This window comes from Mirounga angustirostris, unplaced genomic scaffold (assembly GCF_029215605.1).
Source record: "Mirounga angustirostris isolate CCGP_5_RB_7025 unplaced genomic scaffold, mMirAng1.0.hap1 SCAF_5, whole genome shotgun sequence".
NCBI lineage: Eukaryota > Metazoa > Chordata > Mammalia > Carnivora > Phocidae > Mirounga > Mirounga angustirostris.
Genome location: NW_026991713.1, coordinates 59,562,496 through 59,632,809, shown reverse-complemented (window position 1 = coordinate 59,632,809; position 70,314 = coordinate 59,562,496). Strand labels below are relative to the sequence as shown.

The window sequence follows — 70,314 nt, the reverse complement described above, 5'->3', positions numbered from 1 at the left end:
CCTTTGATTCCTCTACCCCTCGCCTTGCCCTCTCCCCCCATCTGGCTGGTGTTTATCGGCCAAGACGTTGTTTAAATCACACTCGTTTCCTATAAACATTTCACTTGAAATGCCATCCGCTGCTCCAGAAATTCATCTATCACCAGCTCAGGGCGGCAGTGGGCAGGGCGGCCGGGGGGGGGCACTTGAGGAGCCTTAGGGCGATGGCTCCCCATCTCTCTCCTGTCCCCCATCATCCCTCCTCCCCTGACCCATATTCTCAGATTTCACACCGTAAGAACAACTTCCCCTCCGTGTAACAGGGCACTTAGTGCCAGGATTATTTATAACAGCTTTGATGGCCGCAGGCTGTGGGGAGCGGCCAGGCCCATGGATACTTCCTCTTGCACAGCTCAATAAACGGACCTGGAACGCTGTTTACCACCCGATGCCTCAGCTTCTTGTGTGTGTCATTTTGGCTTCGGGGGGGACATGGAGTTTGGGGAACAGGGGTCTGGGGATCAGGTCAAGGCTGCCCTCAGAGTTGAAGGGGTTTATAAGCCAGGTACCTGTATTCCCTGTCTGTCATCTCTGGCCAGGCTCTTCCCCTTGGAAGTGAGCTGCTCGTGGGGCTCGTTCTCCGGCAGGGGGCTGCGCCCTCCCTGCACAGCGTAGTGCCCGGAGCCAAGCTGAGGAAGATGCCTGGACTGGAATGGAGGTGCAGGCCGCTCCAGGGCTTCTGCTGAGGAAAGGTTTGAATTGGCTCAACTCGGGCTAGCGTGGAGGCAGGGGGACGGATGAATTCATTTCCTGAGGACTGAAAGCTCTCTGACCATCTGACCATCCTCCTCCTCCCCAGCCATAGCAATTCACTCGTTGTCCTAAGTGAAGGCTCTGCTGGGCTGGGGTGGGAGGATGGTAACCCATGTAATGGCTCCTCACCCCATCCCACTCATTGGCCAGGGTCACATCGACGAAGGGTGCCATCCGACCTCCTAAGTCCTTCCCAAAGGCCCGATCCAACCCTCCCCAGACACTGGGGCACTTCTACCTCCTTCCTGTGCCCGCTCGCTGCATGCCAGGCACCTCCTGGGTGAGTTCAGGGAGAGGCCTGATGAGAGACTTCTAGAAGGTAGAGAGGGATCAGGGTGAAGCCTAAGGTGGGACAGGCAGGGGAGCAGCCTTCATCTTTGGGGGTCAAGTAATGCTCCCTTTACAAGCCAAATGAAGAGAAAAAGTTCTTAGGGGAACATATGACTCCATAAAATAAAGGGACATAATTGGGAGCGATATCTAATTTATCTATTGAATCCCTCCTACGTACTCTTTTATCACTTAGATGGACAGAATATAATTGGTGTGCTGAACGCCATCAATCTCAGGGCCTGGGCTTCCTGTGCTGGCTACACCTATTACTGTCAGATTATGACACTGTAATACCAAGATCAATGACATTTTAAATGTGCTCCAGTTATGGGCAATTGCTGACAATAAAAACAGTGACAAATTGATGAAACTTGGGCAGCGATGATCTGGTGTCAAAAATAAACCATAAATAATCTGCTTTCCAAACTGGGAGAGGTGCCTGGGATGCCGGCTGAGGGGGGGAAGGCCCAGGGGAAGAGAGTTTATCCCCCCGCAGCGTCTTGGCCACTCAGGAAGCCCTGCTTGCTTTGGGAAACTCCCTCCAGGCTGGGCTGCAGGGGCCTAACAGGGAGATGGAGAGGTGGTCTTTGGTCAAGGCCCGGCGTCCCTTCAGAGAATGTCCATTGCTGAGACTTGGGGAAGCACCTGCGGGTGGTTCCCAAGACAGGGGCCACACAAGTCCACCGAGATGCTGGAGGGTGGTCTTTTGGGATGCTGGCCAAACTGATGAACTTGGGCTCAGCCGAGTCACAGAGTGGACCTAGCCAACATTAAAGCCAGGACCATGAGAGTCTCTCTTCGCGGCGGGACTGGCTCTGTCCGCCAAACTGGCTGCCCCCAACTCTGCCTGCCCCAGCCGGCCTTTCCAGGCCACCTGGCTGTCCCCTCCCCCACCCCTTTCCAGGAGATACTTAGTGTCTCTCCTCCAGGAAGGACTTCCCATCGATGAAGTGTTCTGGGTGCTGGGCACCAGTGCAGGGGGGAATGAGTTGGAGGCGTGTTCATCTGGGGATCATGGAGAAGAGATAGGAAAAAGAATATGAAAAGTAAGAAAGAACATGAGCTATGGCTCCTTCTCTAGTTTTGACTCGTATTAGAGGTTTCGCAGTGAAAGGGAGTTCCAGGCCTCCAACCAGCTGAACTATCTTGGAGTGTGTTAAGGCAGACCCTTCTCCAGTTTCATATTTTTAAGCTCTGGCCATCCTTCATAGTTTTGCTCTTACACATTTCCCTCATTTTAATAATTACAATTTCTGAATATGGGTACTCCTGCTGATACTACTATATAAGGGTTACTACCAATGGGAAGCATTTCTTGAGCAACAATTACATGCCAGACTCTGTCCCAGATGTTTTGCACACATTACTTTTTAATCTCCATAACAGCCCTGTGAGGTGTTATTTTCCACATTCTAGAAGGGAGGAAACAGGGGCGCCTGGGTGGCTCAGTCGGTTAAGCATCTGACTCTTGATCTCGGCTCAGCTCTTGATCTCAGGGTCTTGAGTTCAAGCCCCTGTATTGGGCTCCATGCTGGACATGGAGCCTACTAAAAAAATAAATAAAATAGAAGGGAGACTCGGTGAACCCCTAAGGTGGCACAGCTGGTAAGCAGGAGAGCAGGAGAGGGGTGTAAGACGTTGGCTCTAAGGTTCATCTTTATTCCAGTCCCTCTCACAGACCTTCTGGTCCTCTTTTATAGATGAGAACCCAGAGGCCAAGGAGCTCCCTCGAGAACCTAGAGCTAGTCAGGGACAGAGCCAGACCTAAGCCTAGCTTTTCTGACACTTCCGATCTACATCATACCCATGCTCTTTCTAGATGTACGGCAACAATCTCCTTCCCAGGGAGGCCACTACTCACTTAGCCAGGGGCTCCAGCCTTGAGCCCTGAGGCAGCAGGGGCTGCAGTTAGCTTGCAGCCAAACAGCCTGTGGTAATACTCACTTTGCCTCTTGACAGCCTTGGGGCCTTAGGCAAGCACCTCCCCTCTCTGAGTTTCAGGGGGCTGTGACAATTTAAGGACAATGCATACCCAGCAACTGGCACGGAGCCTGGCACACGGTAAGTGCTCACTAAATGGCAGTCATTAGAGATGTAACCCGCGACAGTGGCAGAGAAGTTTGGCGAATTAAAAAATCCAACAGAGAAGAAACGTAGGGGGTCACACACTGACGCACTGCTCACTTAGGGGGCAGGTGCCCCAGGGCCACACGACAGTGGCTGCCTGGGGAAGTGTCAAAGGACGCGTTAAGAAGCCTCTCTGAGTACCATAGACGTTTCGATGGCAAATAGTTTAAAACATCATTTTTATATTAACACATGCAAAATAGGCTATTAATGAAATGGCAAGTTTGCATAATTTTAAAGCTAAAACTTAAGGCCTCAAGAGAATTTGGTCCTTGGTCAGGGCCCTTCGGGCTGAGCCCCCAGACTGCTGGCGTCCATTCACTCTCCTCTCTCTGATATCAAAGGGACTTTGGCAGAAAAGTTGGAGAATCTTTATGTTAGGGACAGAGCCTGGACAAGAGCCAGGATTTCTAACTTTGTCACCCTTTAAAAGCAGAACATACAGATCGCACTGCTGTTCCCACCTCCCCACTGTTTAACCTTCAAGGTTAGCATTCAGAACATGAAGCATTCGGTGTAAATTTACAGCAACTAATTCCTGATTCCTTCCTGTTTAATAATTACTAGCCGAACCACTAATCATCAACCTGATGAACAGCATACTTTATAGAAGGCTGCAAAGCATAACACTTACAATTGGTTGGACTCTTACGGAAAAATCCCAAGGCTTCCTGTCACTTAGATCATTTAAGTTTTACGGGTGTGGAAGGAATTTGACCATCCAGGTCCTGTTGACCCTTCCTCCCTTTACCTGAGTTCTCATCCTCTGCAGGTGCCTCTGTTGGCCCAGGGGGGCGCTGCCCAGGGTTCAAGGCTGCCATGCTCTCGAAGGGCCCTGGGGGAGTGGCCCGTCGCTCATTGGACATCCACAGGACACGCACGTAGCTGGGGCTGTGTGACCAGCTCAGCAGCAGCCGCCACCATGCCTTCTGTAGCTGTACTTCCTAACTCCTGGTCTTTCTAAAGTTTTACTTTCTTCTTTTTTTTTTTTTAAAGATTTATTTACTTGATGGGGGTGGGGGTTGCAGAGGGAGAGAAAATCTTAAGCAGATTCCACGCTGAGCCCAGAGGCTGACACGGGGCTTGATCTCAGAACCCTGAGATCACAACCTGAGCCGGAACCAAGAGTCGGACGCTCAACCAACCGCGCCACCCACGCGCCCCCTTAAAGTTTTACTTTCTTCTTAATGGCACAACTAATATATGTTGATTGCAGAGAAATTTAACAGTCCAGATAGTGAAAAGGAGGGGGGAAAAGTCTGAGTAGTTTTCCCACCAAGGAAGAGACTTGGTTAGCTGGGCAAGTCACGTGATTTGGAGTAGCCATGTTGAGTCTCTACCTGTTTAAGTCACAGTGTGACCCCCTGATGGTTTAGAGCTCTGCTCAGTGTGGGGGTTGAGGGAGGTGGTATTTTGCAGGGCATACTGCTCTGATAAATTCAGAAGCCTTCCCAAGTTCAAGGTGGGAGGGGACTGGTCACAGCCTGGTTTGAGGATCGTTAGGTTGGTCCTTTGATGACTCTAGGACTTGGATCCAGAGGACAAAAGGCCTGCCCAATGGATCCCAGCACCCCTTCCAATGGCAGGCTCATGGTGAAGTGGGCTGACTGGATGCTGGCCAGCTCTTCCAAGATTTTCCCCTCCACCTACTCCATTTCTTCATGATATTTAAAATTTCTTGTATAAAGAACAAATCCAAGTTGCAAGTACTCCTAGGAAAGGGAGTCGGGTGACTTAGATCCACAACAGCTCCTTTCCTGCGGGAAGGAAATGCCTTACTCTACCAGACAAACAAAACTAAAGTGACACTCTGGTTCCTCCAAAAGAGTGGCACTGGGGATGGGAAAAGCATTCCTGCCCCAGAACCCAGGGATGACATAGGGAAATGCCATTAATTATACCCAGGACCCAAAGAGCTCTGAGGCCAAGCTATGGAAGGCTCAGGTGAGGGCTGGACAGAGGGACAAAGATGGATGAGGGTGGAACAGGAAGTCCGTGCTGGAGTACGGGGACTGTCGGGCTGGGAAGGCTTCCAGGGGAGGGAAGTATGTCAGATGAAGAGAAGGACAAGAGGAACGGGGGAGCTGTTTAAAGGTGAATTGGTATTGGAGGGTGGGTGGTGGCTGGGCCTGGGTAGGGGTGGGGGGAGGGGTGAAGGGGGCTTAGTGGCTTTGCAGAGGGAAGCCTTTCGAGGTGATGACCAGAACTCTGGGTTTTGAAAGCAGGAAAGCAGGTGATATTTCACATCTTTCGCTGAATAGAAAGATTGGATTTGGTCAAGAATAAGTCCCTAGGAAGCAATTGTGAGCACCCTGCCCGTCCATCTTGTTGATGAATATGAAGTGGGAGCAAAGTTGGGAGTGTGGGCATCTTACAAGGCCTTTATGATTCTAGAATCACTTATTATACCTTCTTCCTTCTCCTCTGCCTCGGCTAATGGGCTGCGGGTACCCATCACACAAAGGGTAACACGGCAGTTGTTGTGGGTAATGCAGAAGCTGGGCCCTGCCCTCCTGGCCTTCTGAGGAAACCGGTGTGTGAATCTGGTTTTCAACTATCCCCGTGCCTCCAGCAGGACTGAACCTTTTTCCCCCTCCAATCTCTGGGTCCCTTCAAATCCTTCAGAGCCTTCAATCCTGAGAACAGGGAGTCTGGTTGCTCCCTACCATCAACCCCTCCTGTGCAATGCAGCTCCATTCCCTCTGGCTCAGAAATAGCTTCTGGATTCATCATTCCCTGCAATCCAGCTTCTCTTCTGGGACCCTCATCTTGGAGACTAGCACCATTATCGCGTCAGTCACACTGGGCTGAGAATCTGGGAGTCAGTCTGGATCCTCCACTCCCCATCCACCTCTCTGAGTCAACAAGTATTTATGGAACATCTTCATCAAGCCAGGCCCTGTTCATGGTGCTGAAGAACAACATGTACAAGACAAACTCCTGCCCCCCAGCCTTGCCATCAGTGACCTCAGGTGTGGATTCTACCTTCTGAACATCTGTTATCCCCTCTTCCACTCTGACCATCTTCAGTCCTCCCCTGTCACCTGGAATCCTCCACTCAGTAGCCAGAGTGATCCTACAAACCCAGGTCTACACTTGGCAGTGCTTTGCCAAAAACCTCAAAGGAAGACTTTTTAAAAATGTGGCATGAGGGCCACCTGGGTGGCTCAATCGGTTAAGTGTCTGCCTTCGATTCAGGTCATGATCCCAGGGTCCTGGGATGGAGCCCCACATCTCTCAGGCTCCCTGCTCAGTGGGGAGTCTGCTTCTCCCTCTCCCTCGGCCCCTCCCGCTCCCCATGCTTCTGTGCACCCACCCTCTCTCTCTCAAATAAATAACATCTTTACAAAATGTGGAGTGAGGGGCGCCTGGGTGGCTCAGTCGTTAAGCGTCTGCCTTCGGCTCAGGTCATGATCCCAGGGTCCCGGGATCGAGTCCCACATCGGGCTCCCTGCTCTGCGGGAAGCCTGCTTCTCCCTCTCCCACTCCCCCTGCTTGTGTTCCTGCTCTCGCTATGTCTCTCTCTGTCAAATAAATAAATAAAATCTTTTTTAAAAATAAATAAATAAATAAAATAAATAAAAAATAAAAAATGTGGAGTGAAAAAAATTGTTACATTATAATAGTTGAACAGCTTTTTTAAAAAGCACTGAAGTGATATGTTATTCATGGACGTATGTATGTGGTGAAAATATGAAAACAGACTGGACAAACAACCCCAAATTCATATGCTGGTGCGTCTGGGAGGGAGGGGAATGGTACTGGGGAGGGAAGAGAGAGAGCTTCAGTTTTATCTGTAACAACCTGTTTATTTTATTTTTAAAACTTTAGAGCAAATTTGACAAAAGGTTAATAATAGTTTAATAAAATTTTAAGTCTGGATAGTGGGTACAAGAGTGTGACATTATTCTGTTTTCTGTATTACAGAAAAACTTGTCCAAATTTAAGCCGTAAATACCTCAGGGGTCCCTCGCTGTCCCCACCCCTGTAGCCTGACAAATTGGTCCTTCACCAGCTTGGGCCAACCTCTTCTCTCTACCCCGGGGGACCTGTGGTTCCCCCAAAGAGACCACAGGCGCTCTTGCCTCTGGGCCTTTGCCCAGGCTCTTCTCCCGAATGCTCTTTCCTGCTTTGCTGCTTTGCCCCTGCCCTTCCAGACTCAGCTCCAGGAGGGTGATGAGGATGGCTGGTGTAGGGAGCTAGTTAGGACTGGGGAGGTGGAAACATTCTGGAGAGGACAATTCTTTCTTGTCCTGGTTTGTATTCAGCTGCAGCCAGAGAGACAGATCACTTGTTTCTTTTTACTTAAAATCTGGTTTGTTTCAAAACTGTTATCAGTAAGGGGGATGTGGAAAGAGTAAGACCCTCTGCAGAGCCCTCCTGCCCTCCAGCTTTCCCAAAGAGCCTAGCCCCAAGACAGAAGCTTCCCAGCAGAATAAGGAAAACCAATAAGCTCCTCCCTGGCCTGGCTCTGTGGGGATGACCATCCGGCCCTCCCCCCAGCTGTGGCAAGAGCTGTGTCAGTGCAGGCCAGGGCCATCCCGCGCCTGGAGGAAGGGACCACGGCCTGGGCCTGCTGTGCCCATGCCTGCTGTGGGGACGCTGGCTGGGCACACAAACTCTGAGCCCCAACACGCTCCCCAGGCCACGCTGCCCTTGATGGCTCCGCATCCCTTGAGGTAGATGTGGTGTTGCCTCTCCCGCCTCGTCCTTGCTCCCCTTTCACAGACCAGGGTGGACGGCCCTCCCATGCCCCCCCATACGGCAACTGTCCATCCCCTGCAGAGCACACATCACCCCGAATTCTCACTGCCTGCTGTGTTCCTAGCTTTTGCACCAGACAGCAATCTCCAAGGCCGGGGATGGAGTCTGGCTGGTTTGCCCTTTTATCTCTAGAACCTGCGGCCCTGCCGGCCTCATAAATGCTCAGCACTTTTTCTGAATGAGTGGACAGTCTCCCTGACCAGACTGTGAGCACTTACTTGTTGACGAGGACTGGGGCCTGACCACCTCTGGATCCTCAGTGCCTCGTACAGTGCTTGGCACATATCTGGTGCTCGGTCAATACTTGTCAATTTGTGTGACTGGGCTCTGTTTCTTCCCTTACAATCTGGGTGAAGGAAGAGAATCTTTGCTTCTCTCTCCCTTCTCCCCTGACTGTGCCAGGGCTGGTGGCTGAAGCTGTGGAGCCCTTTCTCCCTCCAATGACCATATACCTGAACCTTCTAACGGTATAACAGAAGGTGATGGCTGAGTCCCTGGGTCCATGTATGTGGTGAAAATATGAAAACAGACTGGACGGCCCCTCCCCCTCCCCATGCTCCTGTGCACCCACCCTCTCTCCCATAGCCTATCCCAAGTACAGGTGGGCCCCTTGGGAGAAGGGGTGCTTCAGGACCCTTCCCCACTCACTTCAGTCTCCAGCATTATCAAAGATCCCACTGTCTACCCTGAATTCTTCCTGCTCCCACACAAGTCTCGTTTCATCTTCACCTATTTTCAGAGAAGATGTGTTTTAGCTAGGTGTACCTGTTCCTCAACCCAAAATAAAATACAGGATCTGTCCTACTTCGGGACCAGTGTTTCCCCTTCTGGAACTTTCTTTTCAAGTTCCTATCACCATTCTACTTCCAAATCAGTTCTCCTCCAGGAAGTCTTCCTTGATTAAGCTAAGCATGTTTTAATTTTCACCCCCTTCTCCCATTATTCTATTCCCCAACAGCATTTGTAGTTTGTACTTGTTCCCCTGTACTGTTCAAATGTGAGTCCTGTCTTCCTAACCATACTGTATAAGTATGCACTATTTTATTTTATTTAAGTAAACTCTACCTCCAATGTGGGGCTCGAACTTACCACCCTGAGATCAAGAGTCACCTGCTTTACCCACTGAGCCAGCCAGGCATCCCAAGCATGTACTATTTTAAAAGCAGGATGGAGGGTCACCTGGGTCAGTCAGTTAAATGACCGACTCTTGATTTCCATTCAGGACATGATCTCAGGGTTGTGAGATCCGGCTCGGGCTGGGCGTGGAGCCTGCTTAAGATTCTCTCTCTCCTTTTCCCTCTGCCCCTCTCCCCTCTCTCCCTCTCTAAAAAAAAATGGTAGATAAATAAAAAAATAAAAGCAGGATTGATAGACGATTATCATAAATTGACAAGAAGAACAAAGTACACACCAAAAAGAGAGCAGAGGAGGATTTTTCTTTTGTTGCTTTAACGTAGAATTTGTCATCTCAGTTCTTGCAAGCTCCTTAGCACAATGAGGAGAGAATTTGACTTCTGCAAAACACTTTAGGACACATTAAGTACCTGTAAGTACACAAGAATAAAGACCATGTCTTTTATTTGTATTGTTCTTCTATTCCTCCCACTTCGTGGGGTTTACCCAAAGTCCTTGGCTTAAACCCTGAGTGTCAATTGGTTGACTTAGCTTTGGACTGAGATCCCCAGATCCTTTAAAGCTAAAGAGTTTATGCCCTGCCATGTGGATGTAGGTAGGGGAAGGACCTTTAAGTGTGACCCAGTTAAAGGAGGAGGAGGTTCTCTCAGGCTGTGTGTGTAGGGAGGTGGGGGAAGTGGGGAGAGGGAGAGTAGAGACAGACAGACATGCGGAGCTGGCAGTTGGGGCAAGGTTGGGGAGTGGAGAGAGGGGAAGAGAGGAGTCTGGGCCAAGGCCAGAGGTGGCTCCCAGGGGAGTCCGCAGAGCGGGCAGCCGGACGTCGTTCCATCCTTCCCGCCTGACGGATGGGTCTGCCGCTCAGGCACAAGCTGTCAGGCCAGGCCGCTGCCAAGGCAGAACAGTGGCGCTTCTGTGCGCGCGGCTCGGCGCCTGGAGGGTGCAGCAGCCCCGAAGGCCGCGGGAGTGATGGAGAAAGCAGACGTCCCGGAGCTGCGGCCGCGAGGGGCCGGGGCCCGCCGCCGCCGGCTCACGGGACGCCAGCAGAGGGGGGCCGGGGGAGAGCCGTGCGGAGCGGGGGGACTGGAATCAGCGCCGGGGGCGGGGTGTCGGCCCGACGAAGAGGCAGAAGGAAGGACGCCCCGCTCGGGTGGCGGCGAGGAGCTCAGTCCTCCGGCCTGGCGCCCCTCCGCGTCAGTCCCCAGAGCCTTTTGCCTGCAGTTACACGACGTTGGTTTCCCGCTCAGGCGCTCCGAACCCGTCCAAGCTCTCCCCTCCCCGCCGCCTTCGGCCCCTCGGCGGGCACGTTCCGCAGCCGCCCCGGCCCTCGGCGCTCGGCGTCCGCAGGCGGGCGGCGACATCCCCGCGGCCCGCGCCGGGGGCCGGGCTCCAGCGGGCTCCGCCGTCCGCCCCTGGCCCGGCTCCGACCCCGCCCGGCAGCCGCCTCCCCCTCAGCGTTAATTAAAACGTGCGAGATGGAGAGGCTGGCGCGGGCGGCTCCGTTTTATTTGCAGCATCTTTCATGCTGCTGACGATCGTAAAGGGCTTTAATATTGAAATATGGGCCATTTTCCCAGCTCCAGCCCTCGCCGCGCGCTCCCCACACCCCCACACCCAGCCACCCGCGCTTGATGAAAGAGCCCCTGCAAATCCATTAAGAAGAGATAATTGAAAACTCCGGGGTAATATTCAAGGCCGCGCGCCGACGCGGGGCGGAGGGCCTGGCTGCGCCCGCCAGGCCCGCCAGTGCGGAGCGCCCCTGTCCCCCGCGCCCTTCGCGGGTCTCCTTGCTGTACCCGCCTCGCTCCCCGCTCTCGAGGGGCCTGCTCTCGCTTCCTCGGCTCTGCGGAAGGCTTGCCTCGAGAGACTTCCAGTTCCATATAGAGTGACAAGTCACATGGGCCAAAGATGGCTCAGGAGCCAACGCACGCGCCGGGTACACAGCAGCTGGCCCCACTGGTCCAGCTCGAACGGATCCATCAGCCAAGCACCACTTGGTGCCTCTGGGCGTTGCAGTCCCCTCTGCCTGCAATGTCCCTCCAGTGCTTGTCCGCAAGGGGAACTGCGGTCCCTCCACCCAAACCATCCAAAGTAATGGTGCCCTGTGGAATGGGTGGGGGTATAGCCACCAAGTCTGATCACAAGGGGATCATTGGTGTACCTGGTGATGAGGACACAAGGGTTTACTATATGTTCTTATTTCTCCACAAAACATTTTTTTGTGAAAGCAGGTCAAATATCTTCCTTTGATGCCTCTCTCTCCCATAAAGATGAACTACCCGTTGTCCTTCCTTTGCATTACTGTCCCTTAGCACACTGTGTTGTCATTACTGTTTCAAGGCTATGACATCTTGAGAACAGGGATCAGGTTTAATTTCCCTCCATACCCTTGCTCCTGGCTCAGGGCCAGGAACATAACATGTGCTCAGTAAATGTCATTGAATTGGATGCTGCCTGGGTCCCTAGAGGTCTCCAGGGTTTCCATGCAAGCACATGGGGGGAGGGTGGGACAGAGCATGGAGGAGGGGCAGGATCTATAAGGCAGGATCTATGTCTTTTTCCCACAGTGACTGGCTCCAGGATGTTCCCAGAACAGAGCAAGGGGGTGGGAGAATTGCTGAGGCCCAAGTTCTGCACTGTGGTATAAGAATCCTTAGGTTCTCTGGGCAGGGAGCGGGGGAGGAGGGTTCTCTACTCTCTTTGGCTCACTCCCCCAACCAGGGCAGGCTCAAAGTTCTTCCTGTGAGTGTGAGCATGTGTGTGTGTGTGTGTGTGTGTGTGTGTACAGACCCACACAGGTGCCCATAACGTGTTTTGGGTGGGAAGAGGGAGAAGAGGGAAGCGGAACAGGTTATCTGGAGACCCACCTATGCAAAAAGCATGAGTGGTTCAGGCATTTCCATCGATAACTAGGGGCCCCCTACCCCTCTGCGGGACCCTTCCTGATCGTCCCTCTTGCCCCAGACTTCCCAAACACAGCGCCCAACACCCTGCCAGGAGTGGAACTCCCAAGAATGCATCCCTGAGGGAGGAGTTATTCTGGCTCAGTTTCCCCCCCCACCCCCTGTTGGCCCCAGGGCCACAGCTGCAGGGACCCCCTCTGTGTGGCCAGGATGAGGCCCGTGCTCTTCCAACCCTACATTTCTAACTCAAGGACTCCTTGAATCACAGAACATGAGAGCTGGAAGGCGCCAGCAGAACGTCAGGTCTAGCCCCCTCCTAGTATCTACGGGGCAACTGAGGTCCAGAAAAGGTTTGTATGTGAGGCCTTTGGTGACAGAGCCAAGGCGAGAATCCCAGACAGTTAGTGGCAGAGCTGGAATTAGACTCCCAATCTCTTGCCCTACTTAAATACACACATTAGTATTGGAAGTGCCTTTCACAAACATTATCTAGGGTGGTTTTACAATTCCCATCTACAGATGAGAAAAATGAGGCTCAGGAAGATTAGTGGTTTGTCCAAAGTCACACACTGGTAAACAACAGATCCAGGATTTGAACCCCAGCTTGATTGGCTCCAATTCCAGTGCTCACTTCAATATGCACTCCCCTGCCCTCAACATGCACACACACACACACACACACACAAGCAAGCTAGTCCAGCTTCCCAGACATTCATTCTTCATCCCTGGGACATCTGCAGTCAGAAGTCTTTTCTTTCTTCAACCCACCTCTTCCTACCCAGGGCAGTGCTCTTTGCCCCAAATGAAGGCAGTGGGGGTGTCCCCGCTATGGTCCTGGGCACAGGCCGTCATGAACTGAAGCCACGCGGAGCCTGTTCTCCTGCACACAGCCCTGCTCCTGTCCATGGCCACTGAGGCCTCAGCCATAAATCCCCAGGTCTCAGCTCATAACCATTAGCAAGCGATTGGGCTCATCAGGACGCGTTTATGAGACTCAGGTCAGATAAATGGATTGCCGGAGGTCAGGAGCAAGGAATCTCCTCGCCTTGCCTTGCTGCAGAGGTGTCCCCACCACCCAGAGGCTGGCAGATTTCATTTGACTTGCAGCTGCAGGTACAAGTGGGGTTGTTGTCACAGTGGGGTGAGGATGTATTTCCCCAAGTGTGGGAAAGGACCAGGAGATGTCAAGCCTCAGATAGCTCACAATCATGGGGGCTGGAGATACACACACACACACACACACACAGAGGCACATACATAAACCCATGCACACTCTCACACCCCATCTCAGGTTCAAATCTAAACTGTTCGGCAACCACCACCACCTCCCAGCACACTCACCTCAGTGATGTCCTCACACTGCTCCACCATTGAGGTGTTATCTAGATCCGTGCTGCTCAAACGTCACTGTGCAAACAAATGACTGGGGATTTGGTTAAAATGCAGATTCTGACTCAGTAGTTCTGGAGTGGAAACCGGCATTGTTTTCTAATCAGCTCCTAGGTGAAGCCCATGCTACATCTCCAAGGATTTTATTTTTTTCTTTAAGATTTTATTTATTTATTTAAGACAGAGAGGGAGAGAGAAAGACCATGACTGGTGGGGAGGGGCAGAGGGAGAGGGAAAAGCAGACTCCCCACTGAGCAGGGAGCCTGATGTGGGGGTTTAATCCCAGGACCCTGGGATCATGACCTGAGCCAAAGGCAGCAGATGCTTAACCAACTGAGCCACCCAGGCGCCCCGCTGCATCTCCAAGGATTTTATTTTTATTTGTTTATTTTTAATTTTTTAAAGATTTTATTTATTTAGGGGCACCTGGGTGGCTCAGTCATTAAGCATCTGCCTTCGGCTCAGGTCATGATCCCGGGGTCCTGGGATCGAGCCCCGCATCAGGCTCCCTGCTTGGCGGGAAGCCTGCTTCTCCCTCTCCCACTCCCCCTGCTTGTGTTCCCTGTCTCTCTGTGTCTCTGTGTGTCAAATAAATAAATAAAAAATAAAAATAAAAATTTTAAAAAAATTTTATTTATTTATTTCACAGAGAGAGAGGGAACACAAGCAGGGGGAGTGGGAGAGGGAGAAGCAGGCTTCCCCCAACCCCGAGCAGGGGGCCTGATGTGGGGCTCGATCCCAGGACCCTGGGATCATGACCTGAGCCGAAGGCAGATGCTTAACGACTGAGCCACCCAGGCGCCCCTCTCCAAGGATTTTAAACGATGTTCTTACGTATTGAAGGGCTAGGAGTTTCAGATCTTGGAAGAGATGGGGGTGTGTAGCTTGGAACACCCCCTCTCCCCTGGGAGATTCTGCTATGCACACCCAGGTGACTGAGCCACTTCTGGAATGCTGTTCCCCTTTTCTTCTCACAGCTCCTTCTTGTCCTTCAAATCTGAGCCAAATGTCACTTCCTCAGAGAAACCTCCGAGCACCCGATTTAATGGGTCCCCACTGCACCCAGTCTGTGATTACGTCAGCCCTCTGCAGAGCAGCTACTACAATTTGCACTTACATATTTGCTTACTTTTTTTGGTCTGCCTCAGCCCCCTGAAATGTAGGGTCCTTGGGTTCGGGGATCATGCCTGCCCTGTTCTTTCATGAATTCTCAGCACCCAGTGACTAGCATGTAGTATGTACTCAGTAAATACTGCTGAATGAATGAATGAATGAATGAATGAATGAATGAAGCACTTTCATGCTGAGAAGTGATGGGGGAAAGAACATCTGAATGGGGAGCGGAGGCCAAAGGCAATTAGAGAAAGCTTCTTGGAGGAAGCAAAACGGGAGGAAAAGAACATTGCATGAAGAACTTCGGAGACATGACCCAATGAAAGGAGGGAGGCAAGTGCATCTGGGCAACAGATTGGCCCTACTGGTCCCAGCTGACATGGCAGGGGAGGGAAAGGGGCCTGGAGGGAGAGATGATGGGGCTGGGGCCAGTGCTGCGGGGTCTCGGAAACCATGGCGGGCAAAGGAAGGCACACAGGCCTCCCCGGACCTCATGGGCAAGGTCCTTCGCTTATTTCTTCTTTCCTATGCCTGCCAGATTCTCACTGAGCCCCTCTTACGTGCTGGGCACTGTGCTGGGTGTTGCACTTACTGGGAGGAACACAACGGCTCTGAGTCCCGCCCTCATGGAGTGCGCAGTCTATCAGGAGCAACTGACATTCAACAAATTGAATTATTCTGGTTGGGCTAAGCCTACAAAGGAAAAGTGCATGGTGAGGGGTGTGAGAGGTAGTGGAGAAGCTTCCCTAAGACATGACAGTCACCCAGAGTCCTGAGGGGGAGGCTCTTCCTCGCCAGCGCCCGGACCACTCCGCTTACAGCCTGGGCTTTCCTGCAATCCTCCGCTCTGCCCCTTTAAGAGGCGCGCCTCTTTCCTGAGCAGAGGAGGTTCCGGGCACAGAGCCGAGCCTGCCAAGGTTGTGGGCTATAAATCAATGCTGGCACTCCCTTGGCAGTGGGCTCTCCTCTGAGTTGCCCAGATGGCGGGCAGGCCTGTGGCTCCAGGGGCAGCCAGGCTCACGAGAGGGGGGAGGCGGGCGAAGTGGGGACACAGCTGGGCCCCGGGCCCCGGTGGCAGCTGTCCACCTCTGTCTAAGGGCCTTGGGCCAGAAAAAATGCCAAGGTCCTTCTATGCCAGTCACAGAGACCTTCTGACTCCTGAGTCACAGGCTGGCACTGGCCTTTGGGGTCACAGCCCTCCCCTCCTCCAGTGATCCAAGCCTCACAGACATCCGCTGAGACCAAAGACAATGGGGTTTTCCTTTTGGATGACCTCTTGGAGTCATAGTCAGCTCTAGCATCCACCCTGAAAGTTCTGCCAGTGGTTTGACCCTCTTCCCTCTTGCTGTAGCCAAGGTGTACTCTTCAACACTCTGAAGGACAGAAGCTTCCCATTTGGTGGGGGCTTTGGGACTGTGATGACACGTCCCCTCCGCCCTCACTTGACGCCTCCCAGAAAGACAGGATAAGATTTCTCAAGGTCAGCTGCAGAGGGTGGAATTCCGCCCTCTTGGGGGTTGGCATCCCTCAGCCACCCTCACAGGTGCTGTGACAGAGGGAACATATGTTCCTCCCACCCCAGAGGACAGTGACAACATCTCAGCTGCCACAGCCCCACAGAGCTGGGCTCAGCAGGCCTTGACAGAACTGGAAAGGCAGCCTCTCTCCTGGGCCTGGGCCTGGGCCTGGGTTGTGTGTGGAGGGGTGGGAGCAAAGCCTGGAGACCCTTCCCACAAAGGAATAGACAGGCTTGACTGCTCTCCCTTCTCCCCCGGCCCCCAAATAACCAACAATGTATCTAAAAGAGTGGAAAATTCCTGGGTTATAGAACACTAGAGATTTCCTGGGGTGTTCTTGTCCTCAAATTCTCCTGGGAAAAGTCAGAGCTCACAGAACTTAGAAATCTTCTCTCACGCATTCATTGTACAGATGAGGAAACAGATCCCAAAGAGGAAACCCAGGGCTTCGGGCATCCGGGTTATTCCTACTATACCACATTTGCTTCTTGAACGGAAACGCCCCGAGCCACCACTAAGCAGGATATACTCCGCTCTAGCTGTAACAGAGCAGATGGAAGTTAGACAACAAGTAGGACTTCTTCAGAATAGTAGATTACGGAAGAGGATAGACAAAGTAAAGGAACTGAGCTCTCCGAAACAGTGAGGTGGGAGCAGGGAGGGATGGAATTTTGCACAGAGGAAATCTAGACAATGTCGGAGAAGGGGGCTGGCATGGAGCCTGAGAAGGGCAGCTGAGATGTGGGGCTTCCGGGGTTTTTCTTTGAGGACCTCCAGCCTTCACCTGTTCCAGGCTTCTGGGAATCTATGGTAGTTTAAATTCAGGCCTTACCTCGGCTGATTCTCTTGGCTTATTCCTCGCTCTCCTGGGATGGCTTATCTGGCTGCCAGAGTCATTTGCCGCCTCTAATTTGTGTTTAAATTAAAGTTCCCACAAACAGGGGCTTAATGTGCCGTTACCAAGAGCTCCCAGGCCCCCTGCAGCTCCGGTAAGTTGAGGGGGCTGGGGGGAAGAGGCCATTTTGCACGCATCGAGGCTGAGCCCACTGGGCATAGGGACCTGGAGTGGGGGATCCAACTAGATGCCTCTGGTGCTCATCGTTCTCCCCAAAATGGTGATGCCTCAGGGCAAGGCAGGGCAAATCATGCTCACAAAGAGCTTGGAGACCAGTAGACTTGTCAAAGGCCTCCCTGGTGGTTGTTCATCCTTTTTCAGGACCTTGGAAAGAAGGCAGGTGAGGGGAGCGATAAGAAGAGGGCAGAGGGGAGAAAAGGAGGAGGAGGCACGGCTCTGTTTTTTAGTACAGAGTGTTCACTGTGTGCCAGTGCTGTTCCCAGGGAATTAGATGGGGAAACTGAGGCACAGAGCGGTCAAGTCTCATGTCATACCGCTGGTAAAAGGTGGATCCAGGATTCACATCTATGTGGCCTGGCTCCAGATTCCCAGTGCTGTGCTGCCACTGAGGCCAAGATTTGTCTGTCACCCTCCAAGCCCTTGATCACACAGTGGGGCTTCTCTTTGATTGCCAGAGTGATGGAGACAGAAGGAAGCTCCCGCATGCTCCGTCTTCCGTCTCTGGGCCATAGACTTCTCATCGGTAAGGTGTGTGCAGGGATTCCGGGGCTCGGGAGCCCGAAGGAGACAGCTGGGTGGCGCGGCCAGCGTAAGTGGGCCCTCAGCACCAGCGCGTTTCCTTCCGGTCGGCCTGACCACGGCCTTCCTGCTGGACCGTTTAATGACATGACAATCTTCAAGGTATAGACAGGATTAAGGGAACCAATAAGGGCCTACGAGGGACCAGGAAGCCCCAAGGGGCAGGAAACAGAAGCCTGACGCAAGCTGGGCTGCGGAGAAGGGGGGCCTCCCAGCAAAGCCATGGCCCCAGGGGAACCACAACCCCCGCCAGGACTGTGGGCAGGCGAGAGGGCAGGCAGCAGGGGACGGGCAAGAAATAGCCTGGCTCCTCTCTCCTTCCCTGCCAGGACCCCTGCTGGCCAAACCCAGCCCAAAACAAGAGGTCGGGAGCCCAGGTGATGCAGTCAGCACCCCGGGCCTGGGGCAGCTTAGCCAACACAGGAGGCAAACAAACTCACCCACCCGGTTCACCTGGGATCCCCCGATGACGGGTGAGGCCTTACATCTGCGGCTTTATGGCCACCTCTGTCCCCGCCTGCGGCCGAACAGTAACTGACAGGGAAGGAAATTCAAGACTCCCTGTGTCAGAAATGGTCCGGCTCACGAGGAAGGTGGCGATCCAGGCAGAAAGAAGGTAGAAGGACAGCGGGCCACCTGGGCCAGGTGGGAAGTGCCCCTGAGCACGGGGAGAGGCAAGGAGGGCAGCACTGGGGGCAAGTGACAAATCATTGTCATCTTGTTCCTGCCCCACCCCCACTTCTAGACAGTGAGCCCCTGTAGGGCAGGAATTTCGTCTTGTCCGTCCCCCATACCCAGCCCGGGGCCTCTTAGGTGCATAGTGGGAATGTGTTGCATAAATCAGGGGCTAACAAGTAGAAGAACACGCTGATTCACGGCTCAGGTGCACGCCCCTGGGCCCTCGTCACAGAGCACTGCTGAACAAGTAACACACAACACTCGGATTTTCCGTGCAGCTGTTCGGTCCCGGGCCACTCGAGCCCCCAGGACGTCTCCAAATTGGCCGGAGGCTCCCCTTCGATAGCACCTGTTCAAACGCGCAGGACTTCCCTTGGCAGCTCTTGATGAGGGAAGAGGGGCAACGGGGGGTTACTTCATTTCGCACAGCAGCCCTCCCGCGAGCTCCTTCTCCAGAGAAATCCTGATCCATGGCAAACCGCCTGTGGTATTCCCGGCTGCAGCCTTTGGCAGGAGATGGGAGACAAGAAAGACAGTGCCAAGGAGGCCGCTGAAGTATCGTCACCCTGGGAGCCACAGCTCTGGCTTGCTTTTTCCAATGGGCCGTAAAGACTGAGGGAGGCAGGGGGGAGGGGAGGGGTGTCAGCAGAAAAACAAACTGGGGTTCCCAGGTGTAGTCACCGTGCCAAGCCCACCTGGGGCGGTGACTCCGCACAGACTGCTTCGTAACCCCTGCTCCGCCACTGGCCCGCTGTGCGACCCTGGGCAAGACACTCCATTACCGTGCCTCAGTTTCCCCACCTTCCAAGGCATGTGGAGAACACTAATACCTACTTCAGATGGTGGTAGAGAAGAGTAGATGAGTTAGCAGTCGGGAAACGTTTCACCGAGTTCCTGGTCCACAGTAAGCCCTACGTGAGTGTCATTACCTCAAATCAAGCAGGACACTTGGATTCTAGCCCCACAAACTTCCTTTTCCTGGAACAGGGCCAGCCGTGGATACCGCTCAGGTTTGTTGTGACAAGGGAACTAATGCATGGGAAAATTATAAGGTGTGAAAATCTTATTTGTCATAGACAGCACGTAAGCGACCCGATTTAGCAGGAGGCAGGGAGGGACGCGAAAGCACGGTCCCTCGTCAACTTCTGATTATCTGCCTCGTTGAGGTCCCCTTCTTGTCGATGTCACCAGCTCTTTGGCTTGTTCAAGTCTTTGGTTGACAACATCCAGGCCTCTCGTGGGTCCCTCCCACAGAGCAAGGGCCGGGAGGTAACGGCTGGTTTCCCTTCCCACCCACCGGACAGGTACAGCCAGGGGACACAAGCTATGAGAGAGGGGCGACAGCGCCGACTCGGCCTGCTTTCCTCTGAGCAGGGGCAGGACAGGGGAGGGTGGCCAGTTCCTCTGTGCCAGGGCCTCAGAAAGAGCGGTATTTGTCTTGGTCGTGGAGAGCTGGAATGAAAACAAATACACATCCCAGAGTCCAGTACAAATGTTCCGCCACTTAACGGCTGCGTGTGTGATTCTAAGTCGTTGCTGAGCCTCTGAGTCTCAGTTTTTCTCCTCCTCAACATGGGGATAATTTTACCTAATTAAAAGGGTGAAAATCTGTGATATCTATGAATCCCTTGGCAGATGGCTGGTCCAGTAACTGGGAGCTATTTCAGCTAACATTTTGCTCTATCCGCGCACCACCGCCTCCAACAGATGGACCAGCGTGACTTCCACACCAGGCAAGGCGGTGAGCAGGACACGGTGATCTGTACCTCCAATGTTTACAGTTTCTGTCCAGAGCACATCCTGAGTACTGAGTGTGCATTCCGTCATTCATTCAACAAGTGTTGCAGAAGTTGCACAACTTCATTTTGCTCACTTGTCTTTATCGGACTGTCACCACCGGCACTGCAAGGTCCATGAGGCAGGGGCAGTGTCTGAGGAGTTCGCGGGATGCCTAACGAATACTTGCTAGAAGAGTGAACAGATGGAGCGCAAAGCACATCTGCAAGACTGAAACGGGTCGGGTGAGGAGGTAGAGGCCCGAGGCCTGCATTCTGGCCTCAGCCACGCCTCCAAAACTTAGAGCCTCCATAGACCTTCCTTCAGCTGTGAGATACTGGAGGATCACTGGAGGAACCTTTTCCCCAGTGGGAAGACATCCATTCATCTACTTAGGTGTCTCTGAAACACCTGGAGAAGGGGCTGAGTCCCCCAGCCTGAGGAGTACGGCAAGTGTCCAAAATAATAATGATAAAAAAGGAATTGATAAGAGCGCCTGCGTGACTCAGTCAGTTAAGCATCCAACTCTTGGTTTCGGCTCAGGTCATGATCTCAGGGTCGTGGGATCGAGCCCTTTGTTGGGCTCCACGCTCAGCTAGGAATCTGCTTGAGGTTCTTTCCCTTTCCCTCTTCCTCCCCCTCTGCCCCTCCCCCTTCTTGTGCACTCCTTTCTCTCTCTCTCTCTCTCTCTCAAATAGATAAAATCTTAAAAAAAAAAAAAAAAGGAACTGATAGAGAATGGGAGGAGTAGCCCCCTCTGAGTAACCTAACAGGGGGAGGAAAATTCCAGCTTAGTAATACGTAATTAACACAAAACAAGACATGACCTGCTTTCACGGGTATTGGGTGCTCCCACAGGTGAGACGCACTCTTCTTGCCCACAAACCTCATTCTGTGTGATCCAGGCTGTCTAGAGACATAAGAGTAAAGGGAGAATCACAATATCCAAAAGGTGGAAACAACCCAAGTATCCATCAACTGATGAGTGGATAAACAAGATGTAGCCTAGCCACACACTGGCGTATTATTCAGCCATAAAAAGGAATGAGAAGGTGGCCATCTGCAGGTGTGCTCTGAAGAGGGCAGATGGGGCCAGACTGTCCGGAGGGTGGTCCCAGGTTAGAGGAGGGAGTGATGGGGGGAATCTGGGAGGGAGATGCTGATGAGGGCGGGCTCCCTGAGGGGCAGCGGGCTACAACATGTCGGGGCCGGGGGTCCTGGGGAGTTTGCTCCAAATGCCCGCCCCTCCCCCTTCCTGGCCCTGACCGTTCTCCATGCCCTGGCCTCTGTCTGGGGCGTGATGGGTGCCACTGGGGTAAAAAAAAAAAAAAAAAAAAAAAGTATCAATTTTTTGTTGTATCAACAACAAAAGTATCAATACCCTCTGCACCAGGGAAGGCCCTTGCAAACATGATGCTGATGTGATGTGAAATCGGCCACACATGATGATTCCCTTCATATGAAAGTCCAGAACAGGGAAATCTATAGGGACAGAAAGCAGATTAGAGGTTGCTTAGGGCTTAGAGGGGGTGACAACTAAAGGGTATGAGATTTCTTTTTGAGGTAATGAAAATGTTCTCAAACTGTGCTGATCGTTGCATATACCTGTGAATCTACTAAAACCATCGAATGACACACTTTAATGGCGCATTGTATGGTATGTGAATTTTCTTGTTTGGAGAGAGAGCACGAGAAGGGGTAGGACCTTTGAGAGGGAACAGGAGGGCCGTGGTCAGAAACAAAGGTCAAGGCCTGTCAGTCCTGGCTGCCCCCCCAAGCCAGAGCCTGCAAGTCACCCAGGCAGTGTCATGGTAGCCCCCAAGCCATGACTCGGGGAGATAGATTGGCCCCAGAAGGTATGGGGCTGGGTCTCTTCTCCCCTGACAGCTCCCTCTCTGTGTTTTTTCTGGCACAAGAAACATTCTGTCTTCTTGTATAAATAGGGGAAATTTATGATACTTTTCCCCCTTCTCCTCCCTGGTGGGCTCCTCAGAGGGGGCCTAGGGGGAGGAGGGAGATATAAATGTGGAAAGACTTGAAGGAGTCAGGGATCTTGGCTCCGGCCCCCGCTCTCCTTTCTCTCTGCGTGTTTGACCATCTGGGTGAGGAGGCGGCGGGAGAAAAGGTACAGGCCCGGGGAGGCAGCTCTCCGAGGCAGATATGCAACGGGAGGGGCGCGGGGGAAATGAGGGAAACATGGCTTGGCTATCCTGAAACGTTATCAGATGAGAGACAGGCCCCCTGCCTGGTTTGGGTTATTTCTGTCCTTGCTGCTTGTTGAGGCAGCTGATATGGTGGAAAGAGAATTCATCTTGGATTCAGAAAATTACAGAACTAAGTAGGTGACCTTAAGCAAGTCACTTCCTCTCTCTGAGCCTCATCTCTAATAAAAGGTGGGGGCGGGGAGGATTAAACTTATCAGGGGGGTTAAAACTGGTGTTAGCATTGGGGCCCTGTTTTCAAATACAATCTAAAGTAGCAAGCCAACATCTAACAGGTGTCCAGGTGAGTTCCTTGGGTTGAAGGGAGGGTGAGAGGATGAGAGATGCCCAGGCCCCTGTCATGACTGTGATGGGGTTTGGCCAAGCATGAGATGATCTCCAAGGTCCCCTCTTTCTTCATCTGCAGGAGGGGACTTAGAGAGCTCAGGCTCTGCACACTCCGGGGTTGGGACCACAGTTCAACTGCTTGCTGTGTGTCCACGGGCACATCACATAGCTCCTTCGGGCCTCAGTTTCCTCATTTGTAAATTAGAATAACAGCGATCCCTATCTCAGAGGACTGTCATGGGGATTGTAGTAACCGACATGCATAATATCTGGCACTCCATAAATGTCACTATTAGAACTAGTCCATGATCTGATGTAATCCTGGCGGGGGGGGGGGTCGGAACTGACAAAGCTGGTGTAGGAAGGGACATCAGGAAGGACGAAGGCAACACTGCCAGAACAAAAAGGCCCCAAAACACAGTCGCACATAGAAACCAAGTTTATTTCTCATGTAACAGTCTAGATGGAGCAGTTCCAGAGCAGGCAGCTCTGCTCCACCTGGTCGATCAGAAATGGGCTTCCTTCCATGTTGTTGCTCTGCTCTCTCTCAGGGATCCTCCTCTACTGCAGGGTCAAAGCTCAGTCTCAGGTGAGTCAGGTCCAGCTCATGAAAAGGAGGACTTCCTCAGTGTCTTAAGGCTCTGATGACATTCCTTGGCTCCCATTCCCCTGTGGCCACACCTGGCAGCCAGGGCAGCTGGGAAATGGGGTGTCCAGCTGGGAGGCTCTCTGGGAGAGAAGGGATTTTATCGAACAACTAACGGTCTTAATCCAGGGCTCAGACCCACACCTGCGCCACCCTCTTCCTCTTTGCCTCTCAAAGGAGGGGAAATAGAGACCACAGTCCAGAAAACAATGTGATCCCCATGAGGTTGCTGTGATCCCCAGTGGCCATCCCTCCAAGAACTGCTGTCTGTCGCAAGACAGTGACTTGGAGGCCTTGCTCCAGAGAGAATACCCTTCTATCCATCTTCTTCACACGTATGTGAGGCGAGCTGCTGCCCCACCGCCCACCTGCCCCTTTCTCGTGGTCTTGTCCCACTCTCCACCCCTGTTCACCGTCACTAAGTGTGACTACAAATGTGGGGGTGCAGTAGGGATGGAAGGCGAGACCCAGGCAGGGAGACCATGCTTTGCAGGCAGCTTGGGCAAATCCAGCTACTAAATGTGTGACCTGAAATGGGGAAGCTCTCTGAGCTGCAAATGACTCTTTTAGAAATAGGAAGAAGAAGCTTACTTGTCAGGGTTGTTGTGAGCATTACACAGGATCTACCTGTCTATAATATCTGTACCCGGCACAGAGGAGGCCCTCAAGAAAGGGGAAGTGATTTTACTAGGTGCCAGCAAAGCAAGCCTGATCCCTGTCCCCTGGCCTCACCCAGCGTTTGCATGGTCTTTCCTCCCTCCCCTGCCTGGCCAGCGTACCACTCCCTCCCTCTTCTTTACCTCCCATCCTCACTCCCTTCCCACCTGAACCCTGATCTATGCTTTCCACCTCCAGCAAGTCTTGCCTGACTAAAACATTCCCACTCGGCCCCTTCCCACCCTCAACCCTCACACCCCACCCCTATCTGCTCACTGCCCCACGGTCCTGGCCTCAACCTTTCCACAACTTTCCATGCGGACTGCCTCTCCCTTCACGGGCACCTCCCCCCACTTCAGGAAGTGGGCAGCAATGTTGGGGGATTCAGACTGGTTATCGAGCAGATCAGAGTTCAGATTCCAACTTCGCCACTTTCTAGTTTTATGACTTTAGCAAGTCACGTCTCTTTGGACCCCTCTGGAGGGGTTGGGCATGTGGGGGCTGGTACATAGCTCAAGGGGATTTAGGAAATGTCAGTCTCCTCTGCTCTCCCCCACACCCCCCAGCCCACACTGCAGGGACTGACTCTCTACCGAAGGGAGGTATTAGACCAGGAAAATAATTCCTCCACCAAGGCCCTTTTGGGGGGCAGGGGGCGGGAAGAAGGGACTTCCCCTTGAAGTCTGTGGGCACTGAGCAGGACCGCCAACCCAAGAGCCACAGCAGAGGCCAAGAAAGAACTCAGGCACCCCAGCCCCCTCACTCTCCTATCCTCACCACATATACCCCAGTTGTTAGACACATTCAGGGATGGGGGTGAGCGGGTTGATCTGATCAGGGTCTTAGAGAATCCATGGAGCTCTTAACCTCTAAGAGGTTCCATGCCTCTATCTCCAACCTTCCCAGATCAGAAAAGCAACATTAATAACTAATGTTTATACGGTGCTCCCCAGTCCACTGACATTGTTCTGGGCACTTCACACACGGACTCACTTAGTCTGCACAGCAGCCTATGGGCTAGGACCATTAATTCCATTCTGCAGATGAGGAAACTGTCCTCTGGAGAGGTTAAGTAACTTGCTCAAGGTCATACAGCTAGCCTAAGGCAGGGCTGAGATTAAAAACCAGGCACTCAGGCTCCACAATCCAGAATCTGCTGGAATAAGAGCATTCACTGGTAGTTTCTAGGGGCAAGTACTGTGGAAAACGTATCACATTTATTTCATTTAATCCCAAACAACCCCCTGGGATAGCTACTGTTCAGTTTTACAGATCAAGAAAGTTAAGACAGAGACAAGTTAGGCAACTTGCCTCAAGTCCCACAGCCAGATAGCTTCAGAACCCCTAGCTGCTTTGCCCCACAATCTCCCACCCCTACCCCCAGCTCCTCCTTCTCTAGATGGGTCTTAGCACCTTCCTTGACAAATCTGCTTTACCCCCACAACCCACAACCACTCCCCTTCACTTCTGTCCCTTTCCCTCCCCACTCTTCCTACCACTCCCCTACAGTCCCCCCCTCCCCCACTGTGACCTACAAACCTTTCGGTCCCTCTCCCTCAGCTCCCTCTGCCCTCTCCCACAGTTCCCACAAAATCAGATAAATTTCATCAAAAAAAAAGAAATACCGGGGCGCCTGGGTGGCTCAGTCGTTAAGCATCTGCCTTCTGCTCAGGTCATGATCTCAGGGTCCTGGGATAGAGCCCCGCATCGGGCTCCCTGCTCAGTGGGAAGCCTGCTTCTCCCTCTCCCACTCCCCCTGCTTGTGTTCCCTCTCTCACTGTGTCTCTGTCAAATAAATAAATAAAATATTTAAAAAAAAAAGAAAGAAAGAAATACCATGGGCCATTCCCCAATCAGGCCCCCACTGCGCCTAGATCTCGAGCCCCCAGGGGAGGCACCGCAGTGGCTAAGTTGGAGAGTCAGAAATAAAACCCTCAATCTACTCCCCCGCCCCCACTTCCCATCACTCATCTGGGAATCCAGGGCGAAGACGGAGCTAAAGTGCAGAGCGTTCATTTAATATTAACAAATTGAAATGAATTCTTTCAATGCCAATTAACTTGGAGCGGCCCCTTATTAATAGTAATTTAGATTCATACTTGGGAGAAGCAGGGACGGGGGCTGGGCCAAATGTGCCCAGAATGTCAATGTGACAACGGAGCTGGAGAACTCAGAGGGGAGGGGCAGAGGCAGTTGGACTTCTGCTGAGTTGGGGTCTGTTCCCCTCTGAGAAACGGACAACGTCACAGGAGGTGGATCTTTAGGAAACAGATTACTCTGGTATTTTGCTTTTTGTGCCTGTAATGCATCTGAAGAGACTAAACCGCATCCAACCATTTTGATGGTTTACTTCACAGTAATGCTACAAAAAGAATTTCCTCAGAGCCGAGATTTACCCTAAACTATCCTAAGCCAGACCTCGCTGACCAGAAGTGATGGGAGTCCCCAAGCCAGCTCACTCTTCCTTCTTTGTGTTCAGTCCGGCCAGGGCCAGAGATCAAAATGGGGTACCCTAATCCCTGCCGCCTCCACCTTAATCAAAAGTCAAAGAGAGGACTGAACATTGTGTTTCCTCTGGGAATCTTCTTCCAGAAGGTAAAAAACCCAACAGGCTTACCCTGAGCTAGCAGCTTACATTTAGGGGAGAAAAAAAATCTGCTTGTACTTTGTTAGAATTTAGGGAACAGATGAGAATGAAAAATTCACTTTGTGTACCAAAGAGTTGCCCAGAATAAAGCCAAGGAGAAGGAGCTCGGTCCCAGACTAAAAAGTCAAACAGAAATTCTGCTTTCCCTGATTTTGCTGGGGAGGTCCTACTAAAGGTGCCCAGAACTAGAACCCTGAACGTACACTTTGACCCAAGCACATCATTTCTTCTTCCTAGGTTGTCCCTCCTTGGCTAGGAGGGTGAGTCAAATGTGAAGCTGGGAATTGTAGACATTGGGGGTGAGGGTCCTGAGATGGAGGAGAAAAGAGTGCGAAGGGGGCTGGGGAAGGGTAAGAAAATAATATAAGATGGTGAAGTTTATAAAATAAAAACTTCAAAAATTGTTTAACATATAAAAGATTAAATTTAAAGAATAAGTCAGGTTTTAAAAGGAGGTAAAATGCAACAAAATTGAGAGATTAAAAAAAAATGAGGATAAGGCATAAAACACTTCAAGTAAATTATTCTTCAAAAGAGGAGGGGTTGGAATTAATCAAAAGAGACCTTGTTCACACCCCCGTAGAGTTTCCCAAACAATAAATTCATTTACCAAACAAAAAGAACACAAAGTAACAGTTTCACACGGAGGAAAAACAAAACAAAACATGGAGATTCAATAACAGCTAAAAAATGAGTGAGGAAGGAAAAAAAGAAAGAAAGAAACTTGAAATCAGTTAACTGATTATTTGTAAATATTGAAATTGGAAGATGGGATGGAGAAAGGCGGGAAACTGACATCTTCAGAGAAGTGAAACCTGCAAAAACAGAAGGTGTAACTCATTCCCAAAGAAAAGTAAACTCTCCATAAGTAGAATACTCCTCCCCCAAAGAAGAAAATATAAAATTGATCTAAAAAGTACCACTCACCCTCCCCCAAGAAAAGTATATTAATCTGAATCTAATCTTCCCCCAAACCTGAAATAGATCACACGAAAAATAAATAAAAGGATTGCCTTTCAACGAAGAGAAAAACAAAACCGGATTTAAATTGCCTAATGGGGCAGGAAGGGGGACGTTGTTTGCAGGTGCCAGAAAGGATGGGGGAGGGGGTGTTTCAGGGGAGGAAGACCCGCTTACCTTTTTCTGGAGCGACGGCCCCTAGACAGAGGTGGGCGCGGGACCCTGTGAGTGCCTGCGTGTTGGGTCAAAAGAGGAATAGGGAATCCGGGTGCCCCTGCACGAAGGAGGAGAGTGGAAGGACTGGGGGTACCCACCTCCCCACCTCCGCGCGTCTCCCTCCCTCCTATACCCAGGCCTAGAGAGCTACTGAAAGTTACAAATTGCTTCCATTATTAGCTCATCCCGGGCGTCCTGGTCATTGGCCAACCCTGGACCACGTGGTCCCTCGTACCAATCGATCGAATTTCTAGTTGCAATTCTCTGTCCCTTGGCTCTGGGCAGGAAAGGGGGGGACCGGTGGCGCGGGGATTGGGGAGGGGCTAAAGAGGGGGGAGTCTCCTCGCCCCCTCACCCTCCCTCTCCTCCTTGTCCCGGCCCTGAGTGGCCGCCCCAGAAGGGGTTGAGAGAATGTTGTTGGCTGGGACACACCCGAGAGGGCACAAACTGAAGGAAGCGAAGAGACGTTGCCGGGGACCCAGTTCCCCCCGCCGGGTCGGCCCCGACTGGCCACACCCTCTTGTAGCGCCCACTCGGCCCCGGGCAGTCCCGGGGCGAGTAGCCGGGCCCCTTGTCCCCGGCGCTTGAATGTCCTCTCTCCGGATCACTGCTTCGGCCCACACTCTGGGGAAGGTGCTTCCCTGGGGCTCGCTCTGGATCAGGCGCCTGCGCCCTCAGGGGCACCCTTCTCACGCCGACTGCCGAGTTTGCGCCCCTCCTGGGACGGTTTGAGAGGCGAACAAACTTTTGAATGGATAAAAATCAAGAGAAGTCCGTCCGGAGCAGGTGAGCTGGGCTCTGGAGGGGTGCGTGCGTCTCTCCCTCTCTCTGTCTCTCTCCGTCTCTCTCTCTATCCTCCTTACTCCATCCCGCTTCCCCTTCTGCCCCCCCCCCCGGAGGAATTTGGGCTCGGGCCGGCCGTGTGTCAGATGAGTGGGTCCAGAGCAGCTTTCCTCCCCTGAGTTTGGGGACTAAGGTGGGAGCTGGCAGAGGTAGGAGAGGGATTGCTTCTAAAACTGGGGAGGGCGGGAGAAATTGGGGGCCTAGAGACCCAAAGAATCTGAGTGTGATTACTTCTTTCTACAAACGCAACTTGCGGGAACTTCAGAAAAGTTTTTTGAAGGAAGATGGAGAAGGGAGCAGAGTTGGGGTTTTGAGGTTTAACGTGGGAGGGAGGAGCGCTGTGCTTCCTATACTGAAGGATGCATTTGCTGTTTCCCAATCAGGGTGTATTATCAGTGTCCCGAACCTGCTCACCCAGCAAACTCTTAGAGACGCTTGGAGATCCTCACTGGGGTCTCCGCAGAAAGGGAGAGAAGTACCAGCCGAAAATAGCGGTTTCCCACTCTCGGGGGGGGGGGGGGGGGGCGGGGTTATCGGCCTGGAGCCCCAGCTCTGGACAACCTCAGCCCCTGCTGCCCCGGGACCGGTCACTGATTTTAAGTTAGGATGACACGAGAGAGGGAACAACTCCCAAATTTCTTCTTCTTTTCCTTGTAAACCAATTTTGATCCAGAGATTCATCTCCCTACGATGGAGTCAAAGGAGTGTCCCTCCTCGTCCTCCCCCCGCCCGCAGCACAATCTTCCTCCTTTCTCCAGCGCTCAAGGGACGGCAAGGAAAAGAGCCCCTTACCCCATCCCGGGGCTGAGATTGCCCCCCATCCACACACAGGGGAAGTCCCGGGAGGAAGAGATGGCTCTTCTAAAAGGAGTCAAGGGCAGAGGGTGGTTTCAGATGGCGCGGCTGAACTTGGGCGGAGAGCAGGGGGAGTAAGCAGGCCAGGGCGGGTGCTGGGGCTGCCTTGCGGGATGGTCTGGGAAAGCAGGTGAGGGCGGAGGCCGCGGCGGGTGCACCGGCGGGGCCCGGGGAGCTCTCGAGCCCCGCGGGCCCGGAATGGGAGGCCCGGCCTGGGCGGAAGGGTTTCCTTGGCACCTGAGGTTTGTGGGTCCGGCCCTGACGGTAGCCTGCAGATTTGGACCAGTTCTTGGAGAGGGCCAGGAGGGGTTGTGTATCCCAGAAGGGACCATTCTCACACCAGCGCCTGGTGTCTCTGCCCGTGCCCAGCCCGCACCTCCAGAGGCCGCTTAGCCCTGCACCCTTGGGAGCTCAAAACCGCCCAGGCCTTTGTTTTCGCGGCGGGCGCCCGAGGTTTTTCCGCTGGTAATGCAGTGGCTGTGGGGCACCTGCTTCTCCCGGAGCCCCGGGATCGGGCCTGCCTCGCTAAGAGGTTTAAGAGGGCCCAGCGCGCACGGCCCAGAGATGTGGTCTCCAGAGTGTGGGCCTTGAGAAGGATGGATCCAGAAGCAGACATAAAGGTGATTGATACCCCCAAACTAAGCCCTTTTCTTTCCTCCCATTCTGTGGCCCTACCACCTCTCCAGCAGAGGAGTGGAGTGGAAGGAAGGTCTCATCCCACCCCAATCCCAGAACTGACCCCAGAGCCAAGTGGGGCTTCCATTTGCGAGCTGCCTAAGCTCTGGGTGCACTAAAGAGAAGGTGCCGGGTTCTACGCTTTGCCCCCTCTTGATGAATCCAGTCCTTTTCGCCCCTGCCTCCCCAATACTCCCCCACTCTCCTCCTATGATCTGTGGGGTTGTCTCTCTTTTACTTTGTCCTTTCTTCTCTTTCTCTTTTCTATCAGGGTTGACAGAGAGACAACAGTTTGGTAAGGCTCCTCTAAGCCTATAGTGGGGAGCTGTGGGCTCGGCCCTGACTTCTCAACTAGGGAGGACCGTCCCACTCTTGGACCCTTGAAATTGGCCCCCAAGTTGAGGGAATTTGACAAAGAATGGCGTGAAGGATGGCTGGCCTGCCGCAGGACAGAGCCCCAACCTGGGGAAGGGGCAGTTTTTTGCTATATGCCTGTTGCAGGGAGAGGATTTAGAAACAAAGGAAGAGAGGAAAAAAGGTCGAGGAAACAGCACAAAGGACTGGAAAATTTGAGAACGACAAAGATAAAAGATGGGTGGGGGAAGAAAAGATTTGCAAAAGCCCCAACAGTGGGGACAGAGGAAGGGCCTCCTGGAGGGTGGGTGAGAGAGGGGCGAACATGAAGAAATTTTGATAAAGAACAGAATGAAGAAGCAGAACTTGTTTGTTTGGTGAGAGGGAAAAAAGACAGAAGGGAAGGAAAGAGAAAACAAAGGAATGAAAGAGGGAGCTAGAAAGTAAAGGAAGCAGGAAGGAAAAAAGTAAAAGAGAAAAGAAACAGAAGGGAGAAAGACAGGAAAGGCTGAAGGGAGGTGAAGGGAGGGAAGAAGATAGAGACAAAGCAGGGAAGGTGAGGGAAGAAAGAAAGCAAAAGAAAGGAAAAAATGAGAAATAAAGAGAAAGAGGAAAGAAAGGAGAGGAGGAAACCGGGTTAATAGAAAGGGGATCCCAATTCGGAGGAGGGAGGGAGGAGGAGGAAGGAGGAGGGAAAGAGGCCCGCTGTGGGCTATGGCTGAGCTGGGGTCTCCTACGCTCCCGATGCGCCCCACGGGCACCCCCCAGGCTACCTTGGCCTTGGCCTACCCCCCCAACCCCCCCACCCCACCCCAACCCCCCCACTGGCTGCCCTGGCCCAGGGGAGGGAGGTGGAGGTTCACACCAGCCCTCTGCGACCAGCCTCTCTGCGAAGCAGCTGCCTGAGCTGGAGAAGGACTTCCTTCTGCAGTCATACCTGCCCCCAGCCCAGCCCAGTGGGCCTTGAGGCTCCGCAGGTCAAGGTCCGGTTCAAAAACCAGAACATGGAGCCAAAGAGGCAGTTTAGAGAGGGATGGGTGGCCACACGGCCCTGGCTCAGTCTCCTTGCCCACCGCCCCAAGTGCCTCCACCCTGACCCTGCTGCAGAGGCTGTCTGCAGACTGGCCACCTTATTCTGCGATGCTCTGGCTGTGACCTTGGGCCTCAGTCTGATCATAGGTCAAATGAGTCCTTTGTGCTGGAGGGTTCTTCTGTAATTTTGGTTAGCCTGTCTGTATTTGTGCAGGTGAGAGAGGGGTGAAGAGAAGGTCTGGTCCCCCCACCCTCTCCCGAGGAAGGGCATCTTCATTTTCTTCATTGGTGAGAAGAAAACTCCTCCTTTGCCATCCTTATCTCCATCCACGCCCCAGAAAACTTCCTTCCGGGGCAGGGGGTTTCTCTCCAAGAGAAAGGGTTGTATTCATCTGAGAAAGGCTTGGTGTGAGGTTTTCCAGGGCTGAAGGAGCCAGAGAAGGAAGTCATTCTTGAAAGAGAATGAGGACATTTCTTACTAGGGCAAGTGGACTCTAGGTTTGCAGGATATCCCACTGAACTCGTGCACACAAAGACGTTAATTGGCAAAGGGCCTTTAGATTCAGCTGCAGAGGAATGAACTGGGGGTGGGTGTGTGTCTGGAGCCTGTTGGGCCTGCACTCCAGGGCCCTGTTCATGTGCTTCCAGGGACAGCTGCTCGGTTTGATTCAGGGGGCTTCTTTCCTTTCCCTTTCCCTTCCTTCCTTCCTTCTTTCCTTTCTTTCCTTCTTTCTTTCTTCCTTCCTTTCTTTCCTTCTTCCTTCCTTCCTTTTTTCTTTTCTTTTCTTTCTTTCTCTCTCTCTCTCTCTTTCTTCCTTCCTTCTCTTTTTCTTAAAGCCAGTTAGGTAACTCCTTTGTTTCCCAGCAGTGCAAAGGGGAAAGTCACTGAGATGAGCACCATCTTCCAAGGGCAGCACAAGTCTTGGGAATGGGCTGGAGGACCCTCAAACAACCAGCTGCCCCCAGGGTCCCCAGTAAGCCTGGCACTTCCTCTCAGGGCCCTGGGTCCAGCACTTCCCAGCACTGCGCTTCTAGCTCCCCCAACTTCTCTCAAGCTGCTTCTTCCCTCATCTATCTTTCTTTCTCCCTCAATCTCTCTTGCTCCCTTCCCTCCATCTTCCTGTTCTTTCTGTTTTTTCTTTCCCTCATCATTGAGCCCAAGCTGGCACCCTTGTACTGTCTTTGTACCCCGGAGGCTTTGCTCTGAGACCATCAGGCAGACTAACACGAGCCTGCCCTCAGGAGCTCATGATGTGGATGCAGATATGGGGATGGGAAGATGCAGGTCAAAATGGGGAGTCAGCTTGGCTAAGCAGGTGCAGGATGAATCAGCTGGTTTTCTCTAGCAGTCCTGATGATTGCCCTCACATCCCCACGGCTCATCCCAGAAAATCTTTTCCCACCTCATCCACCTGCTGGCCTGCCCCTGGCCATGGGGGCGGAGTTGCTGGTGCCCCCAAGGTCATTCTCTCCCAGGTGAACAAGGGCCTACAGGAGCCCCCCTTGCCTCAGTGGGGTGGGGGTGCTGGGGCGGGGGGAGGCCAGTGATGCCAGGTCAAAGCCTCCTACTAGGAAAGAAGCAAAGCCTGTCTCCCTATTCCTGATGCATTTCGGGGCCTTCTTTCCCTTGGAAGGAGAGGCTGGTCGGCTCTTGGCTCTCAGCTGTCTCTCCCAGGAATCCGTCTGACCAGCCTGGCCCAAGCCCTCCACATCTGCTCAGCAAAGAAGGGAGACGTCTCCTTCCAGGCCTCAGTGACGGGGATGCAAACTGTATGCCCAAAGCAGTTGCCTTGCCTCCACTGGCCCCTCAGGGAAGGAGGGAACCGACTTCACTTCGCAGGATCTGGACTCCCAGCTGGCAGAGCTGACAGCTGCAGCCACATCTGGAGCCTGACACCGAAGGAAGCTTCCACCACTGGGCTCTCCTTGCTACCTCGGCCCCTGCTCATTCCGCAGTGTTGTGGTTTTCTCCCTCACTCCCGGGGCGGGGGGTGGGGGAGGTGGGGGGGGCGCGCTAGGGAAATAAAATGTCCGTCCCCTTCCCCCTAGTCCTTCCCCGTGCCCCGACCAAGCCTTAAAGCTGCTGATGGTAATCAACGGCAGCTCCCAGCCCGGCTCACAAGTGACTCACAGTGAATTCAGATTCTCTTCTGGGTGGGAGGGAGGACAGGTGCTCCTTCCTCAGTCCTCCCTCGCTCATTGATCCATTTTGAAGGTCACTGGGGGTCAAAGTTGAGGCCAGATTGCTTCAATTGGTATAAAATTAGCATTTTTAAAAGTCATACCGAAAGCCCAGATTTCTCACATCAAGGAATAGGAGGTCTCGGGGCACCGGGCTGGCTCAGTCGGTAGAGCATGTGACTCTTGATCTCAGGGTCATGAGTTCAAGCCCGCATTGGACATAGAACTTAAAAAAAAAAAAAAAAAAAAGGAATAGGAAGTCTTTACCCAGACCCACACCTCTTCTCTGGCCTTTCAAGCCAGTGATGATATAAAGGCTCGTTGAGGTGAAGGAATAGAAGGGAAATGAGCAATTTCCTCCATCTGCGAGTCAGCAGCATCAGCGGCTCATTCCACTAATGTTTATTTAGTACCTACTATGTGTGAAGCATCATCTCTCCCTCAGTTTGTCATGACTGTCAGGAGCAACTCCTGCCGCTTTGAGGCTTCAGTGTGTGTGGACAGATATACAAATAAATCAATGGAAAAGAAAGTCTGCATTCAGCTGGTTTTGACTGCAGCCTTCCAGGTCCCTGGTCTCAGAGCCCCTGTCCGTCGGGCCCCAGCTACCCAGATCCAGTTGGTTGAAAAACAGGACTGCCCTGGGTCTCACTGGTTTCCCCCACTGGAAGAATATCAGAATGGGGGTGAGAAACGTGCCCTGGGATTGGCAGATCCAAAATAAAGAGTTTGGGATGGTCGGCAAAGGGGCCCCCCAAAAGAGATGTGCGCTGTCACTGCGCGGGGTGACGTGTTTCTCTGGGTGGCTGAGCAGGGTTTGCCCGGGTGTAATCCCGTGCCTGAAGGTGACAGCAAGGGTGTGCACAGGCAAGTGCGCTGCAGGGGGGCGTACAAGTGTTCCTGCCCCAGGCTCGCGTGCGCTGGAGCAGGTGCACGTGCGTGTGTGCGTGCGGGGCCGGCCGCACACAGATCTGAACGTGTCTCCGCACGCATGACCCTCTGTGTATGCGAGAGCGTGTGTACCCGCTGAATTATTATAAAATTACCCTGACCCTTACAGAAAATCCATACCATGCTCGGCCTTTCTCCCCCGACCTCTCGACCTCTGGGGTGCCTGAGGAAAGAGCTGACCGGGTCACTGCCTCCCCCAGTCAATGAGCCTCTCTCCATTAGCATAAAACATGAATCTGCTGGCAGCTTGACAAATTATAACTAGCAGCCAGAGTTTTGCCAACTGGCTGGCTTGGGCGCTGTCTATTTATCATTGAAAATGGTAAATCATAAGAATCCAGATGACTTAATTATTCAAATCCACCCAGGACCCAGAGAAGCTGCAGTCCCGTCAGTCTCCGCCCTGGGCTCAGGGAAAGGGCAAGAGGACGGACTGTGCTGGAAGCTTGAGGACTGGGAGACTCAGGGCCCACGGCCACCCCTCTGCTCTGCCCGGCAAGCCCGTGTTTCTCTGCAGCCCCTCCCCTCCCTGCCTGCCTGCCACTGTCCCCTGCAGAAGCCAAGCCGATTGCTTTGGCTCCTGACCCTCCCAAGGCGCCCCCTTCCCCGCCTCCGGCTGCCTGCCACGGTCCCCTAGCTCACCCGGGCGGTTCTCGGCCTCTCTTTGTGTGGGTCTCTGTTAGCTTGCTCTCTCGTTCTCTTTCGGTGCCTTCGTTTTCCTTCTCCTCTTTCTCACATTCTTTTCGCCCCACGTCTCTTTCTCTCCCTGCTCCTACAGATGGATCCTGACCACCCCCATAACTCCTCGGATGGAGGTTGGCCTGCGCTCCTGACCCCTTTGTTTCTGCGGCCCCAGAGGTGCCCACTCAGGACCCCCATGCACCCACGCTGCACTGCCCCTACCCCAGCACCCGAGTCCTGGGAGGCTTGAATTCTTTCCTCCCTGGAGCCACGTGGAAGCACAAGTGTCATGGATGACCTTGGCGCCCTCGGCCCTTCACCCCCACCCCCACACACCTAACCTTCTTTCTGTGGGTTTCCGAGCACCATTCTGCACAGCTTGGGAGCTAGGGGGCAGGCTAGCACAGATGTGTCCCAGCAGCAGGCAGGACTGTGTCCCAAGAAGGCCCACCATGGGGCTGTCCCCCGGCTCCCAACATGGAACCACCTCACACCTGAGCAGAGGGATCGCTCAACGTGAGTTTCCCCAGAAAAAGAAAATCTGTTTGCAGAACAAATTCTACATCCAGAGGTCTTCACGCTGAGCTTCGGGGGTCCCTTTGATTTCTGGGTCCTTTCATCTTTGTGTCCTCACAATCCAGTGCAAATATGTGCTATTATTTCTTCCAGTCCCGCACCCCAAGGGAGGTGGGTGTTCTTTCTCCCCAGCCCCCCAGTGAGGGGTGGTGCCGGGCCCACACCTTCACCGATCACGCGGGAGGAGAATGTGGGCAGGGAGGGGGGTCCCTACAACCCCTCTCTTTGCGTGGCATCCTGACTTATGCTTTTGCGGGCTTGTTCTCTCTGTGAGGGCCCCAGAGCCCTGGCCCCAGACGCGCCCCAGAGCCCATTTCTGTGTCTGCAGAGGTTTGTCAGGTTCGTTCAGAGTGGCTGTGTCGGCCTCTTTGAGTTTGTCCGCGCACTTTCAGGAGTCCTTATGCTGGAACAACAAGTGACAATGTCCCCACCCACAGGACACCTGAGGAAATAGTCCTCTCACTCCCCACAATTCCATTTTAAGGCCTCCAAGCAACGTTGCTCAAAATATCCGGCTCTGCCGAATCATCAAACTCTAAAGAGGGAGCTGTTCATTTCTGCTACTGAAAGTGCGTAAGTTCTTCCTTGAGTCTAACCTTCTTTTCCTTTCAGGGTGGAGTATGGGGGTGGTCAGGAATCCAGAGGGGACTCCCCCTTCCTCCTCCAAGAGAACATCTATGGCATATAGGAGACGTTTCCACCCCCAGGCTCGTTCCCACCGCTAAAACCCGCATCCCTTCACTCTTTCCTCCCTCCCAACCTTTCTGAGCCAGTTTCCTATTTGACCACAAGGCCAGTGGCGACGGGTAAAGCAGGAGTGGAGAGGATCAAGATTCAAAAGCAGGCCAGCAGCTGGACGCCAGGGAGATCAATAAGGCAGATAGATTGGAGACAGTTTTCTCCCACTTCTTTTTTTTTCTGCTGGCTCAGCACCCCCGCCCCAGCTCCTACAAGCAGGTGGGGGACAGAGCCCAGCCCTGGCCTCTCTCTGCCCTTCTAACTCAAACAGTTTCCTAATCCCTGGGTAGAGGGTAAACAGCCTCCAGCACCACCCGGATTAACTACAGAAATGCTGCTAATGTATTTTGGGCACTGTTCCCTCTCCCCCACCACCCCGTGTTACTAATTAGCCCAACAGCTTGGGAGAAGCTTGGGAGGAGCAGCTAAGAATGCCTTTGTGCAGACCCTGCAAGCCCAGGTCTGAGCTCTGGATAGTGTCTCTGGAGCTAGACCTGCTGACGGTGGCAGAGGGATTCCGGCCCCCTCCCCACTCACTGACTCCTAAATCAGCTCAAAGGGAGACGGAGGCTTTTTTTTTTCTGCACCCCTCCCCGAATCCCCCTGCCTCCCCTTGGCTGTTCACAGCTGGGAGGCAGGTGGGGGTAAGAGGGAGAGTGGAATCGGCTCCGGAAATCAAACGACCCAATAAAAAATTAATTGTCTAATTAAAACCATGAGGAAGCCCCTTGCCAGAGTTTGGCTCTGAGTCGTCAGGGCTATAAAGGGTGGGAAAATGAGTCTCAGCTCCTAATAAATTCCTGATTTGCAGCTTGGTCTATCAGCGAAGGAGTGCTGAGCGTTCTGCCTGGCTAGAGCTCCTGGAGGTCATTCCATCCTCCCTCTGCCCCCAGCCCAGGTGATAACACCCACTGCCACCTTCGCTCACCCAACACAAGCCCAGAGAAAGGGGTCTCTCCGAATGGACAGAAAAGCCTGCTCAGGGAGGGCAAGCATTCCTGAGACTAGTGCTCAGGCCCCCTGATCTGGTGCTCCCCCACTTCTTCCCAGACTTTCTCCAGCAATGGAAACTTCCGGAAACTTCTCCAGCTAGAGAGGTCTTCGTTTAAGTTAACTAATAACTGTTATAAACAGGCTTGTTGTGTACATTTATTTTGACCTCACCCCCTCCATTTTTGTGAAAAATATATTTTTACCTAATTCACAACCCAGCAGGTTCCCTCCCTTAGAGCTGAGTGTTGATTTTTGCAGGTGAATGACAGGCAACCAAGCTAAGAAATTTAATCTTCCCCACCCTAAAGGGATAAGCACACTCTGCTTAGTTGGCCAAATCTTCTGGAAGAACGAACACAGAGCTAGTCCAGAGAGGAGTGCGGAGCTAGGCAACTTTCAGGTGTAGATGGGACCCAAACCTTCTCCCTGAATAATTGTACCAAGTCCTCCCTTGGGTCTGCCCGATGCCTCTCTTCCCGCCCTTCCTTGGCCAAAGCCAATGCATTATACACCGTCAGAGGCATGAATTTGCAATCGCAGGAGGAGGAAGTGGTTAGCATACAGCCTTTCAACATCAAAACACGTTGTTTTATTATATAGACTACAATACGGGATAAATATCTGTGATTCGCTTTTTAGTCAAACCCAGGAGAACAAACAAGGGTTGTTCTCAGAAGGACATATACTTATCCCATATGTACCTCCATTAATTAAAACACTTCTGCAAAGTCTCCTTTTAAGATGGACTTTATAGCTATTCTATAAAATATTCAAAACAACCCTTGTTAACTGCGAATTATTTTTTGACTGATCCGCCAAAAGCAAAGGCTAAAGATCTGTCACCAATAAGGACATTCAAGAAACTGAGTCACACACCCTGAAGACAATTCCAAAGGAGGAGTTAGAAGCACTTGTGTCACTGGCCCTGTTGGCCGGGGCGGTGGGGGGGGGGCAGCTCCCCCCCAAGGTGACTGTTCAAAGTCCCTGTGCTCCTTTGGAGGCCCTTCTCTGTAGCCACATCTGCAGCATATTATTTATCATTCCTGATGATCCTTCCTCCGTTCATCTGGTTGTTATTTTTCATCCTAAACAGTGAACTAAGCTTTCCTTACGAAGGAGAAAAACAAAAGGAAACAAATTCCGGAGCCCCGTCTGGGTCAGGATCCCATTTCCAATTTCAGCAAGGTCCTGCGCCCAAGTGTCACAGTAGTGGCTAGATCTTCCGCTCCCAAGAGCCCGAAACCTAGAGACTGGAGACAGGCACTGATGCTGACCCGCCTCACGCCCACCGGGGGCCAGGCCCCACTGGGTGCTTACATATGGGGGTCCTCTTCAGTACGGGGCTATCAGGCAGTTCCCTTCCCCTGATGGATGGAAGTGGTCATTTCTTGTCCCCGCTACCTGGTCTAAGACTGCGCACTCCTCTGTGGTCCTGTCGTTCTGGGAGAACCTCCGGTTTCCTGGTGCCCACTTCTCGTGAGGACTTAACTTGTCCATCCCTGTGTCTCTGGGCAAAGCCTCCCTTGAATATCCCCAGTCCTCAGGTGGACCAGCTTGAGCGGGTAAACAGAACCCTGAGCCCAGAAGGGCAGGACAGTGGCCCGCCATCACACAATTTGGGGCGGGGGGGGGGAGTGGCATGAGGGGGGTGCACCATGCGCACTGAATTCTATGTGAATGGCACCACCTAGAGTTGTGCTCTAGGAGTGCAGTGAATGCTGATTCCCTGCAGCCCAGGGATGCCCGGTGACTCGGGCAGCCTCATGCAGCATTCAAGGGTGAAACACTTACATTCTGACAACTAATATGTCAACACCTCGGCCCCCAAGAAAGGGTTCCAAGGGGACAGCCTCCCTGCCTCACTGATGGTGGAGAGATCTAGGCTCAGCACACAGCTCACCAATCTTCTCTCTTCAACTTCAAAGGCAGCTCCAGCCCCAGGGAGGACCTCGAGGGTATGGAGCAAAGCTGGTCTGACCCAAACTTGGCATCGGGCGATGTTGCCTGAACACAGGTGAGGCTGGGCCTAGAAATCACAGGGAGACATAAGATCCCATCTGGCCTACAGTTTGGGGAGGGAGGGGAGTCCAATCCTCAAAGTGCAGAGGAATGTTTACGATTGCCCCAGCCCCTCCTGGACAGAAGAGCTGCCAGGCTCACACGTGGGCCCCCGCCCGCAGGCAAAGGTGCTCTAGCCTCCTCACCTCCGTAAGCCTGTCCCGTCTGGACACCCTCCCTCCCCCTTTGCCAAGGCCTCCCTCTGTCCTTCCAACCTCTTCCATTCTCTCCTCTCCCAGAGTCTTTCTGAATACAACCTACTGACCTCTGTCATTTCCACAACTTCCCCCTCAAGCATTCTCTCCACCTGCAGGCATCCAGGCCCCGGTGTCCTCCCCTCACTGGGACAAGGGCCCCTTCATGTGTCCTATTCACCCCATTATGCCAGGACAGCCCCGACTCAGCAGCTCACAGATGCTCCACTGTCAGAGCCCCAGATGAGCCACCACATCAAAGACTGAGCCAACAGCACTCAGAGGAGATGGGCGGCCAATCAAGAGCCAACTGCCTTGACTGAACTCCTTCTTCATGCTGGCATCATGGGCCACAAAAAGAGTAGGGGCAAAGAATTGGGTCCCAAAGAGCACTGGGTTGTGTGACAAAAAAAAAAAAAAAAAAGACTTATTCATCCCAGATTTTAAAAAATAAAATAAACCTGAGCACGAAGGTGCACTTTATGGACAATAAATTTCAGAGGTGGGAGAAAAAGCGGTCAACGAGAATCCTCCCAAAAGACTCCCGGAGGAGGTCAGCTGGGAGCTAGGAACCCCTCAGAGGCCTCTAGGAGGCTGAAGAATCATCACATGGGTTGCCTCTATTTCCCCCAGCACATTGGCCACTGGGGAAGGGGCTCCAGCCGGGAGCTGGAGCAGGGGAAGATCCCTGAGCACCCTGCTCTCTGCCAGGCGCTGTGCCGGGCACCAGGAACACAAGAGTGAGGGAGTCTGTGCCTTCAAGGCGCCGTCAGCCTAGATGGGGAAAAAAAATTGTAAATAGATCTTTTTAAGCAGCGTGGGAAGGACCGGCCCTACGGGTCCACCCAGGCATCACCACAGCACCACAAACCCTCCTAAACCTCTCTGGGGAAAGGGGAGAAGAAAGGGGCTGGGAAGGCATCCGGACATGGGGAGGCCGTTGTACACTAAGCACGATACCCCTTCTGCTCCCTGCACCCCTCCCCACGGAAGGGCTTCTTGAACCAAGGTTACTGTGGGGTGTCCGCATCCCAGTACGCTCTCCCACACATCCTCTAGGCAGATTATTCCAATCCGAACTGGGATGGGGGCTCTGGCGTACCTCCCTAAGCCATCTGCCCCTCGGGCCACCCACCCCGCCAGTGCAAAGGCCGGGGGCTCACTGATTCCCGGGCCTGGAAGAAGGCTGGGCAATAGAGAGGGAAGACCCTGCCGGCTCCTGGAATCACATGGTCTGCCGCCTTCCTCCTTCACGCCTTTGGGGAAGATGGCCCTGCTTCCCCCTTGTTCTCCAGCTGTGATCCTGTGCCCACCTCCCACGGCTGCAGCTGCTTCCTCCTCCCCACCTTGGAAGAATGCACCCCTCCCTCCAGATCCCCTTCCACAGGGGCTGAGTGGGAGGGAGGCAGTCTCTGGTCCCATTTTCCTTGGCCTAGGCAGGCTTTTTTGTAAATGAGAAACCCCCTTTGCCCTTTCCTCCCCTCTGGGGAGCGCCCTCCCTCCCCTCTCCACATTCCCCAAAAGTTCTCAGACTGAGATCCATCCTACGTGCAGTTATGTGGTGAAATCTGCGCTTTCCTGCCCTGCAGGCGCCGATGCTGGGAAGGGAGCCTACACAAACCTTTGATGTAGGCACGTTTTAAAAGGCCCACCTGTCCCCTGTCTCTCCCCAGCCCCCAGCCTGAACTGCTGGAGCCCCTCCTCACAGCTTCAAATCCCAGGCTCCCCACCCCCCAACCCGGCCAGGATCGGGTCACACACACTCTCTCCTGCTGGGGGTAATCAAACCCAACCATGCTCACTCAGGGACATCTGTCTCCAGTGAATAAGGAGCGATCCCAAACTTGAGGGGTTCTGTGACACTTAAAAGCTTCAAGCAGGAAGATCTGCAATTTCTCTTGGAGCAGGGCCTGTGGGGAGGGTCGCTGGGAAATCCTCGTTTGATGTTGTGCTTTCATGGCTGTGGTTTGATCCAGATGTTCCCCACTTGTGGGATTTTTCTCCTTGGGAGGGAGGGGCCCTTGGCTGTGAAGACATTTCCATCATGTGCACATTTGGATCCGGGCCGGATGGCTGGGGGTGTTCTTCTAGCTGGTATCACTCTCTGCTCCCACCCGCCCTGCCCTTTCCCCCAGGATCACATCCTTTTCCTTCATATTCAAAGAAGAGAAGATGGCATTCCCAGCAAGGGGCATTCCTAGCCTCTTATAGGTTTGCCGTGTCACCGTCTAGAAATGGCTCTGCCTCGCTGTTCTTCTGGCTTCATAAGATGAAGCTGAATTTGGTGCCCAAAGATGGTTCATTCCCAGATCATGATAAGAATAGGAGAGTGAGTTCAAGAACCAGATTTCTGGCCAAAGAACGAACAATCGTCTAAGAAATTGCGAGCAGGATTGCCCTGAGTGTGGATGAGTCAGGGCTCTGGAAAGAGGAAGTGGTCATCCCTCTTTGGGGTCAGTCCTACAAGGGTTGAAGTAAACCTTTCCAGACACACAGACCCCTCTGCTCCCTCAGAGCTTGAACAGGTTAAGACCATCCCTCCCAAAAGCTTCACCAAAACCTGGAAATCTTTCCTTCAACGTTAAGAGTCTTCCGACGTTCCTCCTGCTGGTCAGCCTCAGGGACTGCTCACTGTCCCAGGAGGTGGCCTCCCCCAGGGAAAGCACGTCAGTCACAATCAGTGGTCCTCTAAAGCCCCTTGGCATCCTTCTAGACACTTCTGCCTTCTGGAATCAGAAGAAGGGCTGCCAACTCCATCAGAAATCAGGTTGCTCCTGGAGCTGTGCCGGTGGGCACATAAACACTTCTTGAATCCTTGCCCCCATCGTAGAGGTCGTGGCCTACACTGGACATGTGGATGCTGAGTGATAGAGGCCGGGCAGGCAAATGAAACTCCAAGCCTTGCCCGATGAAGGCACTCGCATCAGCCCCAAGGTTGGGTAAGTGGACTATTTTAGGAGGAGGGTACTGTGTGGGGAGAGACAAAGTGTGGGAAGCTTCTTGCAGGAAGAGATTTGGGGGAGATGAAAGAGGCGGGGAGCCACTGAGTAGATGAGGGCCCAGCGCTGGGGAGGCCCAAGAGAAACAGGCCAGTGGGAGAAGAGAGGGCTGCTTCCGCCAACAGCCCAGAGGGAAGGGAGGGCACAGGGAAGGAAGGTGGAAGATGGCAAAAGCCCCACGGGCTGTCCCGCCTGGAGAAATTGAGCGCCGTTCCCAGCTCCCCTTGCTCTGTGTAACATCAGGAAAATGCACGTTTGGGGGATCAGCTTTTCCCCTGGAGGCCCTGAGGGTCAGTTCTCAGGCCCCCCCTTCCCTCAGACTTTGATGCCGGCAAGCACAGATGGGTCAAGTCATGATGGTGGGGGGGGGGGGTGGCAATGGGTCTCCCTGGCTTGAATTTTTTCTTCTTCCCCTACGTCCTCTCTCTCTTAGGCAATAATTTCTCATTTCACTTGGTCTTATATACCCCATATGTCTCTAGCTCAGAGAACTAAGAAACACTCCATCATTCTTAAGCTGGGCCTTGCCACCTGCAAGCCCCTCCCCTCCCACACATATGTTCACACAACTGGGGCAAGTGGTAAGCTTCCCCATGGCCCCCTCCAGCCCCTCTCCCCCACTAGCCTTCTCAGCTTTCGGACTAGAATTAGAGCCTTCTCTCTGGCTGGGGGGTGGCAGGGGCATGGTCAGGGATCCTCACAGCTGGATAGCAGCTGGAAGAGCCCCACCTGTTCTGTGCCCTCACAGTGGCTCCCTGCAGGGGACCAGTGACAAGGGGAAGGTGCTGGGAAATTGTGGGCTAGGGGAGCTCATGCAGTGGGATTCTGTACGTGGTCTGGTCTGGTCTGGGTCACGGGGGAGGTCAGGTGCTCAACAAGGTCTCCTGGGACTCTCCGAGCGGCTGACGGTGTGGGGCACCAGTCTGCTCGGGGCATCCGAAGACTCTTCTTCCCCATGTCCTCTCCTCTGCCTCTCCCGTCCCTCATTACTGCAGCATCGAAGCGAGGACACACCTGTCCCAGGTGCTGCCCTCATCCCCCCCTTTGACTTCCACTGCCCTGAACCCTTTCACCCATGCCCAAATCGTTGCCCTGCAGGCTTGCTAGAGTGTGAACCAAACTCTCTACTCCAGAGACACACCTGTCCCCAACTCCCACTGCTGCTGTGGATGGAGAAACTGACATAGGACCAGAAAAACCATGCCCCATCTTTTCTCCTGAAGGGCTAGCAGACCCCAGGCCCTTGCCCAGAGTCACCACTCCCAGGATGACATGAAGAACCCAGCAGGGGAGGGGCCCTCATGGGAAGGAATGCCTCCCATTCTCTCACTCACGCATGGAAACATGAGGGCTTCCCCCCAGATGTGAGGGCTCTGCTTCGGTGCTGTGGCAGGCTCACCGCACCTGCTGCTCATCCTCCTCATCAGCCCCATTACTGCCCGGACAGAGTTGTTTGGGCAAGTCTGATGCCCAGGACTGGGCTAAGAAGTTTGGGCAGGAGGGCAGAAGTGAGAGATACTTCCTCCGTGTTTCCTGCAAACCACTAGGCTAAAGGGCCATGAGCAGATCCCCTGGGTCATAGCACTGGAAGCCTCCCCGGGCTGTACGTGGGACCATCGGACTCACTGGAGCTGATAAATAAGATCATGGCCAGCAAGCAATTGGCACAGAGCACCCACTATGTGCTTGGTTGGATTCTGCCGGGGGAAGTAGGGGAAAGAAGGGCCGTTTCACTAGTCTTATGCTCCATATCCCACACTAACCCCCAGAGGTACATATTACAAATCCTGGAGATTCCCATGCTTGTACAAAACCCCAGCATCTCACCGTCACCTCTGTTCAGACACGTGATCATATGTGGATCTCAGACACCCAAGCTAGACAGAGGAAAGGACTTCCCTCAGTATGGGTTGGCAGTGCTGTATAGCAATATCATCGGGCATGGAGGCCTCTCTTCTTGGAAGGCGGTGAAGCAGGAGAGTCCCCATGTTGCTGAGCCAGGGGTGAGGTAAGTCTCCTGTCTTCACGAAGACAGGGGGGGGTGGCTGACATGACACCTCAAGACCCTACTCAGGACAAAGCAGAGATGTGGAGGTTCTGGTAGAGGGACGTGAGGACAAGGGGACACACAGAGGGACAGACAGACAGATGGAGGGATTGGAGGAGCAGGGAGGGGGAGCAGGGTGGGCGAGATGAACGGTCTATGCTGGACTGATGGATGGCGGCTGAGGTTTGTTTACTGGCAGCCCCCAGCCCGCCATCACCGGGGGGAGAGGAATGGCGGTTGGCACATCAGAGGGCTCTTAGGGAAGCTCATGGAGATGATTTAGATGGGAATGAATCAGCTCCATATGGATTAAGTGTCCCCGCAAATCCCAGGATCTTACAGATGAGGGGACGGGGCAAGGGCACCGAGGGGAGGGGAGGGGAGGGCAGCCTGGAGCTGGTGCAGAGAAACGCGGGCCTGGAGCCAGGTGGAGGGCGCCTGGGGAGGGCACCAGCCGACCAGCCGGACACAGACGCCATGCCCCCCGGGTCTGTCTGTACCGTGTCTCTCGGGCTCAGTATCAGACTTTAGGGAAAGAGCCTGTCTGTGGGAGTGCCCTGTCTGGGGAGTTTCTGTCCCTCTCCCCTTGTCTCTGTCTCTTTCTCTCTTTCATGTGCTTTTTGGTCCCTCCTCCTCCCTTCTCTCCACTCTGTTCTCATCTCTCTCCTTTCACACTCCCCTCCTGTCCCCTCCTGCCCCTCTCTCTGCTGCCCTGCCCCCTTCACTAGAGATGTGAATGACAGAGAGCTGCCCGCAGGTCCTGTGCGCTCCAGCCCTCTGGTCGGCCCTCCCTCTGGATTTAGGTTCCAGGAGCGCTCAGGCTTGGAGTTGTCTGAGAACCACGAAGGTGGTCTGGAAGTGATTTCTTGACTACAGAAAGTTCTTTCTCTTCCTCTCTGCCCACCCTGCCCTCAGCCCCTCCGTTCTCCCAGTGCCAGAGGAAGCTGGGATCGGGGCGCCCACGCTCAGCAGACAAGGGCAGGCTGAGCAGACCGGGTGTTCCCGGGCCCACCAGAGGCAGTGGGTCATCTGCTGGCTGGGGGGCTCCTGGAGGCACCATCTCCCCACTGTTCCTCCCATGCCCCGTGCAGAGGGCCCTGGAGCTGACTGCCATTACGAAGCCGGCTGCCATGTGGACGACCTGGATCAGAGCACGGGGTAGTCATATATGACAATCGTTTGAAATATCACAGCCGCTCTCCCCCCACCCCCACTGGTGATCTATGGGCTGCGTGCCCTGTAAAAATTATTTATCAGGGCCTCAGAGTGTCCTGATTTAGTGCCGCTGCCTCTGGGGCCGAGGGGCCTGCCTGTCCGCAGAGCCTAAGCGTTAAACGACGCTAAAAAGTTAAACGGCCAACGTTGGGGGCTCACTCGGGGAGGTGCCATAAAGCTGTCGGAGCCGCTTAAATCAGGAGTGAGGATTCCCCGGGACACCTTCTCACCATATGCCGCAAGCCAAGAAGGCTCTCCTCGCCCCTCTGGCCTCACCCAACCCAGCAGCCCACACAGGGCAGGGGGCACCGGGGCCAGGCTGGGGCCAGAGCAGTGAAGGAGGTCAAGGCTGACCCATCCTGCGGGCCTCCCCTCAGCATCACCAGGCCCAGGGCCCACGAATGGAAGGGAATGCGCCATCCAGCCCTCTGTCCCTGGCCAGGGCTCTCCTCGTTCACACCCAGCGTTTAAAGACTTCCGTCAAAAGGCACGGTGCCTCTCTCTTCCCACAGCCCTGGGGAGCGGCACTTTCCTGGCCTCACTTCCGGCGCCATGTGGTGCAGGGAACCCCCTGTAGCTCAGTGCCTTCCTGCTTGCATTTGGAGGGGGTGTTCTGTCCAAGGCCGGCTGTGGTGTGACCTTCAGTCTCCTCTGCACCACCGCCTCCCCCCACACCCACTTGCAGGGCTCCTTGAAGAACAGGGCCCAGCCCTGGCTCACCCCCAGACACCCCCGGGGGCCCGCACAACACTCAGACGCCGCGGACGGGTTTCCAGGCCGAAGCCCTGTCCGTGCTGCCCCCGCCCGGCCACCGAGCAAGAGGGAGGTGGGTCTCTGTAGGCTGTCTATCACGCCTTCTTTCAGCAGCAGTAAAACTTGCCTCTTAAAACCTCTGCTTGGGTCCCTAATATTTGCCTGGCTATATATCTCCGGTGATATATGGACAGAAATTGCTCGTAAACGGCTATAAAACCTCTTAGTTGAGCTGAGGAGGAGGTGCATGAGTGTGGGCACGGCCCAGGCTGCAGGAGGCTCAGAAGCTAAGCCATTCCACTGAGCACCCCAAACTCAGTCCCACACCCCAGGGAGGAGGGGCCAGGTGCGGGACCCTCAGGGGGAGAATGGAGGGAGGAGGCCCAGGGGAAGTTCTGCAAGCTCCTTAGGACGTATTATGGGGCTATCTCACCTGGTTGCCCCGGCGAGCTGCTGTGTGGCTTTAGGCAAGTCACTCAGGGGCTCTGTACCCTGGTTGCCATCATCCGTGAGGACAAGGACACCCACCCCGCTCCCTCGTTAAGTTGTCATGAAGACCAAATGAGGAAAGGCCTAGAGAAGTCATCATTGCTTCGTCAACAAAAGAGGCTGCAGAGACTTGGATGTTGCCCCCAGGTGGGCCTGGTGTCTTGGGAAGGCCTAGACATGCTGGATTCCTGACCCAGTTGTTGCTAACCCTGACAATACCCTGCCGTGTAGACACTACTATCACCGCGTCACAGACGCAAAACCTGGGGCTCACAGACGTGCACACCGGTCATCAGTGCCAGCGACCGATGCCCGAGCTGGAGCCCTTTCCACACATGAGCATGAAATCCTGGCCATGGGAGGGATCACAGGTAAGATGCCAGGGGGATTTCCATCAAGGAGGTGGGGGACACTAGGACAGATGGCTTCTCTCCCGTTCCCTCCCCTTCTCCAGAGTGCGGGCCTCTCCCTCAGACATTTCTGTTGCAGTCCTGGCGGGGCCCCAAGAGCCAAGGGGTTCCCTCAGCACATTCCCAGCCACTACACCCCCTCATCCAGAGAAGGAGCTCCCCAAGTGGAAAGAGAGAGCTGGGGCTTTGTGGGAGGCCTGTGCCCTCCACCCAGGAGACCAGGAGACACCAGTCTTGGGTGGCCCAGGGGATAAACAGCCTTCTAGGGGGCAGGTCAGCAGGTATAGATAGACCCCTGACCGCCATAGTCCCAGAGCCCCTGGCCCAACCCCCGACTATCCCTTCTGGTCACCCCCCAGCCCTCCTCTTCCCCTACCCTGCAACCTCTCTGGTGACCCCATGCTCTCCCTCTCCCACAGCATTCCCCTAAAAGCTCTTGGCAGGCCCCATCCTCCTCCTCCCTCCCCAGACAGCATCCCTCCAGCACCTAGCTGCCTGTTTCCTCCACCAGAAGACCTGCTTCTCTTCCTCTCCAAGTCCCTTGAAACCCTGCTTGTCCCTTGTGGTTACCCACCTTTTCCCTCCCTCGTGGTGTCCCCCCAGCTCCTGGGTGCCCCTTCCTTCCATGACCCGCCCACCCTTCCCCTAGTGTCCCTCTGGTCTCTTCCCACCTGCCCTCCAGGACCCTCAGCCCCTGTCCCTGCCCTTTGTCCCCCTCCAGTGACAAACCAGGACAACAGCAGGAAGCCCACGCTTCTGCCCCACAACTGCCCTCCCCTGGTGACTCCCACCCCCAACCCCACTTTTCTTTAAGTTTCCAAATCAACCTTCCTCCAATAATAATGATAAAGCAGGAAGCCGGGCCGGAGGACAGTGCAAATTTTTCTTCTTGACACGGAGTTTCCGATTAAAGGCAAAGGGACATAAATCCTCCTGCGTAATTGCTGTGCTCCAGCTCAGAGCCACTTGGAAGGGAGGCTCCCACTCCCTCTGCCCCTGCCCCTGGGAGTCCCACCCCCATCTGGGGCTGGGTCCCCAGAGCCTGGGGCTGGGCTGGGAAGGAGGAAGGGAATGGTGTGGCCCAAACCTGAGCCCAGCTCCCCGCATTTCCCTTCCAGGGGTCCTGCCCCAGATGGACTGTGGCCCATGGCTACCCCTGGCAGCCCCTCAACCCTTCACATTGAGAGGATGCTTTATATTTTGGCAAACCTTCTCAGCATCCATGATCTCAACTGATTCTTAGGAGGACTTTGAAAATGACTAAACAAGTAAGTGTCAGATGAAGGGAGGGGCCATGAGAGGTCAGCCAGAGCAACACCCCTCCCTCCCCTCACAGGCAGGGCAACAGGGCCGGGGCAGGGGTGGGCTGGTGGTAGAGCTGGGCCAGAGTGCTGTCCTGGACCGGTGGGAGCTTGCCCTCTCACATACAAAGGAGGGCTGACACTGCCCAAAACCATGAAATCGGGGCCCAAACAGCCTCCTCCCCCCAGTCTTATCACCCAGCAGAGAAGCTTCTGTAAAACTCCAGAATGCTCGATGTTCTTATCCCGCAAGATTAGAGAAAAAAGACACTAGAAGTGTGTGTGAATTGCTCAAGGTCGAGGGCTCAGGGGCAGAGCCTGGAGTCGCCAAACCTCCCAAGTCCTCGTCTACACTCTTGCATTCTCCACACGATCTGACTTACAGAGAGACCAGCCTCTGGCCACTCCGCAGCTTGAACTCAGCCTGGCCAGGACTCCTGCCTCCTAGCCTTCAAAGTAACCCTCAGCCCCTGTGAGAGCCCCCCACTCCGCCCCTCCCTTCTTCTCCAATCCTGCTGCCCACTCTCCCCCTCCGTGAGGCCCTCCCAATGTGAAGCCCTTGGTTCTGCTTTTCTCTGTCTCTCCCTGCTCTGAACAACCTCCTCCAGCTAGTGCTACACCAGGTCCTGGGCCTGAGTCTCCTCTCTCATACACGAGGGGAACGGGCCTGTGTGCCCTCCCTCTGAGCCACCACTGCCCCACCCTCCGGCCCTCTTCCCCTCTCAGACCCAACCACATCTGCCCAGCAGCTGCATGGACACTTGTACAGTCTATGGCTCCCGTGGTCCCGGGAACACAGCAGTCCCGCCGCCTCTTATTGGGTGGAAAATGCCGCAGAAGCCCTAGAATTTCCACATTAGGCACAAACTACCACGGCTTCTGGGGTTCCCTGGCATGCCACCCCCCCCCCCCCAGACTCCTTCCCCAGCATCCCAGGTGAGGGAGGCCTTTGGCTAGAACTGAGGGAAAGTCACATCCACAATCGGCTTCCCCATCTCTGTAAAACTGGATCCAAGCGATTTGGGCAGGGCCTCCCAAGGTCTAACCTCTAGCTCTCCTGCTTGAGCTCCTTGGAGATTGTGACAAGGTGGCAGACAACTGGGTCCGTCTAGCAGACCCTGACCGATATCCCCCAAACTCCCCCCAACCCCCATCCAGCACTGTGCACCTGCCCTCCCACAGCAAAACTGAGTACGGAGAAAGGTCCAGTGAGGTCTTTGGAGTCTTCAGAAAGAATGTCCTGTCTGGGTCAGGAAAGAAACAAGGAAGGGGAGGGTGGCAGGGTGGGGAGTAGTGAGGCCAGCTTGGGAGGCTCAGGTGCTCCTGCAGGGAGCCTGGGTTGAGGTTCCCGAGCCACGCTTGGGGTGGCACTGTAGCCCAGCCTGGACCAGGTAGTTCTGGGTGCTACTAGAGGGTTTGCAGGGGTTGTAGATTCTGGATGCTCGTGTAGGGTTTTGGGGATTATTGCAGAGTTGTCCTAGGGATTATGCTGGGGTGTTCTGGGCATCATGGTAGAGTTTCTCTGGGATTTCTGTAGGGTCAGTCTAAAAGGCCTGAAGCCTATGCTTCTACCTGGGCCCAGGGAGGGGAGGAGCTAAGCCCATAAAAGAAAGCCAAGGGCTGGAGAGGACAGAGGAGGGCCTGGCTCCCAGGGCATTGCCGGGCAGGGAGGCCTGTTCCACCCCGTGTTGGTATTCCCAAACCCTGACCAACAACCTCATTTGTTGGCAGCAAAGGGCTGGGAGTGGAGAAGGGTCCTTGCTCCCCTGGGAGTGACTGCAGGCCAGAGACTATGTATGCCCTTGGCTTTCTGTAGGGAGGAAGGAGCAGAGAGAGGGCCCTAGACCGCAGGATGGTCCTCCTGGGTGTGGGCCCTCAAGAACAACCAGACTCTGCGCTCCAACCTCAATCTTAGAGCCCTACCTCAGGGTCGCTTAGGCAGGGGAGAATCTGGAGGAAAAAGACATAGATCCTTCTCTCTGGAGACCCCGGTTTTCCAGGATGACAGACCCTCATCCTAGACCCAGACAAATAAATGGAGAATTACTCTTGCAGCTTAATCATGGAAAATTTCCCCAGAGATGGTAGTATGGGGCAAGCATTGGGCAGACAGGAGGGACGGGAGGGGTCTCGAGCAGGAACAGGCTGAGGGCCCTTTCAGAGGTGAGCAGGAATGAGGGTGAGTTCCAGCCCCAGGGACTGGGGGCAGGGAAAGAAGGCTCACTCACTCTCATGTTCATCATTCACTCAGCAAATATTTGCAAGGGCAGCCACGGATCAGGCATGGCCCAAGGAGACACAGAGATGAATTAGAGAGGCTCTCAGAAACTCAGTTCCTTCCCCCAAAATATCAGCGTCAGCGTGCAGAGTTTGCCAGGCCCATGCTAGCTAAGCTCCGACCTCCAGGCCTCTCTAATCCCCCAAAATCCATTAAACATAATTCTTGCTTCCTGATTCCCCAGGGTCCCACACCCTGCCCCAGCCCTTGCCCTGGGGCGCCTGCCTCTCAAACATGCCACGCTCTTTCCCTCTGGGCAGACGTGGGAGCATCTTCAGGTCACAGCTACAGCAGGAGGGATTGGGGCTAGACATGCTGAGCGCCTTGCCATGGGTACGAGGACAAGGGTACAAGGGCTCCAGCGGGGGCCAAGGAAGAGAGGAGTGAGCATCCGAGGCCGGGCCCGAGACCCTCAGCAGACTCTGCACCGTGCTGGCGGAGGTATCACTCATCTGCCCAGGGCTGGCGATGGGGCAGGGGGGAGGGAATGAAAAACACCCGCAGCCCATTAACCTACTTTTGCAACTTCATTAAAACAGAGTCTCCGACATGTCGCCATAAATTGTCTTCTGAGGAGGAAGCCAGATCCAACATCTAGTTGGAGCAGTGAAGCCTCTGAGAAGAGGCTGGAATAACCAGGGTGGAAGGGACATGGTGTGTGGGGAAAGGGGTGCCACCGCGTGGCTTTGCGGGCTGAGCCCGTGCAGCTGCCTACCGCAGGATCTCTTAACTGGGTACGCCACTGGGGGAGGACCAGGGAGGGCCTCTTCCATAATATTGTACAGTTGCTGCCCCGGTCAAGAACCCTTGTACTTCCTGGAGTCCCTCATAACAAACCTAAAAGCTCTTCCCGGTCTTTCAAAGCCTTTTTCAAGAAGCCCCACTCTGGCCTAAAGCCCCTCACAGCCCTGAGGACAGGGGACCCCAGCAGCCTTCAGAAGGCCTGAGACCCGCATCACCCTGGCTGAGCAGGCAGCCTGGTCCAGTGGGATGGGCACTGGCCCAGGGCTCGGTGGGGCTGGACTCCCACTCCCCAGCTGACTGATCTGGATCCAGTCCTCACACCAGTAGTGACTGAGTGCCCAGGCCCTGGAGAGGGGCTGCCAGGGTTCCAATTGTGCCTTTGTCACCAAAGGCCTTCAGTCAACTTATTTAACCTCCCTTGCCTTAGTGTTCTCATGGGAATAATCATCCCTCATAAAGTGACTGAATATTAAATGGGGTGACCCATGGAAAACGTGTAGCACTTAAGACCTGCACATCCTAGGGGTCAATAACCACAGGCATTGTCATCATTATGTACTTGTTTGTCCGGGTGAGGAAACTCAGGCCCAGAGAGGGGAACTGATTTGGGTCAGAATCCGAGCCCAGATTTCCTTTGACCTAATTCAAGGATCTTTCCAACACCTCCCCTCTGGGCCTCAGGTTCTTCCTTTGTACAATGAAGGGATTAGAGTAGACCGTTAAGGTTTCCATCACCACCACCATCATTATCATCGCTTTGGAACTTCTTTTCAAAGCAACCTAACTCAGAATCCCAGTACACAAAGGTGGACCAGGTCCGGAGAAAAGAGTACGAGGGCAGGGGGTGGTCTGGAGCCTGGGCAGCGGCCCTGAGGCCCACCACAGAGACTGGGGATGGCCAGACCCCAGTTCAAGCCCTTGGCCAGGATGATCTCAGGGCTTCCGCCACTGGCGCTCTAGGAAACTGGTGCCCCAGAAAGAGCAAGAACTCTGCAAAGCACACTGGGAGAGGAGGAAGGGCGTGAAGAAAGACTTTCTGTGGACAGGATGGTCTTCATACCCTCACTGCACAGAAAAGGGGTGGAGGAGGGAGGCATGCAGGGAGTGAACCAGAAGGCTCCATGGAGAGTGGCTGGTCCGCAGCCCAGGCACAAACCACCCTGAGTGCCTCCACGTTCTGCAGGCTTCCCAGCTCTGAGAGCCCGCGCTCCCGCCGTAGCTGCAGCCCAAGAAAACATGGCCATAAAACAGACATTTGCTTTAATTTTGACTTGAAGGGGCAATTTAGCGCAGGCTGTTTGCAAGCTGTCAGAGTTCTTTACGAGGCTCTATCATGTTTTCCCAAAATGCTCCCCCCAAGCGGATTCCCAGGGTCAAAGTTCACACATAACTATTTAGGGGGAAAAGGGCTTGGAGGGAGCATGTGAGATTGTGGAGAGTGTAGACCATACATACATACATATATATGTGTGTGTGTGTGTGACTGTGTGTGTGCGTGCGCGTGTGCGTGTGTGTGTTTAATCAGATCAAGAGAGAGCCAGATCAGGACAGCCCCTGGTCAGAGGCAAGGGCTGTGTGACTCTGCCCAACCCTCCTCCCCTTCTGGGCCTCCCACAGCAGAGGCCTATCCAGGGCAGAAAAATGAAACTTTGTGACTCAGCCCCAGTCTCAAGGGCCTTCACACACTTATTCAAAATGACCCAGATAGGGGCGCCTGGGTGGCTCAGTTGGTTAAGCGACTGCCTTCGGCTCAGGTCATGATCCTGGAATCCCTGGATCGAGTCCCGCATCGGGCTCCCTGCTCGGCAGGGAGTCTGCTTCTCCCTCTGACCCTCCCCCCTCTCATGTGCTCTCTCTCATTCTCTCTCTCTCTCAAATAAATAAATAAAATCTTAAAAAAAAAAAAATGACCCAGATACTTGGACACTGGCATTCACAACCAAACCAATCTTGCTGAGTCCTGACTGGCATTTTCCTTTTTCTTTTTTTAAAAGTTTATTTATTTATTTTTTAGTAATCCCTACAGCTAACATAGTGCTCAAACTCATAACCCCAAAATCAAGAGTCCCGTGCTCTTCTGAGTAAGCCAGCCAAGAGCCCCCTGAATTGACATTTTCTGTTATTGGCTCTCTACCTTGCACTTCTAGCAACTTTAGCCCCCCCACAAACTGCTGACCCTTCTCTCCTCAATTTTCCCTCTGATCCCCCTGCTTGTTTTCTAGGGTCCTTCTCTCCTAGGAGAAAGTGCTAGATCTTACTAGATCCTCCCAACTGTTCCAAGGAAGGAAAAAGGCACCAACCCACCTCCTTCCAAAGCTAGGCTTGGTTCCTCTCCCTCAGTTTTCCTACGGCCCATCCACCCCCCTTCCCTCAAGAGTCCTGGGCCGAGAGGCATCAGTAGGAATAAACCCCACACACCATAAACAGAGCAGTTGCTCCCAGGTCTGGAGGCACCCAAGGTCCCTGGATTCACAGAGTGGCAAGGGCGTGGGAAGCCAGACCCAGGGTCCCCTGAACATATCCAGGTACCCTTCAGCTCCCTACAAAAAAGGTTTCCTGCCTTTAAGGTCCTTCAGAGGCTGGGGCATAGGGGTTTGGGGGGTGCATGCTGGGGCCTTCATCCAACCTTCCCCCAAGGTGACATGAGAAGCAAAGGAGAGACAGAGGCCAAAATATAGGACAGGGGTCTCCCCTCACTGAAGACCCCTCCCCCTTCCTCATATTTCTAAGGAATTTTTCTGGTCCCTGTGGACAATTCCAGCCTCAGTATTCCCAGGGAAGGGTGATGAGGCAAGGGGGACATGTCTCAGGCTGGGAGAGATCCCAGCGTTCAGGGTCAGATGTGGGCAGGCTGTCCTGGAGGCAGGGGAATTGGGACTATGGGAATCTGGGGTGAGGGGAAATCTCGTGATTCCTGCAGAGCAGCAAATACGCAGGAGACTCCACCAGAGGAGCTAATGGGAAGTGCACCGAGGTGTTTTGCAGCCCAGACCCTGCCAGCAGGCTGTGGACCAGGGACACCACTAAGGCCTGATGCCAAGTCCCTCAGGCTGATTGAAGGAGAGGTGAGTAGGGGTTCTCCCAGGCAATAATCAAGGAGAAAAGAAACAGAGCAGAGCCCACACAAGGAGAAATGAGAAGGGAAGGGGACCCAGACACAACTCCCCAAATAACTGCATCCCTATCTCTACTGTGCATGAATTAAGCTCCCACCTACTTAATGTTCTCTAATGACTCAAAGCAGCCTGCTACGTTAGTTCTATTTTCCATATAGATAAACTAAGGGTGCAAGAGGTAAAGGAAGTGGTCTAAGATCACACTCATCTGTCTAGACCTGACACCAATCTGCTTTCTCCCGGGGAGTGAGAACTCTCGGGACCCTAGTCCCACTGCCATTGAGCTAGTTACCCCTCCCCACCCCGGCTTTCTACATCTGTGCTGAAAGGGGCCATCGGTTTTTGAGGATGTTTGTCGCCACCCTCACCACCACAAAGCTACAGCATCTTAGACTATGGAGGTCTGAACCCCTCAAAGGACAAGTGGAAAACTGGTGACCAGAGAAGGTAAGCTGCTGGTTTGGGGTCGAACAGCCAGGAAGAGCCAGAGCAGGGACTCGACCCAGTTCAGAGGGATGCTGTTCCCTGGAGCCAGGTTCTCAGCTATTTATATACACAGATGCCAGGCACCGTGTTGGCACATGGGAACTAAAGATCAGTACATACAGGCCCTGCCTGGAGAGGCTCAGAAGTGAGGACGGAGGGCCCTCTCATCCCAACCTACAGAAAGACTTCTTTGAACGTCAGAAACCAACCTAATAAGGAAGAAGTTGCTATAAGCTGAGGCAGTTAAAAAGGCCTCCTGGAGGAGGTGAGCCTGACCCAGTAGAGATGTGAATGGGAAGAGGGCACGGCCCCTGGGGAGCCGGGCAGGAGGAGAAATGTAAGTGTATATGACCTGGATTTCTTTAGGAAAATACTCCTGGTGGAGGATTATGGGAGGCCAGGCTGAGGTCAGGTTAGGACCAGATCAGAGAAGGCCTCAAATACTAGGCTAGAGAGTCTGAGCCTCACCCCACAGGCACCAGGGAGTCATGAAAAGTTTTCATCTGGGGTAAGAGGGGGACCCATGCAAACGGGTTTATTCGGAAATTTACCCTAGAAGCAGCTTCCAGGGCAGACTGCCTGAAAGAAAGCCTGAGACACCAGGATCAGTGTGCTGGCTCTAGGGTGTGTGTATTGTGCGTGGTGTGTGTGTGTGCATGCACGCACACACATGCCCGCATATACACGTAAGTGTGATGCTAAGATCAGGAAAGTCTGGTTTCACAAAGCCACCCCGGTCTGCTTGAAGGGGGAGATGGGGAGATGATGGATCACCAGCTCCCGTCCCTTCTGTCTCCCTCTCGTAACCACCCTGAATGGGCAAGAGCGTTGTACCCCAGCGTGCACATGAAAAAAACCCTCCTAGAAGCAGAGACACACACCCAGGAACAGAGTGAGCATCTCCCCACCCGACATTTCTCCCAAATCTCCTGCCAATAGTGAAGGACACCCAGGGTTGACCATCCAGCAGCCCACGAGCTCAGAAGGACAGTGAGAGTCAGGTGGGGGGCAGGTGTGGGGACACTGCTGATGAGGGCAGTTCAACCAACTGAGACCCATGTAAACTCAGAGAGGAGGGGAAAACGCCCTGGAGAGACAGAAGAAGAGATGGGGGAACCATCCGGAAGAGGGATCCCTGGGGGGCATTAGGAGCCGGTGTGCCTGTTGCCTTCCTGCTCACTAACCTCCTCACTACAGGCACTGACCAACGTAAGGAAGAGACCAGCCTTACGGGGATAGCTGTTCTATTTTGTTCTCCTGTGGGACCTGGGGTGCCAAGGGGCTCAGCCAAAAGGCCCTCAAAAATGGGGGGATTGTGACTAATGAATCCTGGTGGGGCTGTCCTTACTGTGACGCACAGAATAGTGATTATCAATGATCACAACCACGCCATCATACCCACTGGTGTTATCACCAGCTCTCTGCTCACCTTCCCCGGTTTCCCTTCTTTTTATTCATTTCTTTTTATTTATTCTTTATTTTTTAAGGCATTGCTTTCTCCTTTTTTTAAAGTTTATTTATTTATTTTAAAGATATTATTTATTTGAGAGAGAGCGTGTGTGTGAGCGGCGGGGGGGTGGGGGGGCGGGGGAGAAGGAGACAATCTCAAGCAGACTCTGCACTGAGCGTGGAGCCCCACGCAGGGCTCCATCTCACCACCCAGAGATCATGACCTGAGCTGAAACCAAGAGTCAGATGCCTAACCGACTGAGCCACCCAGGCGCCCCTATTTATTTATTTTTAAGTAATCTCTACACCTAAGATGGGGCTCGAACTCGTGGCCCTGTGATCAAAGGTTGCATGCTCTACCAACTGAGCCAGCCAGGCACCCCACTGGTTTCCCTTCTTAAAACCCATGGAGAATCCTAATTTGGGGGTTCCTAGGATCTTGGAGTCAGAACAAATCTTGTAGGGGTCCCACCCATTTGTAACCATCTGTTTGCCCATCTCCAGCCTGGGCACTCAAACCCACCGGTCACCCACTGCCGTGGCAAATTGTTGAAGACAGATACCTGCCCCTTAAGTCCTTGGTGTCCCTATGGAGAAAGCTGGAGGAGCTCTGCCATCTTCACAAATCCCCAGGTCTTCTCCATTCTTCCCCAAGCAAGCCCAGACATATACAGCCTCCCACGCTGATCTGCCACCACCTCTTTGAACATCCAGTTCAGGGTCACCCACCCCACCCTACCCCACCCCTGCAAGAAAGCATTGCACATTCTCCCTCAAGCCCTGCTACTGTTAACTCCAGCCTACTTCTCTGCAGTTATTTGCTGAGAGCCTCCCACCAGCAGGAAAAGGATGGTCTAATTTGCCTGCCTTCTAGGAAGTCCTCCAAACCTCTACTTTCGCCTTTCTGTCTTTTGCTCAAGTGTATCTTCTCCCAGACTGTCAGGAAGTTCTCCACATTTAACCCGAATCTCACCCTCAGTGGGAAGGACTCGGAGAAAGGTCATTTATTCCAAGTCCTATCTCAGCTTCCTGGGTCACTGACAGTGTGCTTTCCTTCCCTCCATCAGCCTTCCAGAAGGACTCCCCCGACTCCAAACCCCAGGCTAGGGCCCCAGCACCCCGTTACCCCAGGGCAGTTCCGGGGAGGCCCGCCTCCAGGCCAGGCTCTAGCTCAGGATGTCAGCCTTGGCCCCAGTGGATCAAGGGGGGAGCCGTAGTACAGCCCAGCCCCCAACCCCGGCTGGAGAAGGAGGTAATTAGGAGCTGTGCGGTCCCTGTCCCCCAACAGGTACAGCTGAGCAGCTGCATCCATCATCCGGGCAGCTGCCGGGGAGGGGGGGGTCACGTGGCTGGGCAGGACCAACGGGAGGGCGGGGGGAGGCGGCGGGGCTGGGGATTGGCTGGTCGGCCGCGGAGAGTGCCGGGCTGTAGGGGATAACCTGAGAACGACCTTGTGGGGACTTTAGCCCCCAGTCTCTGCTCCTCCCTAGACGTCCCTAGTTCCTAACCAGCAGCCCACCAGTAGCCCTCACCTTGCCACTCCCTCTCGCCCCTCAATGCCACTTCCCTAGGGTGCAAGGGACCCTCTGACTCATTTTGTTTAAAGGAAAATGGCCTCTTGTGTGCTTGATAGGTCTGAATGAGCCAGTGGGGGCAGGGAGTCGCGGTCTGGCCTGAATAAGGGCTGGTGACTCCCGGAGCAACACTGCGGGAAGGTTAGGGTTCGAGGAGAGAAAGGATAGGAGGGACGGAGGAGGAGGGAGGGGGCCATGTTTGGATGGGAGAAGTGCTGGTGCAGGTGCGTGTTCCCCTAATTGGCTGCTTTGGTGCCAGGGTGTGAATGCGAACGAGGGCGTGCTGGCAGCCCTGTGCCTGGCGCATCTCGTGGGGGCGCCGCCTGGGACGTGTTCTGCATACTTGCATTGACCTGGGTAAATTGCCACAAGCTGCGGTACACTTGGGCAGAGATGGGCAGGTTGACCTTGACCTTCTTTCTGTGTGTGTGCAGAGGCTCGCACGTGTACCCATGCAGTTGGTACCAAGCACACTGACACAAGGGGCTCTCACCTGGGCTGTTTCTGACCGAAGAGGGGAACCCCGCGACTTGCTTGTGCCTGGGACCCCGCCGTTTGTCTGGCAGCTGAGGGGCAGGAGCTCCCCCCCCCACACACCCCCCTTAGAACCACAGGTCAGGGTGGCAGCTGGCGGGAGAGAAGAAAGGGAAAAGAGAGGAGGGGCAGCTTCTCCAACACCTGTGAAGGTTCTTCGTTATATATGCAAATGTCCTCATTAGAGATGCCGAGCGCTTCCCGGAGCTAATGGCGGCGGCAGCCGAGTCGGTGCGGCAGTGCGGAGTAGAAGGAGACTGCGGGCTGGGGGACGGTGGGGGCAGGACCGCTGCCCTCGGGCTGGGCACAGCCAGGGCCCTCATGCCCCCAGGGCGGTCCTGGGTTGTCCCGGAGGGGCGGTGGTGAGCCCACGGTCAGAGCGAAGGCCATGGGCAGGCAGGGCGGACTCAGCCGACCACAGCTCTGGCACCTGGCTCTGCCCCCCGGAAGGCGGGCGTGGGGGGGGCGCACCCCGGATCGGGCCTCGCCAGCCGGTCCCTGCGGGAGGACTGCGGCCAAAAGCACACCACGCCCCCGCCTCCAGCTCTCCACCCAACCAGGCCCAAGAGGCCGGCAACCTCTGCATCTTGGAGCAGGGACCCTGGCGGACAGTACTGGCCCAGCCTGACTCGGACCTGCACACAGCCTGCTTCCAGGCCTCCGTTCCTCCTCCGGCCGCCTCTCCGAGAAAAACAGCCTCATTGTAGTTCTTTCTTGTCACCTCAACCATAAAGAGAGGGGCCTGAGTCTAGCCGCTGCTGCCACTCAGCCCACCCGACATCCATTTATAGAGCGGCCATTCCTTGGGGCTGCCTTGTGCTTTTTCAACCTCGCTGCCCCCAGCGCGGCACCAGAGACAAACACAAACACAAACGCAAACACCCTCAGAAACATACAAGCAATCACTCTCCTCCTCACCGGGGCACACACTGCCCTGTTCATATTAACTTGCCCTTAGACACACACCCACACTTCAACAGTCCTGCCAGTCTCTGCTGTCCTTGAGCACACACGTCACCCCATTTTGGGGACACAGTCCACAGAGACCTCCCCTGCCCTAGCCCCCACCTCTCCTTTCTTCCCTTCTCCCTCCCCTTCCCGCCCTCCTCCCTGGGCACCCGTTTGCCAGGGTTATTTATAGAAGCAAGCGATAAATTCAGTGTGTTTCTCGGCGCGCAAAGCTATAAATAATGGCACAGATCATTAAACCCCAAGAGCAGGCCCAGCCGCCCCACAAACAAGATGAAGTACAAACCACCACGTGAGAGGGAGAGAGGGAGGCGCAAGGCAGAGCCCCAGACTCAGGGCCGGTAGCTTCCAGCCTGCACCCTGCAGCCTAGTCCCAGTGAATTTGGGCCTCCAAGGGACCGGCCTGGGTGGGCGCTCGGGGTGGGGGGGGGTCCAGAGAGCAGAGCTGGGTCTGGGCTTGCGGACCGGGCTCACCCCCACCAAACCGCCACACTGCCACACCCTCCACCCCTCCCCCTTTCACCCTCTCGACCACATCCCCACCCCCTGCTTCTCTTTCCACTTTCCTCACTGGTTTTCATCTTTCCTATATTTTCTCCTTCCAGATTGCTCCTCTTTCCACCTCTCCCTTCATCTCTCTTCTCCCTCTTTCCTTTACCTTCTGCCCTTCACCTCTCCCTCTCCACCCACTGTTCTCCCCAGCCCTTCCTCCTCTCACCCCAAGTCCCCAGGCTCCAGGAGGGGCCCTGATCCCACCAAGGAGCCCTCAGAGGCAGAAAGTCCCCTGTCAGCAGAACGCTGGGGCTGGCTGCTGATTCAGTGTCTGTAATCTCCCAGGCGGAGGCAGCCGTGGCAGGGGGGCAGGGAGGGGGACAGCGAAGATGGATGAGGAGAAGAACAAAATGGCACGGACACCAGGGACAGGCTCCAGGCTGAGAGGGGTTCCAGGGAGTGGAACCAGAGCCCCAAACCTTCAGCCCAACCCCACCACCGCTGGCTGGTCAGTCAAGTGAAAGAAGTACTTTCTGGGTACAGAGATGGCGCCGTGCGAAAGATAAGGCAAATGGGAAAGAGCAGAGGGGACCGGGCAGGGGCAGCAGAGACAAGATATTGGAGGAATCAGAGAAAGAGGGGTCAGAAGGAAGCCAGGAGAAAAGGGGGGCATTGATAGAGGGTTGACCCTACCTAATCCCACCCATCCCAGGCCAGTGTGGACCCCTGAGCAGCCATATTGTGCTCCTGAGTCCAGGCCACGGTGTGGAAGGTTTGGGGGTCCTGACCATGGCTACCACAACCCTCCCTCCTTCACTTTTAGGAAGTACCTCTACCCTTTGGGGTTGACCCAACCCGACTCAAGCTTATTTTGTGGAGGTCTCCCTCAGCCACCACTCAGGTCGCCTACAACCTGGTGTCTTTCCCCCCTTCCCACTGGGAAGTTCTTACCACTGCCTGTTTCCGTTTGAGCTGCTCTCTCGGGAGGGCAGAACCTATGTCCAATATGCACCAAACGGGGGTCCCAGAACACCATGCAATGATCAACTCTTTGAAGACTAGTCAATGCCAGGGATGATAGTCAGTTCTCTCCCGCTCGCACGATGTCAGGCAAACAGACTTCAGATGGGGCAGCGGGGATCAGACTCAACATCAACCAGAACGGGCTGGTGCTGAGGGTGGGGAGATGGCAGGACGGGCAGTTACATCCTCTGACAGTTAAGGGGGAGCCCCCACGGGCCTGAGCCAGGTGTCGCCTGGCCTTGCGGCCACGCGTGGACAAGAGAGCCTTGGAGTCTTCCCCGCCGGTCCCTGCCCTCCATACCCCACAGCCAAAGCGGCCATCTGCTCCCACTCGCTCCCCTGTCGGCCGCTTTGATGCAGAGCTCGGTTATTTGCCGGGGGATTTATAGTAGGAGCCAGGACAGCAGCTAAATCCCCCAGCCACCGAGGTAAATCAGCGGCCGCGATGGGCCGGAACGAGGGAGCTGTCAGGCCGGGAGGCGGCACAGCAGGGCTGGAGAGGAAAACACTTGTCCCTGCTCCCTGGGGGCAGCAGCCGATAAATCCCCTCAGGCACCGATTAGGGCCCGCGGCCTGACCAGATCTCGAGGGCTGTCAGCGCTGCAGGCAGCGATTACAGGGTGCGCAGCGCCCGGCGTGGTGTCCAGCGGAAACGGGCGGCAGCCCAGGGGTGGGATGGGCACGAGAGCCTCGCAGAACACACGCGCTGGTGGCATCGGGTGGGAGGCCAAAGTCTGCCTTCCCAAGAGCTGGGGAAGCAGGGTCCCAGCCGAGGAGGGCAGGTTCTCTGGAGCCGAACGCCTGGGCTCCGATCCCGCTCTGCCACTTACGAACCGTGTGACTGTGGGCAAGTTACTTACTTCCCCGGGGCCTCAGTTTCCTCGCAGGTGAAATGCGGATGAAAGTAGGAGCTGCCTTGCAGTCCTCATGGTGAGGAGGCCTTGAGGTGACGTGGGCTGTTGGTGGTGCTGTGCATACAGTACACTCTTGAGGCTAGCTTAGATCTGGTCTGTGCAGAGAAAGGAGAAGGGGCAAATGACCTTTGGAGGAATCCGGGGGTGCCAAGATGCTGTTTAAAGAAAGAGCGCTCTCCTGGGGCACCTGGGTGGCTCAGCCGGGTAAGCGTCAGACTCTTGATTTTGGCTCAGGTTATGATCTCAGGGTCCTGGCATGGAGCCCCACTGTGGGCTCCGTGCTCCGCAGGGAGTCTGCTCGAGATTCTCTTCCTCTCCCGCTGCCCTTCCCACCCCCCTCTCTTTTTCTGTAAAATAAATAAATAAATCTTTAAAGAAAGAGGGCTCTCTGAAGCTCACTGGGAGAGAAAGTGAGAACAGTCTCCCAGGGCCAGTATTGATTCCTGTGGTTAAGAGCACAGCCCCCCCCCGCCCAGTCAGGTTTGCATTCAAGTTCCAACACTTATCAGTCAGGTTTGCATTCAAGTTCCAACACTTATCACCTGTGAGACCTTCAGCAAGTTATTTAACTTCTCTGCGCCTGACTGTCCTCATCTGTAAAATGGGGATGATGATAATACCTCACAGGGCTATTGAGAGGATTGCACAATACATAAATTCATACACAAATTGCCTTGTCCGTAGTAAGTGCTCAGTACATTTTAGTCTTGTTATTACTATCATTTTAGCAAGTGAATGAGGGCCACGCAGTGAGACCTAAATCCAAGCAGTGAAGCTGACAGGGAGAGAAAGGAGGGGCGGCATGGGGTGAAGACTGCGGGTGGGGGCAGAGGGGTCAATACGGAGAAAGGGAGCCAGGATATGGAAGAGGAAGATAGAAGCAGGCAGGTAAGATGGGAGACTTGGAGGCAGAAAGAGAGAAAAGGGAATGACACAGAGATAAGGTTAACAGGAGAGCTGGGGGGGCGGGGGGACGGGGGTTGCAGGATGGGATCGGGAGGGACAATGAATGGAGCCTCAGAGCAGGAGTCAGGGAAGAGGGAGGGGGCAGAGGGGGCTGTAGGGAGTACTGAGGGGCAAGGGAAGTGAGAAGTGGCTAGGAGAGGCAGGAGAAGAGAGGAGACGAGAGTATTATAGGCTGGGAGACAAAGGAGGAAGAGCCCTACGTGGAAAAGCAGGGAGCCAGAGCTGGTGCGGCTAGTCACGCAAACATGATTCCAGGCGGCTCTGCAGCCCCCTCCCCACTTTCATTTTCAGCTTGGCTTCCCGCTGGCCCCCCTCCTGCATCCCTCCTGCCAGCCTCTACCTTCTCGCCCCAGGGCAGATGAGGCAGCAGGGAGGGTGTGGAGCTTGGATTCTGCTCACTGGGGGGTGAGAAGGAGAGGAAGGAAACTGTCCCCAAAGCAGAACAGAACCCAGGGGTCCTTCTGGTGGCTCCCCCTCATCAGCGGTGGAAAGAATTGCAAGAGTAGAATCATAATAATAGTAGCTAAAGCATTGGCACTTTGCAGTTTACAGTGTTTTACAAGCCCTGAGTCTCACAACAACCCTTGTGATGTAGGCAATATTGCCCCATTTATTATTATCATTATCATCAAGCAATTATATAATGCTTACTACCCGCTAAGCACTTCACCTGTGTTAACCCTCTGATTCCTGGCAACAGCCCTATTAGCCCCATTTTACAGATGACAAACTGAGGCCCAGATCCTATGTCCCTCCGCCTTTGCCTCACCTCTGATCTCTCCTCTTTGCTTGACCCTTTTTCTAATTCTCTCTTCTTCTCTTGTCCTCCCTCAATTCCCCTCTTCCGATCATGCTTCCTCACCAAATTTCAAATTGGATTTCTGCACACTCTCTAGGCATCCCCCACCCCTGCCCCGTGACCAGCTGGACCTGTTGTGACTGCATCTGATCAGCAGCCCCTTCGTCTGGGGACCTGCCGTAGCAACCAAAAAGAAATCACACAGTGGCTGAAGTGAAATATGACAGTATCTTCAGAGATGCTCTTCCCCCACCCCCATTCCTGCCCAAAAGATCTGAGATGATCTACCATCTCAGACACAGATATAACAGAACATCAAAACACCCATGAAAGAGTAAGAAAGGAGAAACAAGGGGGGGGTGGGGGTAAGAAAATGTTCTGGGAAAGGAAACCTAAAGATGGAGACTTACTTGCAGGGGAACCTAAATTTAGCCATCAGTGTCCTAACACAGAAAAATAAATGAAACCAGGTCATGGCCTAAAACCTCCTCGCCTACACCAGAAGTTCCTTCACATGTTCATCGATCGTGTATTGAGCACCTACTGGGTGCCGCGCTTCAACGACGTAATCGACACCAAGGACACAGACCTCTCTCATCACCCTACAAGGTGGAGGAGATTGGGCCTGTGATGTGCTAGGCACAGCTGCTCTAGAAGAGCTGGCGGGACTCAGCTGAAAGAGCTCGAGGGCAGTGGGGAATGTAAAGGTCAGAGGCCATGGGACCTAGGGAGAGGCAGGGCCACACGACATTGTCCTGGAGCTGAGAAACCAATAGAAGGCCCTGGGACAGGTTTCCTGCCCCCTTTCCAGCCCTCTTAGCCCTGAGTGGCCTGTTTGGGACAAAGTCCCTGCCTGCCCATCTATCTACCCACCTTCCACGTGATGCTGGCTGCTTCTGCTCGTTAGCACATCAGCATGGGGATCCAAAATAAATCAGATGAAAATAATATCCCACGCTCTCCCGGGGCAACAAAATCTGCCCTCTCTGTTGGTGTAATTTCCAGCCTGTGGGAGGAAAGAGCACAAATTAGAGAGTGACAGAGGAGAGGGACATACAGGGAGGAAAAATCTGGATCCCTGTTAAGGAAAACTCTAGATGTGCAGGGGTGGGGCTCCCTCCCACAATCACAAAAATGCTGCCCCTTCCCAAGCTGCCAGCAAAAAAGGGCCTGTAGCTATCTCTGCCTGTGGGAGAAATACACACATGTGAAACCTACAAGGTGGTTCTTAGGAAGGCTGACACCTGGCCTGGCCAGTGCTGGAGGTTCCTAAGCAGGAAGGCCCCCAAGCATATGGCACTGGTGACATGCCCAGGGGCACCCACTCCAGGCCTTGAAACACTCTGAGGGCGCTTGGAGTATTTGATGAGACAAGAGACTATAGCACACTCCTGGGCGAGTGGGTGGGTCCAAGCATTCACCAGCTGGACCAGCCATGCTGTTACCTGCTCAGCTGCCATGAAAAACTGACCTTATCTTTCCCTCCTTCTCCCTTTCCTAAAACAGTTTGTCCTCATCGGGGGCTCCTGCTTAAAAGAACCTGGAGTTAAGGCAGAAGTTTGGAAAACTTCCCACATCACAAAATTAGCTCATCCCCACAGTGGACCACCCTCAGCTCTTCCCAAACCCAGGCACCACCCTCTCACCTTCAAAGCCTTACTGAGCCTCCAGTGAGTGCAGACAAACAAGACGACACACAGAGATGGGTCCCTCGGTAGGCCAGGGAAACCAATAGAAGGCAAAGCCTTTCATGGAAGCACGTCTTCCAATACACACATCTCATGGAACTCCCTTCCATGGCTCCCTAATGCACACAGAATAAACCTGCATTCACATCAAAGTACTGATTCCTCAAATTGGCATTTAAAGACCCCCTTGGTGCAGACCCAGAAGAGGCCCTACAACTTCTCCTTCCTCCATCACTCACCCTCTCCCTGCTGCTGCTGGTCCCCCTATGGTTCAAGGAACCTGCCCTGAACCGACCTGCTTCCAGCCCTTTTGGCCTGGAGTGCCCTCTCCACCCTCTCCATCCTGGGGCTCCCAGTTGCTCATCACAGCTCTCCCCCATCTTCCTCCAAGGCCAAATTCAAATCAGCTTCTCTTGCTCATGCAAATTGTCTTCCTCGCCACTAGCTGGGCCTCCTGGCTCTTGTTCACTCGTGTGCCTGGTGCTGAGAGGCAGTCTGGGTAAGGTTTGTGGAATCGAACAAAAACTCCAAGCCTGTTCTCTGCCCAGCTTTCTTTTCTGTGACTCATGGGTTCTCAGAAGTAGGGAGAGAGTCAGGGACACGGAGGTGGCAACTGTCTCCAGAGCCCCATTCCCCCAAGTCAGGGGTGGGGCCTCCAGGAGACAGAGGCTGTGCAAGAGATGCTGCAGGTGCCTCTGGGCTTCTGGAAACTGTTGGGATGCAGGCTTCTCAGAGGCTCTGGGGGCCATTAAACCAGTGGTGGTGGCCTTCCTTTCTTCCTTCGGCTCCTCTTTCACTATCTCTCAGTCTTTTCCAATCTTCATCATTCTCTTTTTCAATTTTAAGTGGGGTGTTCCTTCCATCTGAGAGACACCTCCCCTTAGAGACTTGTTACTCAAAATGTGATCTGAGAACCAGCAGCATCAGCATCCCTGGAAATGTGCTAGAAATGCAAACTTTCAGGCCCCACCCTAGATCTGGTCAATCCAATTCTCCAGCTTAACAAGATCCCCAGATGGTTCATGCACACATTAAAGTTTGAACGCACTAGTTTAGAAAGGCCAGGCCAGGGGCCCTACAGGGAAGCTGAATGCTTAAGACATCAATTCAGTCATTCCTTTATCCTTTCAGTAAATATTTAATAAGCACCCACTGGGTGCAAGGTGCTGTGTTAGGCACTGGGGATAAAGTGGGGAGTGATTCACACCCAGGTGCCCAGGCTGGAGAGGATGAGACCAGTGTTTCCCCATCCGGCTGCTCCAGCCCCATTCTCTTGAGTGAGAGGGAGGCCTGGGTCAGGAACAGGAGAATCTCTCAAGAGCCTGAGGTTCCTGAGGGAGCCTTCTCATCCCCCAATCCAAAGAAAGAGAGCCAGTTGGTGAGACAGAAGGGAAGGAGCTATGAGAATGAGGGAGAATGGTGAATAGGACGAAACAGAGAGGATGGAAATGAGGAAAAGTGGGTCTAAGACAAACTCCTTGAATGCTCCCAGCTACTTCAGAGACACAGTGCCATCTTACTTCTTGACCTCTCCATTGAGTGCGCCTCCAGGACAGTACAACACCCCCCATCCCAGCAGCGGGCAGATGGCCTCCCACAACAGGGGTCCTCTTGAATGGAGGACAGCCCCAGCCCCTCTACCGCTCCACCCCAGGAGCTGAGAGGGGAGAAGAGAGGTCACACCGGGCAGAGGGACTGGTTTGAAGGGCACAGGACTAATAAGCAGCGCACAGACTTAGAAGACGGGGTGGGGGCTTCAGGTGAGAGACGGCTGTGCGGAGAATGTGCAGGGGGACAGGCAGGGGGGCCTGTCAGGGAGCTGTTGTGGTCAGCAGTGCAGGTGGGACAAAGAGTGTCCGGCTAGGACTGTTCAAGTAGAGATTGGGAGACATGGTCAGATGTGGGATATATTTGGTGAGAAGGCTGAGAGAACTTGCATATGGACAGAGTATGAGAGATGAGGGGAAGAGAGCTAAAGATGCCAGATCCTTAGGTGTGGGGCCTGAGCTACCTGGTGGTAGGGTAATCCATGGTGATCCGGGGACACTTCTGGAAGAAAGTGTTGGAGCAGGGGTTGGAGGGAAGGAAAGACCTAGGGCATAAAGTGGGGAAGAAGAGAGTCCAATTTGGGAAGTCATAAGGAATGAAGGTGAAGAGATGGGAAAATTAATCGGGGTCCTTAGTTCAAGCTTCTTGAGGACAAAACTTGCATCATCTGTTTCTCCTGGGGACCTCAGAGTCCTCTGTTGCTATTCTGCACAGACTGGGGATAATCAGGCACTCAGTAAACATTTGTTGCTTGTTGAGAAGTGGTCCAAAAGGCAGCACGTGCGGTGATATAGAGAGCTTTCAACTATGTCTCGGGAGCCCTGGCCACCTACTGACACAGGGACCTTAGACGAGACACTGTCTCTCAGGGCCTCAGTTTCTCTACCGGCAAAGCAGTAAAGGCAAACCAAGATCGAGTCCTTTCTCACCCCAATTCTCTTTCCCTGGCTCTGAGACCAGAATGCTGGGCTTCGGCAGCTCTCATCAGTCCTTGAGCAGGGGTGGCATGAGGTGGCCAGTCTGGTTGGTGTGTGGAGTTTGGAGGGGAATAAAGTCGAGACCCAGGGAGTGAGTTGGGACTATCTAGATACAGGCCAGTGAGGGGCTGCCTACCCCACCCCACCCATTCCCAAATCTTTCTTGCTGTGATGTCTCTGCATTTCGGGGGTATTTTTGTTTTGTTTTGTTTTGTTTTTGCAACTCCACAACTTCTAAATATTGAAATGCCTGGACTTAGTCACTGGATGTCCTCTATTTCCCATCTGCATTCACTCCTCAGGGCATCTCATTCAGTGTCACTGATGACTCCCAAATTTGTGTCTCCAGCCTGACCTCCCCTATTGAACTCCAGTCCTGGGTATCCATCTGCCCATCAGACACCCCTGCTCGGGATGCTTAGTAGGCATCTCAAACCTAACATATCCCACACTGACCCCCTCCCAAAGCCAGCTTCTCCTGAGGTTGTCTCCATGTCAGTTCATGGTGGTGACTCCATGGTTTTAGTCACTCAGGCCAAATCCCTGGTCTCACCCTGACTCCATTCTCTCTCTCACACCCCCCATCTGGCCCATCAGCAAATTCCTTGGCTCTCTCTGCAAAGTATAACCAGACTGTGACTAGTCGTCACCACTTCCACTGCCATGTCAGTGGTCCAGGCCACCATCATCTCTGACCTGGGGTGGCAGGAGGCCCCTAATAGGCCTCCCTGCTCCTCACTTGTTTGCTCAATCTAGTCTCAGCAGAGGAGTAAGAATTTTCTATAGAAATACAAGGTAAATCATGTCACTCCCCTGCTTAGTCCCCTCCAGTGTCTTCCCATCTTACTCAGCGTGAAAGCTGAGTCACAGGCCTCCCTGTGACTCACTGGTCCCTACGCGGTCTGGCTCCCCTTAGCTCTTGGACCCATCACCTAGTCTCTTTTCTTACTCTCTCTGCTCCAGCTGCATCAGCCTCATTGCTGTTCCTCCAACGTGCCACACATGCTCTCGTCAGGGCCTTCGCCCTTGCTGCTCCCTTTGTCAGGAATCCTCTTCCCCAGAAATCTGCATGGGCACGTAGCATCTGGTAAATGGCAGCCTCCGTATGCTGAGAGGCCCAAGCCGGGATAAGAAAGAGAGCGGAGAGGGAGAGGAGACAACGGAGTCTGGTTCTGCACAAGAAACAAAATGGCTCTTCTTGCTTGCTCTGTCTCCCTCCTTAGAGGGGACTGGCCCTGCTCTGGTTCCTCAGGAAGGACCCCACTCTCCGGCCGACCCTCAGGAGAGCAGCAAACCTTGATGACATCACCTCCCTCTGGTCCTCTGTGGACCCCCTGATGCCAAATGTGGCCATCCTCTCTGCCCCGCTCCTAAAGGGTGTAGGGAAGAATGGGTCTCGTCTGGTCGTTCACTCCTGACTACTTATTTCCACCATCATCCAGTAGCGCCTGGGCCCATCAAGCCCACCACACGCCCCACTTCTTACCCTATGCTCCCTTTCCCTCCTCTGCCCCTTCTTGCTGCTCCCAGTCATCAACCCCCATCAGCACCCATGTGGAG

The 70,314-nt window shown here is 54.0% G+C and overlaps 1 long non-coding RNA gene across 4 annotated transcripts; it reads right to left on the bottom strand.

Annotated features, from left to right (window-relative positions):
* Positions 1 to 23,152: 23,152 nt before the first annotated feature.
* LOC135364422 (uncharacterized) lies at positions 23,153 to 66,535 on the bottom strand. Of its 4 annotated transcripts, none has more exons than XR_010411504.1 (6): positions 66,188 to 66,535; positions 65,415 to 65,547; positions 62,723 to 62,871; positions 27,814 to 27,910; positions 25,655 to 27,491; positions 23,153 to 23,455 (listed from the first exon to the last, which is right to left on the bottom strand). It is a non-coding gene; the product is annotated as an uncharacterized LOC135364422 (long non-coding RNA). The 4 variants fall into 4 exon arrangements; XR_010411506.1 differs by having other exon boundaries at positions 25,655 to 25,814; positions 66,188 to 66,531; XR_010411507.1 differs by lacking the exons at positions 23,153 to 23,455; positions 25,655 to 27,491; positions 27,814 to 27,910 and adding exons at positions 36,308 to 40,757; positions 61,791 to 62,011 and having other exon boundaries at positions 66,188 to 66,524.
* Between the last annotated feature and the right edge of the window lie 3,779 nt (positions 66,536 to 70,314).